Source organism: Callorhinus ursinus, unplaced genomic scaffold (genome assembly GCF_003265705.2).
Source record: "Callorhinus ursinus isolate GAN/ISIS: 27379988/994484 unplaced genomic scaffold, GSC_fseal_2.0 scaffold7, whole genome shotgun sequence".
Lineage (NCBI taxonomy): Eukaryota > Metazoa > Chordata > Mammalia > Carnivora > Otariidae > Callorhinus > Callorhinus ursinus.
The window spans coordinates 23867479-23923297 of record NW_027397069.1 but is presented as its reverse complement, the minus strand read 5'-3'; the positions used below and the strand labels follow the sequence as shown (position 1 = coordinate 23923297).

The following is a 55819-nucleotide window of genomic DNA, read 5'->3' as shown; positions in this document are numbered from 1 at the left end:
AAATAAATAAATAAAATCTTTAAAAAAAAAAAAAAGAAAAGAAAAGAAACAGGAATTCTGCTAGTTTCTGAGGATTCAGAGATAAATGAGATACAGCTCCTGCTCTCAAAGGAGTTCACAGTCCTGTGAAAAGAGAGGACAGTAAATAATACAATGACCATGTGGTGTACTCTGTGCTGGGATGGGGACTCTCACAGGGTCCTGTGCGAGGATATAAGAGGGACCCTTGGGGACAGACGTTGAGAGGGCCTGAGCAGCTAAGAAGGCAGGCTGAAGGAGGGAATGCTGACCAGTAAGGCTGCAGAAGTAGACGACTGCCACATCATACCAAGCACTCTGCATCTCTTCTCCACTGAAGCATCAGGCCTTGACCGAGGACACTGACAGCCCATCAAGGTCCCTCACCCTCAACAGCTCTAGTCCCAGGATGACTGTCTACCTCTAATACAGATGTGCATAGGTGTACATTCCTCAAGTGCATTTTCATTTAGGGCAGGTAGAGTTTGATCCAAAATACCACTTAAAATTTAGGGCACCAATCTTTTTTAAAAAAATCAGTATTCGCTGGTGAAATCTTGCTTTATAAAAGTGCTGACTCATTCATCTTTCTTTTAACCACCCAGGCATCACATTGAAGATACTTAACCACTACCAGGAGCTCGAACTGAGAAAGTGCCAGAACAAGGTGAATGGCTGCAAGTGCCAGGTCAAGCATCCTTCTGGAGCTGTCACAAAGAATCCCCTTGCTCGCCTGGCCCAGGGCCATGAAGCATCGCAAGCAGACCGGCAGAGCTGCAAGCAAGCCCCCTGAACACAGCAGAAGAGAACCGACCACAGCACCTGAAGTTGGCGTGTTCTTTCTCACAGGGATGGCCAACCTGCGGTGTACAGAGCAGCTATTCTTCCGCATAATGACTGAAGATCCACCAGAGTCGAGGGGAAGAGAAGAATGGAGGAGAGGGGTAAGTGTTCTAGAGTGAGGATGGGGGTTGTAACAGAAAAGGAAATCGAAGAGCAAAGAAAAGTGTGCAGCAGGCAGCTGAACTCCCCCAGTAGGCCCCGGGCCCACAGGCACGGTCTGCCTGGTCGTGATGATCCAGATTGGCTCAGAGAGGAACCAAGTCTGAAAGTAGATCTCCCTATTCTGATAAAATGGGTCTCTTTATCACGTATGCATCACACTGACTAACCCGCCTGATCCCAAACTCGGTCCTCTAAGTTCATTTTCTTTCTTTTTTTTTTTTAAGATTTTTTATTTATTTATTTGAGAGAGAGAGAATGAGAGACAGAGAGCACAAGAGGGAAGCGGGTCAGAGGGAGAAACAGACTCCCCACTGAGCAGGGAGCCCCAAAGCGGGACTCGATTCCGGGACTCCGGGATCATGACCTGAGCCGAAGGCAGTCGCTTAACCAACTGAGCCACCCAGGCGCCCTTCTAAGTTCATTTTCTAGGTGCCCCCAGAATGCCCATGGCCAACAAAAAATCTGTCTGTCCTCCTCCCTGCCCCTCCCCTGGATCTAGAAAAAATCGTAGCTCGTAATTTTCTGATTTACTGGAGTAAGAGGCGGCTTCCCAAAACCTAGCTAACATCGAGAAGGCCTGTGGAGACTGGTACTCTTATTGTTACTGCTGCTAGCATCTGATATTAATTTTGTATATTATGTGCTAGCACTAGATGCAGACCCTTCAATGATTATATTTCAAAGGGATAGACCTCAGTCCTTGAGAAACTTCTCTAAGTTGCAGAAGATTCACATCTCAAAGGGTCAGAGAAAGAATTTACAACTATAATTTGTTTGTAATACATTTTTTTGAGTACAGTTGAAACACAGTGCTACATTAGCTTCATGTGTACAACTTAGTGATTTAACAAGTTTATACATTATGCTATTGTCACCACAAGTGTAGCCACCATCTGTCATCATGCAACACTATTACAATACCATTGAGTAGACTTCTTATGCTGGACCTTTTATTCTCCTGACTTATTCATTCCATAACTGGAAGCCTGTATCTCCCACCTCCCTTCACACGTCTGACCATCCGCCCGACCCCATCCCCTTTTTCTCTGTAGTCCTGGGTCTGGTTCTACTTTTTGTTTGTTTGTTTATTAATTTGTTCTGTTTTTTAGATTCCACATATAAACAACTGCAAGTTTTCTAAAGTAAATGCTCTAAGAAAAGGGAGGTCAAGGGCCTAAGGTCAGGAAGAAGCCTGTCTAAATGTTAGTCAAACTGAACATTTGGCCATCTTGGTTAAAAATCACTTCAAATTTTATGAGCAATGTTATTCTTCAGGTAGCATATTTAGAGGGAAGTGTTGAGTTTCTTAGATGAGTAAAATAATTGAATCTCTCAGACTCTGGGACTACAACACAGTGTGAGCTATGTTATCATTGCCAAGTCCTGTATGGCCCCAAGAGCTTTTTACTTCCGAGGAGCCCCACCTCTGTCCTGGTTTCACCCAAGATATCCCTGGAAATGAAAAAAAAACAAAGGCGATATTGGCTGATGTGCATGTTGACAAACTACCACCCTTTAAAAGGAGAGGCGTTTACTTTTGTCTCGGCAAATACAAGCCATCTTGCCTATCAAGCTGATTAAAGCATATAGGACAAAATGTCTTCTAATTGCCCCAAATCAGCTCACGTCTTCTTCCAAGACTTATTCATTTGTCCATTTATTCATTAAATGTTTATGTGGCAGGATTTGTGCTAAGCAATAGATGACATTCTCCCAAAGCAGATACAAACTGCACCGTACCTACAAAACCCACTTTGAGGGGTCAGAGCTAACATGATATTAATATGATAATAATAAATATTTATTCAATATTTCTGACAAGCCCTATGCAAAATACTTTGCATCATTTGTATTATCTCATGGTCATAAGAGCCTTGTGAGTTCAGTGCTATTATTATCAGATCCCTACTTTACAAATGAGGAACCTGAGTCTCAGAGTGGTTACGTGAATTATCCAAGATTAAGTGGCTATTAACAGGTAGAATAGGGACTTTAAACCTATGCTCCCGATCATTTATTATAATTCCCTGCTGAATACTATACAGAGCATTATGTGCCTCCTTCATGAATTCAGTGTGAATTCAGCAAGTACATATTAAGAATTTAGAATTCACAGTTAGCGGAAATGCCTCTGTTTCAGGGCAGAGAGGGCAAGAAATGATCTCTAAGATGCCAGTAACACACAAAGCTTGATGCTAAAACTCAATCAGAGTGCTCCCAGAGTACCAGCAGGGCACATGGTTTGGTGAAACAAAGAGGGCCCTGCCCTGGAGAAGGCTACATTCATTAGTGCCACGTGTCCCCAACTTCTGGCCATATTCACAATTTTTGCTCTCTCCATGTGTCACCTGTACTGTTATTTATTTAATATTTATCTTTACATAGACCTACTTGATGCCATCCCAGTGAATGGAGGGGGGAAAGGTGCATTTAATTATTGCCATTAAAATAAATAGAGCTCTATTATAAGGTAAAGATTCACCTGTGTACTAAGTTCATCTCAAGTGCAACTTTTGGAAGGACTACTTGCCCTCGGTCTACTTTTGGTTTCCTCTTTCTCATCCCAACTCTGGGAAAATGCTCTAGACTTTACTCATTTTTCTCTACCCTCCAGGCCCCTGCCACCCCACTGCACACATCAGTGAGTATCCAAACCCCATTAACTCAGGGCCTTCATGGGTAACTCACGAGATAGTCTGATAAAGTAACTCCTTGGAGGGTGTTCACAGAGTAATAGCCATCAATAATTAGGAATTTGCAATGATCAGCATGAGACAAATGTGTAACATGGATTATGTTATTCAGTCTTCACAATAGTGTGATGAGGAAGGTATTATTAACTTCTTTTTGTATATGAAGAGACCAAATGCAGTCTGTATTTGGACTATGTGAAGGGAGGTCAAATGGTTTGCCCGATGTCCCATAGCTAGTATGTTGCAGGCCTGTGCCCTCCCAAATCTAAATACCCTTCCATACTAAGGTGGTCAACTTTTCTATACTGCTGTTAATGGGAGGCCTATGCTTAGGCCGGTGTTATAGCTCACAGAAGGATTGCCCTCCCCATCCCACACATCTGCCACCCACTGTCTTCCTCTGTGTTCATCTGCCACATGGTCACCACACACACATACACACTCGCGCGCGCGCACACACACACACACACACACACACACACACTTCAAACTTCCCGTTGTCTACTGGATATAGGGTAAAGTGCAGACCTCTTATAGCATTCAAGGCTCATCACAATCTGGCCACAACTTGGCTTGCCTGAGCCCTTTCCCTCTCCCCTCACAGCCATATTGGATCTCAGCCTTCTTTGGCAGTCTGCGTTCCCTTACAGCTGTGCAAAAATGTAGCCATGAGCACTGCAAGGGCAAAGCAGGGGCATGAGCTTGGAAATAGAGAGACCTGTTTGAATCCCCAAATTGGGCAAGCTATTTAACCTCCTCTGCTTTTTTACATAAAAAAGTGGTAATATGTCTCCCGTGTTAGAATTGGGCTAGATGATCTATCTACAGCATGCCACCCAGTGCCTGGTACTTTACATGGCAACCAGCACCTGGCAGGCCTTCAAATACAAGCCGCTATTACACCTGTGCCCATGTTGTTCCCTTGAAAACTACCTGGAATTATTTTTTCCTCTCATCTTGGTAAATGCATATCCATTCTTCAAGCTCGAATATCACTTCCTTTGTGAAGGCTCTCCTGATTTCTTCAGGCAGTGTTAATCCCTCCTTCCCCCACCATTCCCTAGCACTCAGCACCCACCTCAACTATAATATTTTCAATTGGCTTATAATTGTCTATCACTTTTTCTCTCTTCCATTAGATCATGAATTCTTCAGGAGCCTATATATCTACCAAGTGCAATACTTAGCACATAGTAAGCTGACAAATGTTTGTTGAACGACTTAATGTGTTTCTCCTTCCCAGACATCATTTGTGTTTGAATAATGCTATAAAATTGGACTGAAATTTTAGGTACTGAAGCAGAAGCAGTGAGGTAGTGTGGTTGAAAAGTGAGCTATTTCTCCAAAATCCCCAAACACATCTACTCTCTATGCATAAAGCCATTTCAGTTCCAGAATCATCGTCTGCAAATTATATTGGTCTTCCCTCAGAAGCATGAGGGAATTTTTGTGACAGGAAAAGATAATGCTTACAAAACCTTTTCATTGTAAACGTTGATTATTTATGAACTCTTATAGGAGAGGGACCCTCTGGATGCTGGCACATGAGAGAAGCCATCCCCCCCAATTTATAATAAATGAATGTTGGAGTAAATCTCTTCATTAACCAGATAGAGAAAGGAATTTACGCTCCAAAGTAATCACTCATCTCTTCAGCCACAAAAGCCCCAAAGACCTCGCTTTCTGAACGTTCTGTCCAATGGGACAAACCTTTGTTGACCTATTTAGCACAAGCATGACTTCAGCAGGTAGATTCTACAAAGCTAGCAACCCAAAGCAAACACACAGCAACACTGCCTGGAAACCGGTGGGTGGCCTTGGCTGGTGAAAACCCGTCCTTCAAGCAACTGAGGCAGGAGCCCATTAAAGGTGTTAATTTTACATGATGTGGCACGGCAAGTTTATAAATAAATAACAAATGAACATTCCCCACGGTTCCTCTCCTCTGAATTTCTGTATACCTGCTACAGGCCTGGCAACAGCAGGAGCTGCTCAGATGCCAGATCCGGAATTGCTCTTCAAAAAGTGAGGGGGGAGGCATTTCTGTCACCAAGACTCGATAAGTTTTGACACTTACATCACTGGATCCAGACACCTTTAAAAAAAATAGCCAACTAATCCGTCCTCTGTGGTTGGATGTGCTCAATTTAAGATTATTATCATGAGCTACAAGAACAAAACACAGATGTTAGAGTTTCAGAAAAATGTACTGTGGGGGACTATTAGTAAAAAATACTGTTTAAAATATATAACATATGTAACTATTAAATACATAAAAATCCCATGTACCAAGAGGCAAAACATGATGAAAGTTGTTGAATATTTTAAGTACCTATATTGCTGCATAAAATGGTTCTGTGCGGTAGAATTTTCTATTGCAGGAGATTTATGAAATTTTGTCAAAGTGGTAGATCATGCTGAAGTCAGGGGAAATACTAGCACACTTTAGGTTGCTTTCTATTTTTAATTAAGTTTGAAACTGCATCTTTGCACTTGTGAGTGTGCATATAAATATATGTAAGTGCAGACGTGATTAACAATAATGCTGATCTATGCAGACATTCAAATTCACTCACAAAATGACCCCCTCCCATTACAGAGCAAATTACTTAATTGAGGCTGGGGCTGTGTAATCAGAATGAACCAGAAGGAGAATGGCGAAATTTGACCAGCATGGTTCATCCTCGCTTATTTTAGCAGCTGAGGAGGCAGGGATTAAACGAGCCCTATAGGGTGCTGACCGGGATTTCCAAATGGAGATGAGCCATGAAGACTAAATGCTGTGTTACTTGTTGTGTTTACCATGTCCATAAAGGTGAAGATTGACTGAGCTTGCGTGCCTGACTAAAGGCCATTTATTTATTTATTTATTTTTAAGATTTTATTTATTTATTTGACAGAGAGAGACACAGCGAGAGAGGGAACACAAGCAGGGGGAGTGGGAGAGGGAGAAGCAGGCTTCCCGCTGAGCAGGGAGCCCGACGTGGGGCTCAATCCCAGGACCCTGGGATCATGACCTGAGCCGAAGGCAGACGCTTAACCGACTGAGTCACCCAGGCACCCCCTGACTAAAGGCCATTTAAATGCTTATTCGGAGGGAAAAATCTGGGGAGAAGTTTCCAAGGCACCCTTGAGTATTAACCGGGATCCAAGTTATTCAGGTTCCAAAATACTAAGCCAGTATTAACAACAGTGGAGTCAAGGGCAAATAACCACGTCAGATGCACAGAAGTGAGAGTCTACAATGAAGAAAGCAGAGAAAAAAAGAGAAACAGATACATTGCAAACAGTAAACTCTCTCTAGACATGACCCAATTCACCTTAAGGTCTCCTCCACCTCTACCCCACCTCCATTCCTCTGGATCAACCTCTTCTCCAAATTTCCAGTGCACCCGCAGTCCATACCGTATAACCTACCATGTAATTATATAATCTTTTGTCCTGTTCATGTTGTTTAATATGTAATTGTTTTCATCCTAACTAGACTTAAATTCTATTTGGAGTTCAGGAACTACATCTCATATATGTGCATTTTCCCCAGGGCCTAGCACAGCTTTATGCACATTAAAAGTTTCAGCAATTGCTCATTGGTTGAGTCAGTATCAAGTCCTTTTTGCCCTCTAGCAAGGATTGATAGCAAGTACCATCCATTCTTCGTCCATCATACCGCATCTACACCTGTTCCAGTGTTCCTACAAAACACATAAACATATACACTAAAATATATGAGGATATTTTTCTATTTATTATACATTTTATTCTATAACTTCTTTTTTACACAACCATACCTATAGATTTCAACTCATGCTTTCTAATAGTTGGGTATAATTCCATCATGTAGTTGTATCACAATTTATCTAGTCATTTCCCTTGCAGCCATTTATTCCAATATTACAATAAATAAATTTATCCATGTCATTTTATACTTATGTTTTTATTTCTTTGTAGAGTCCCAGAGTAGGGCTGTGGAGTTAAAGGTTATTTTGCAAAACTGAATTACTAAATATACCTCCAGTTTACTTTTCCAAAATATTTAGTAAGTCATTCTCCTACTATTTGCATATTTCAATGTCTACTTCCCCACACTCTTGACAGCACTGGGTATTATCAAACCTTTTTAATATTTACCAAGACAAAAGGGTTAGGATCAAGATTAGAGCAAAAAATGGTATCTCACACTTTTGTTTTGCATTTATCTGCTAGTGAAGGCAGGTCTCTTCATTGTCCATTTGCTTTTCTTCTTGTAAGAATTGTCTTTCATAGTTTCCTTTTTTTTAAAGATTTTATTTATTTATTTGAGAGAGAGAGAATGAGAGATAGAGAGCACGAGAGGGAAGAGGGTCAGAGGGAGAAGCAGACTCCCTGCCGAGCAGGGAGCCCGATGCGGGACTTGATCCCGGGACTCTGGGATCATGACCTGAGCCGAAGGCAGTCGCTTAACCAACTGAGCCACCCAGGCGCCTGCCTTTCATAGTTTCTACTCATCATTATATTTAATATATAGGAGTTATCTGTATATAAGGGATATTTTTCATTAATAAATGATATACATAATGTTCTTCCAGGTAAGTCTTATATATTTTTTAACTCCTGAAGGATAATGACCATATCTTAGAGCCTATCTCCCAATCCTTTCTTGCTAGCAACCAGGCAGAGCATATAATAACATGCCCATTGAGAGGATTCAATAAGTACATTCAACAGCTTCAACAAATGTCAGTCAAAAGTGATTTGGTCATATGGTTAAACTGAGTAGACAAATACTCGTTGCAGAGTGGTGCATTCAGTATCCTAAAATGTCTCCTTGATCAAGAAAGGCATTTCCATTTTAGTCAAAACTTGGCCTCCAGGTTAATGCCTATCCTTAGCTCCAGCCTCACCCCGGCTTAGTTCCAGCAGAGAAGACTTCATATAATGCTTTTGAGACCAAAGATAATTTGTGAAAATATAACTGCAGAGGATATTTGAGGGGGGAAAAATGAGGAAAGGGATTAAAAGGGAGCTTTTGGTATGCATGCACTGCACATAGCAGTGCAGACCAATGTTTTAATTCTAGCACAAATCTACTCACTGTGTGGTACGTAGGCCCTGTCTTTGCTTACACAACAAAGGGCAGAACATTAAGATGCACACAAATGAAGACACATTAGAGACATATGTAAATATAGCAAACATTTACACTGTGAATATCAAGAGGAAACTTATTTTTTTTGTGGTGGTGGCAAGAAAATTTACAAAATCTTCATTCTAGCAAAATTCATTACTATTTCAGGGATTTGGGGAACAATCTAGATTAAACTATGATGTGAGGACTTGGTGTGAATGAGGTGGAAAAGTAAATCAGGAAAATTAGAATGTAGGTGTAGGAGATACTCCTTCATGTTTTGAAAAGAACTGGTTCATGGATAATCCAGGGTGCTCTGAAGGAAGATTCTGAAGTTTGAGATGGGGCAGATAAGGCTTATGCATCCATTCAAAGAGAATTAAGGTTTGATTCACCATTCTGGAGGCTTGGTCATTTTCATTCCCAGCTGATGGAGCCACCTGCAACTCTACCACCAATTCTCCCTCTGATTGGATTTATAGGGACCCTGTGAGCCCTGCTACACAAAACCAATAGTTCAGTGAAGTAATTTTGTTAATTGGATGTCACCGACTAATTGAGGTATTCCAAATGGAACACTCCCTTTAACTGATAAGTTATATGGGCAGAAAAGTGTTGAATTCTAGAATTCCATAGAACAGAATAATATATAGAAAATAAAAATCATTTTCAAGAAATGTTTAATGACACAGGGAAAATGCTCATATAGGTGTACTGAAAGAAGCAAGATGTAAAACTGTATCTAGATACTGGCTTCATTTCAGTAAAGGACACACACATATATTTTGTATGTAAAAGTGCAGATAAAAGATGGAAAGAAAATACCACAAAATGTCAACAGCGCTTATTTCAATGGGACTTTTCAGTGATTTTTATTTTCTTCTTTTTCCTTTTTTACTTTACAAATAATTTTAAGATGAGCATTGTTATTTTTAAATCATCAAAAGCTATTTTAATATAAATATTCTTTTACAGTGTTACATTTTTTAGATTACTTTTTAAATTTTTTTTATTATGTTACGTTAATCACCATACATTACATCATTAGTTTTGGGGGGTTTTTTTTGTTTGTTTGTTTGTTTGTTTTTAAAAGATTTTATTTATTTATTTGACAGCGACACAGCGAGAGAGTAAACACAAGCAGGGAGAGTGGGAGAGGGAGAAGCAGGCTTCCCGCCGAGCAGGGAGCCCGATGCGGGGCTCGACCCCAGGACCCTGGGACCATGACCCGAGCCGAAGGCAGACACTTAACGACTGAGCCACCCAGGCGCCCCATATCATTAGTTTTTGATGTACTGTTCCTTGATTCATTGTTTGCATATAACTGATTTTTCGCTCAGATGATTCTCCGTCATATTTTGCCCTTTTATTTTCCCTCAGCTAATTAATCTGAATTCAAACTTCTCCTCATCCCATTTCCCATTCCTGCAGTTTCCATTTCTTCACAATCCTCTTAACCACCTCGGGAGGACTAAGCTATGGGGGGACGGGGAATGGCGTGCCCACCAGTCTTTGCTTCCAACGTTCCCACACTACCTCACATGCGGTAAAGATAAAAGGAAAGAGGAGGAAAAGATTATGAAAGTTGCTTTCGGATTCAAGTTTAACCATTATACATCTGTCTTTTCCCATGAGAAATTTTCATACGAGAAAGGAAGTTTACAAGATTTTTAGGCAATAACTCACAAACTTGGTTCTGACAGTTTGTGGTTTATCTATCACCTATCTATTCGCTTATTTTTGAGAGAGTGCTACAAACTCAAGCATATTTCAAAATGCCCTTGTATGTCTTAATACAGTATTGAATAAAAAAGTAAACAAAGGCTTTAAGAAGAAATATATGGAGGGATTTCTTCACCTGTAAAATTTGTGCTGTGTGGATGGATAGTCTCCATGTGATTTTGTGGCACTTAATTTATTATTATTGTTATTATTTAGGTTATGGACAACACGGTGAAATTCACCTTATAAAATTGGGTTCATGCACTAGTGTTTTTCCTTATTTGTCATACTTGCAACATGACACAAAAAAATGGAAAGATTATTGACTGTAGCTCCACCAACCAGAATATTGCATTTTTACACACACAGTTATGACTAAAAGTCAGGAGTGGGAAGGAAAGGAAGGTGGGATAAAATTGTGGTTTCTTCTTCATCTACAACAACAACAACAACAACAACAACAAAGGGTCTTGCCATCATACATTTTACTTATGTGGGGGAATTTTCAAACACATGAGAGCAAAACTGGGTCTTCTTGGCTCTTTGTCAAAGGGTTATCAGCATGTGTGTGTTCTGAAATACTGGAATAGCTAATAAACAGTAGAACCAGAATGTGAGCCAGGCATTCTGACCAGAGCTCTCACACTGAAGCCTTACCCTGCAATGATGAGCTAACTCCCAATAATCTGTGACACTTTCTACGAGTGTTTGCATAGAACGGGATCCTGTCTTAACCACAGCAGCTGATTTTCAAATGGTGAAATTCCTGGCACCACTGGAGTTGCTGATCTCAAACCGGAGAAAGTTAGAAATAGATTCTTGCTTTTCTTTGCCTCCAACTTTTACATGTGGTGTGAACTGAGTTTAAACGAGAAAAGTGACAGGAAAAACAAAAACAAAAAACAAAAAACAAAAAACAACTGAGAGTCAGGAGCCCTGCGTCTGGTCTTAGTTCTGCCCCCCGGATAACTGACTGCTTTTGCACAATTCAGACTTCACACTTCTTATTTCCATGCACAAAACATCAGAACAAATGATTTCTTGTTTGGTAAGTCTACAACTAGACCCCGATCTTCCCTGCCCTGTCCCCTTCCCTACATCGCCACAGCAAATGGTGAGAACAAGTAACTCTGTGTGAGTGTGAGCACATGAGTGTATATGTGCATTGTCCAGAATTTATTCATGTGGTGTATGATCTGCTCTAGATGGGAAAAGTTGAAAATAATTAGGTAAGTATTTATAAAACCGTGTCCAAGCTTTTTGGAAAGGTAAGAGAACTTTTATCCCCCTCCTATTGCTAAAATTACAGAATGAGATTCACTTCAAATCTGCTTCAGTCAATTTTATTTTGTCTTTTAATTTCAATACCTATGACCTTAAATTGTATGTAACAGCACTAATTTGAGCAACAAAGGCAAGGACAAAGAATTTCTGAATTATCTCATGTCATAGAAGCCTGATTACTTGTAACTCCGTACAGCCGCAGGTATAAACACAACAATTGCGGGTGGGATTCAATCCTGTAAAAACTCAGTTGGTAAAATTGGCCTGATTTGCCTCTAATTATACAAATCTGAAATGTGTCTTTCTTTTACCAAACCTTAGAAAATGCAGAACGAGTGTTTGATTTGGAGAAACAGGACCACAAAGCACAAAGTTGCCTTGACCATAGTTTGTGCTCAATAAATATTTACCAAAAAGTTATGTGATAGTGGATTTTTGGCCTGACTAGTCCTGATACTGCTTTAAATCTCCACTCTGTGCTTGTAGCTGCTAGATCATAAGAGCTGCCATGAATTAAAGAGCAACACTTCAAAAACACAGGGTTGGCGAATGGCCCGGAGTCAAGCCAATAGGTGGAAAATACAGGATAAAACCCTTGAAATCCAGCTCTCCCAAGAAGGCATGTTTGCTTTTTAGCTGACACAATATACCTCCACCCCAATGACATTTTCCCCCCATCATGATAGCTAACATTTTTAATCCGTCTTTCACTATAAATTGCCTATATGTGTCTGTTTAAGGCCACTTGACTTCATAGTCCATTCAAAATGCAATTTAAAGACACTCATCTAATCCATTTCTTCTAAACAATGAGCCTAGTTTGATTGTAGGAAAAGAAATATTGAAGAATCTTCTAGGGAAGCTTTGAACACTCCCAGAGAAAGGGCACTTTCAGGGAATGGGTAAGTACTTTGAAAACCCTAAGGAGCTTTGTAGCTAGGGATGACCTTATAACCCCTCAACAGCTTTTTGCAAACAAAATCTTTCAAGCTGCATCTAAAAGACTGGTGAGCAACAATTTGAAGAATGAGGTTTTCTTTTGTGTCCGATTACAGAGCTCAGCAGTTCTAACCTTTTTGTTCTATTATATTTCTGATCTAAACAAGGAATTATTTATTACCAGAAAATGGTGGTATTCAGATCATAAGCCTCCTCAGAGCCTTGACTTTGATCCTCAACCGTATTCGGGGATTTAGGGAGGAGAAGTCTACTTATTTGGAGAGAATCCTAAAATCCACTCTGAGAAGCTGCTTCTCCAGATAGAAGGCACTCAGGGCTCTGGTCATTGAAAATGAACCTGTCTTACAACTCCTTGATTTCAATTTGTTATCATAATGCAGTTTTCCCAGTACCTTGAAGTTTTAATTTCCCACGTATATGAAATTTCTTCTCCATGCCAAGAAGTAAATGTATTTATTAAAAGCTTAATTCAATGTGAATTTTTGACGAAATTACCAAGGGATTAGTTCACATTCCTCCATTAACGTTTCCTGGTAATAGTCGAGGGAATATTCACGATACAACAGAGGACAGGCCCCTGGATATATACATGTTACACAATGTTTTGCTCTGCCCCATGTGGAATTGGGGTGCCATTGCTAAAACTGAACCCTAAAGATGTTTAAAATCTTAAATAAAGTAGCTAGGAAAATTATCATTTAAAAGCAATATTTAATACTCTTTGATACTGTTTTGGGGGCAGACTATTCCTTGAGTTCTGGGAAAATCATCCAAATTTTCAGTTTTTCAAACATAAAGCACAGACGCTCTTCTGAAATGGAGATGCTTGAGACTAGCATCTACAAAGAGCTAAACTGCTCTGGGTGGTAATATAAAGCAGTCTCTTGTAGAGACAGTGTTGGATCTTGGCAAGTTATATTCCCTTCAGAGAAATGTTCATTTTCTTAGTATGGACTGAGTTTCCCTGTGCCTGTTCTGGGAGTCTGGGAGGGACAGAAGTAAGATGGGAGAGGTGGGGAAGGAAGGGAAGAGGGAAGGAAGGATGGGAGAAAAGAAGTAGCTGTTAGGCAACTTGTACCTGTGGGCCCAAGGCTGAAGAAGAAAACTGTTTTCAGGGGAAACTGTGAAACATGGGGAAATGTGGAAATGTTTTGCGTATCTGTATTGGGAAGCAGAGATGCAAAGTCATTATAATTTCCATATTAATGGAAATGTGACCTCATTTAAATATGCCCCTACTTTATTCTCACCAGTTGATGAAATTTAGACATACACATTACATACCAGAAGAATAAAAGGTTCCCATGTTACAGATCTTTTTACCAAATTAATATTTGGCCTGTTTTAGTGGAGGAGAAATATGGTAGTTTTATATTAACATGCTATAGGTAACATTTAGTCCGATATTTTAGTTGACTACATTAAGCAGATTTTTAAGTTGCAAAATATCTTTTAAAAATTGCTTGAGGGGCACCTGGGTGACTCAGTCGGTTAAGCATCTGACTCTTGATTTCAGCTCAGGTCATGATCTCAGAGTTGTGAGATCAAGCCCTGTGTCCAACTCTGCACTGGGCATAGAGCTTGCTTAAGATTCTCTCTTTCCCTCTCCCCCTGCCCCTCCCCCCTCCTGCTCTAAAAAACAAAACAAAAAGCAAACAAACAAAAAATAGCTTGAGTGGAGTTTCTTAATACCTAATGATTATTCTATAATTTGTGATTTATTTATAAAAAGGATATATTCTTATTGTAATGACTCAAGCAGTTCAATATGTATTTGTTGATTCACCGCTTGTGTGTAGGAAACACCCCAGGTAAGTCCTGCCTTCTAGGGGCCCATACTTTCTTTGACAGGTAGAAATGTGTACAGATAATGGCAAGACGGAATGCAAAACATTGCAGTTGAGATAATCACGTATGTTCAGAAAGTCCTGAAGAGGCTGATTTCACATGGCCCTGGTGTAATCGGGAGCTTGGGTGGGGATGGGGGATGGGGGGTGAGAGGTCAGGGAAGATTTCCAGAGGTGAGAATGGTGGAGTAGCATTAACAAGGACAAGAAGCAGGAGTAAGGTGTCCTAAGACAGGAAATCACGGTTGATGCGGGAGGTCGTAAATACGGAGGTGCAAACGCTAAGTATTTGGTTCAGTGAGAGTACGCTATTTGAAGTGGGAGCAAGTGGATGAGGAGGTAAGCAAGCTGAGCAGAGGCCAATATGCTTGAAAACTTGGATATAAAGATGAAATTTCTGCACAGCCAAGGAGATGCCACAAAGCCCAAAGCCAAATCTAAGATGGTTAATTTACTTCTAGTATAAAAAAAAGGTCTAACACATTTTGTTACTCTTTTTTGAAACCTATGGGAGAGGCGCCTGGGTGGCTCAGTTGGTTAAGCGACTGCCTTCGGCTCAGGTCACGATCCCGGAGTGCCGGGATCGAGTCCCGCATCGGGCTCCCTGCTCAGCAGGGAGTCTGCTTCTCCCTCTGACCCTCTTCCCTCTCGTGCTCTCTATCTCTCATTCTCTCTCTCTCTCTCAAATAAATAAATAAAATTTTTTTAAAAATGTTTAAAAAATAAGTAAAATCTACGGGAGTTTAAGTCAACGAGTAAGTTGTTATATGTAGGAACCCTTATAGCAATGAAGACACAACTTCTTGCTAACAAGGGGAGTAAGGAGAAGCATAAAAAGCAGACATAAGAACCTAAACACTCTGCAGTTTGGGTCACTGAGTATAATCTACTCCATAAATTGACAAACTTTTTCTATAAAGGCCAGATAGTATTTTAGGCTTTGTAGGTTGTCTGGTATCTGTCATAACTACTCAGCTCTACCATTGTAGCATAAAGTAGAAACACACTATACACAAATGGATGGGCATGACTATGTTCCAATGGGGCTTTATTTACAGAGCACATAGAGGGCCACATTGGCCCCTATCCTGGTCTAATGCCCCCTAAAAGGGGTGCTGTATTAAAACACAATACCATAATTGACATTTATAGTTATGACCTTAATTCAGCAAAAAATATTTTGATTTTGTTTGGTGATCTCCATTTAAGAAGTCAGGACAATTTGTAAAGCATATTACAAAAAGTCTATCTAGAATTAGAAAGAATTTTGGTAACTAAGGGATAAATATTAAGCAAATGAGAGAAAATAACCTAAAAAGAATAGGATATTTCCTATATGTTCACATAGCTGAAGTTTTTACTGCTATAGATTTCTGTGCCAGCATGTATATAATGCTTACACATGTGGTCTACACCCGCACTGTGCAACATGGTAGCCACCAGACACATGTGGCTATTGAGCACTTGAAATGTGGTTAGTATGACTGAGGACATGACTCTTTAGCTTTATTTATTTTTGAGTTAAATTTAAGTTTAAAAGCAGATACGCAGTTCAGTGATTGGAAAACTTTAAAATATATTTGATACAACTTGGGTAAACTGTTTCAACGTACCTTTTGGAAATCTAAATACAGATCAACTATTTTTCATGAACACTTAGCATCTGACTTGAGCTGTGGATGGCATTATATTTCTCTTGGACAAAATGACCAGTATGTCTATCTCTCTATTGTCTAGAATATCACATGAAGGAAGCCAACATTTTTCCACCTATATTTGAAGAGTCAAGAAAGATTAGACCACAGAGAGTTTGTGCCCCAGTGAGTTAATGGGAGAGAGGCAATTAAATCCATAGTCCTATTATTTCGGGTCTTGGCTCATCCTATTGAACTATAATGTCTTACAAACTCTTAATGGAATCAAATCCCCCCTGAGATAGCTTTAAATCCACATTATTTGGCTAAGGTGAATTTTGATGTTTGTGAGTAGACCAGTAGCTGAAGAGATCAATTGTAAACCCCAAGAGATAGGTTCCCTTGCCCTCGCCCAGGCTGCGAGACTGAAGGGGCGGCCCAGCACCTGCAGTTCCAACAAACACACATATCCTGATGACTCTTTGCGAAAGAGCCAACAAAACCCAGATTTGCTCTTTGTCTGCCACATAAGCTAAATGTATGACAGTAGAAGTAAAACCAGACCCAGGTAAATGATTCACAGTTAAGTTTTCTTCTTCTTTGCCACTTCTCATTCAAACCCAATAACAACAAAGATAAAACTCAAAGGCAAAAAAAAAAAAAAGAATGACTTATTTCTAACAACCTCCAATTTGAGATCTCAACAAGAACATTTTGAATAAGTTTACAACAATAATTATAATTGTTACCTATACTTCTTCCCTGCCCAAAGCCCAAAGAGTGATAATCAGAACATTAACAGGGTGTACACACTGAGCACCATCCTATCAGAATGAATGCTGGCTGAAGCTGGAAAGGAAGTTTCTGCAGCCGCTTCATTCCAGGTCCCCATTATTCCTTACCTCCTACCACGTTTGCTTTGTATTCCTAGCCTGAAGTTCCAGATGACCTCTAGAGGGCTGCACTGAGCTTGCAGCCGCTTTGACAAAGACTGGAATCCTTCCCAGCTCTCGCCAGATCTCCCTGCTTATGGTACTGGAGCTGGCAGTCATTGCCCCAGACCTGCAGTTTCTGGCTTGGGTCATCACCCAGAACAACAGCACAGCCTCACAAACAACAGTACCACCCACCATGAGGCCTCTGCTGAAGACCCTGCCCCATCTCGCCCATTGAATTCCATCTTCCACCTTCACAGTAGCTGCAAATCTACCTTTGGATGCAGGACTTGACTACTCCATTGCCCTCATGGAGACCTGCTCTCCCCCCAGCCATATACTCTCCATCCTCCCCACCCCTATAACCCTGTCAGGCCATATCTCAGCCTTCCTCCAAGATCTACCATCCTCTCAATGTGTGAAGACTCCCTCTGTGCTCATGTATCTTTATTCTCATTTGCCTCTGGGACATAAATGGATGAATGTTTTATTTCATTTGGTGGTTATTTCTCACATGTTATGTTCTGTCTATATTTGTAACTTGACAAAGAGCTTTAAAAAAAAACTAATGTTAACTAACTGGAACTTAAGTAAAAACTTTAAAAAAAACTAATTTTTTTTTTCTAAGTATACAGTAGACTGGATAAACAAAGACTGGATCATGATATATTCATTCCATGGATATTCCATGGAATAGACACTAAGAATAAATGAGCTACCATTACCTTCACCAACGTGGGTCAATTTCACAAACATCGTGATGAAGTATGGTTGCATTTACATGAAATTCAAAAGCAGCCTACACTAATTTATGACTTTAGAAATCAAGGTAGTGGCTACCTCTGAGGAAGAGGAAGAGGAAAAGAATTTTAAGGTGGCTCAAGGGAGGATTCTGGAGGCTAGCAATATTCTATTTCTTGCCCTGAATGGTTATTACATGGAGGAGTTCACTTTATGACAGTTTATTGAACCATACACTTATGTTTTGTGCATCATGTATGTGTGTTACACTCCAATTAAAATGTTGAGAATTTGTTTCCAATAGACAGGAAATAAAAATAAAATAAATTATGTTCAGTATTCAGTGATGAAGGCTGTTTCTCAAGTGTGAAATAGGTAATGAGTACTTTTGATTTGGGAAACCTCATTGACATTTCTAATGGTGCCAGAAATTTCACCATTAGAAATCAGCCTTTGTAGTTAAGGCAGGATCCTGTTATACACAAATACTGGTGGAAAGTGTGTCACATGTTATTGGGGGTTAGCTCATCCTTATAATGTAGAGCTTCATGTGAGAGCTCTGGAGTCAGAAGGTGCAGCTCCCATACTGTGTCTACCATTTACTAATACTTTTGTTCCATTAAAAAGTACTTCAAGACTTAGACTGAAGGCACCAACCATTTTATTTTCTCACAGATCGTGTGAGTCAAGATTTTTGGGAAGTGTTCATCTCAGTGATCCTTTTGCTCTGTGTAGCATTGCATTGATTAAGATCACTCAGTGATTCTCAGCTGGCAGATGAACTGGTCTGGAGGGTTCAAGACAGTTTCATTCATAAGTTTGTTACTGGACATGAAATGACTCAAAGACTCAGATTGCCAACAAGAGCATTCACACATGACCTCTCTGTGAGTTTGGTTTCTTCACAGTATGGAAGCCTCAGGGTAATCAGACTTCTCACATGGCAGCTCAGGGCTCCAAGCATGAGCATTCCAGTGATCAAGGCAGAAGCCACATTGCCTTTTTTGTTCCAGATACAGAAGCCAAGTATTGAAACAACAGCCATACTCTGTCAGGTGAAGTGGTCATAAGTAACCCAGATTCAAAGGGAAGAGACATAGGTCTGATTCTTTAATGGGAGAAGTCACAAGGTCACATTTTCAGAGAACATGCAGAATGAGAGATACTGGTGCAGAGATCTGTCAAAATAACCATCTACCATACTTGCTGTGTGACTTCAGGTAAATCTTTTAAACTCACAAAGATTGTTACTTCATTTGTAAAATGATGGTAATAAAAATAGCCATCTCATGGGATTACTTTGAGGACAGATGAGAAAATACACATTAGGTGCTTAGCACAGTGCCAGGCTCATGGTAAGAGATCAGGATAAATTATTTATTTACCTCTACATTGAAGTATCAGGAACTGAGTAAAGTTGAGGGGGACAGAGAGATGGCTCCAGAATAAAAGGCAGAGGGTAGACTTGGGCAGACAGGCAGAGAGGGAAGGAACAAGCAAGTTGCACAATAAAGGATGTTTTCCAAGAAGGCAATGTGGCTCAGAAAACAATGCTGGGCAAGGGCAAAAAACAAACTTTCTCAGCTTCACAATTTTTCCTAGGATTGCCTTGGTATTTTGTCAGGCAAGCAGTGGGAGATGACTTGTTTATAAAAGTCACTTTCATTAGAAACATCAGATTGTCTTCATTCTTGGGGTTGCCAAGGAAAAATAAAAGAGGGACCCTGCTTTTGACACATTCTGACACTGATAGCAAAGAGTAATCTTTCTTAAGTCTCTAAACAAATGAACACCAACCTTTCCGGGCCATGGTGGTACCCTGGGACTTGCCACGGAAATGGAAGAATGTAACAAACTTTAAGTGAAATAAATGGATCTCTTCCAAACAACTCCCAGATGAGCCAGGTGAAGGGAATCTGTATTACAGGATGTTTTATTAATACTTAATGGAAAGAGCCAAAAACCCTTTGCCACTTGGCAGTTGTGAAATAAGCCTCTTTAGCCAATGATAAGAACAGGAGGCTATGTAAATTAACTCTTTGCACAGAATTAATGTAAGGTTTTCAATCACAGAACTGGCTTAGTGAGCATGATGCATCAGTTGGCAACTAGTTAAATGGTGTTCTATGCCATTTTTTTTAACTGAAAGAAACCAGAAATATATGAAAGACAGAGTAGATAATAAATCTTATTGCAAGTTCTCTACATAGATTTAAGGCCACCCTTTCAGTTTGTCAATCAAGAATACTTATCAAACACCCAGTGGATACTAAATTTGAGCTGTGTGGAAGCCAAAGCTTCTACAGTCTCAGAATGAACATACAAATTTGAGGATGGCAAAGTCATGTTGATTGTGATTCTATACAAAGGAGATGATTGCAACATTGGACTTTGAGCTTTCTATCAAACAAACAAAAATTTTTAAAAACTAAAATATTTGCTCAGTTCCTACCATGGGCACAGGCCTTGCTATGTACAGTGAGATATACAAAGTTGAGTAAGATCCAACTGCTATTGTCATATGTGTCATAATCTAGTGCAGGAGACAGGGGCAAACATCAATAACCCTTTTATGAAGCTCATAAAGATCGAATATCATAATAGAATAAAAACATCATTCTTTGGGGATATTTGAAATAGAGTGATTCATTCTAACAGGGGTATAGTGAACAGAGAAGGTTCATTAAATAAAGTGGAATTTGAGTGAGAGCCTTAAAAAGTAGGTAGTGCTTTGGAGCAATGTCTATGGTCTAAGAATATCCAAATAGAATGAGTGAATTTGGCAGGCTCTAGGAACAGGAAAATACGGAATATTCCAAGAAGAAGGAGCTGAATGTACTGTGAGATCCTTTTGTTTATTTTCAACAACTTGCTGGCACATGGTAGAAGCTCAAGAAAGGTTAAGTAAATGAATAAAGCATTGGGGGATAGATATAGAATTAAAAGGATAAATAAAGGGGGAAAACACAAGAAAAGAAAAAAGAAAGAAAAGAGAAAAAAAAGAAATACTTGAATGTCCAGTCCAAAAGTTCAGACCTTATTTCCTATGTAATGACATGACAGATTGATGCCATAGGACAACCCAACCATATGGGTTAATCATGAGAATGAGAATAAGAGGGGTAGTGGCAAACATGAACTTCTCTTCTGTTTATTTCCCACCAACTCTCATGAGTTACAGATGGGGTGCTTGCCTAATTCGTTAAATTATAAGAATGGTGTGGCAGACTGAGAGCTAAGTTATCATGATTTTACTTCCAACTCTGTAATTAGTCTTTCTCCAAAATATTTTCAAAAATTCTCAGGACCTGATCTAATCCATCTTTAAAATGAGATAACTGTGGGGCGCCTGGGTGGCTCAGTTATTAAGCATCCGCCTTATGCTCAGGTCATGATCCCAGGGTCCTGGGATCGAGCCCCTCATCAGGCTCCCTGCTCAGCAGGAAGCCTGCTTCTCCCTCTCCCACTCCCCCTGCTTGTGTTCCCTCTCTCGCTGTGTCTCTCTCCATCAAATAAATAAATAAAATCTTAAAAAATAAATAAATAAAATAAAATGAGGTAACTGTGGGAATAAAAGGCACAGCATAAGGAATATAGTCAATGTTATTATAATAGGGTTGTATGATGACAGATGGTAGCACACTTGTGGTGAGCATAGCATAACATATAGATTTGTCAAATCACTATGTTGTCCACCTGAAACTAATGTAACATTGTGTGTCAGCTACAGTCAAATTAAAAAAAAAATTAAAGAAAATTTTGATAACTGTGATAATGGTTTAAGCCTTGAAGATACAAGGGAAAAAAAAGAAACACCAGAACAAGGTCAAGTCATTTGACTACATAAGAAATGAAAACTCTGGTACAAATTAAAAAAGGCTAAAAGAAAAATGCAATAAACATACAGTAAAAAAAAAATACAGTAAATAAAACAGATAAAATATATTTGTTATATAAAAATATTACTGGGTTTGGTAAGAAAAATACCAAGAAATCAATAGGTAAATGGTAAAAAGACTAAGTTAACTGAGAAATTACTCACATAAAAAGAAATAGAAAGCAAAACAGGAAGTATTCAACCTGGACAGTAAGAAAAATAATGCATGTTAAAACAGATGCCATTTTCTAGATGAAGAACAACTATGCTTTAAAGTTCATAGCCAATTCTGCCAGGGTTGCAATAAAACATACACTTTTTACATTGTTGTGGAAGTATTATTAATTAGTGCAACTCTTGGAAATCTACTTGACAGGATGTACAAAGAGCCATAATAAGTGTGAATCCCACTCATGGGACTTGACCTAGAGAAAAATCCAAAAGAAGGGAAATTTATAGATTTGAAGAAATTATAATTATAATAGTAATTATAACAGCAAAAATCTGAGAAAGGCAAAGTAAATTTAACAAGCAGGTATTGAATGTCTACATTGTGCTCTGTGATAACAGTGAAGAAAACCAGGAGGGTACGGCTGCCGCCATCATGAGCTCAACCAAGGCAAAGCTTACTGAGCATGCTCAAAAATGAGAGGCATTCAAAACGTTTACAAAGGGAGGCTATGAGCCTGCCGTGAGCCTGACCTCTTAAGGCCGAGGTGCTGATTACGGGAAGCCCCTTAGAATTACTTGCGGAGCTTTTAAAATATATACCTAAGCTCCACCATTAGGAGATTCTGCCTCAGGATCTACAGATTTCAGTTGTGGTTTTCCTGGTCCAGTTTCCCACACTGAGAAGGTGTAAAGAAAATACACTCATGTACCGATGTGTCTGACATTGCTGATCAGATAGTCATGTTTGTCAAATGCTCCGTAAAAGCATCACAATGCACAATCATGAAAAATTAAATTGCTATAAAATATGGCTTCCATTCATAGGGTGCTGATGACTCTAAATGAATGTTTTGTTTGCATGAATGTTAAACCTTTAAGTGACTGAGAAAGTGTTATCATAAATATAAGTGGTAAATTTTTGTACTGGCCACCAGAGAAATAAATGACTAAAGTCTAAATGGATTTTTATCGTTCATCTTTGCTCATACCACTTTTAAAAACTGAGTGTCTATTATTAAAGGTATTCATAAAAATATATAATTAAATCTGGAACTCACTAGCAACCCTTCCTTCTCTCTCTCTCTCTCTCTGTGCCCATGACATACAGTCCCCAAACGGAAATTCCACTTTGTCTATATTGTGTAAGAGTACCATCTTAACTGTTCCGTTTTTCCATGCTATAATTCTCAAGTTGTTTCCAATGTGTGCGATTTTAACAAATCCTAATTGGTTGCACATACAGCCTATACAGTATTAAACCACTTCTACAACACCTATTTTCCGTATGCAAATCAGACAGAAACAAATGTTTGGCCCCAGCTGGGCAAAATGTCCCATTTAGAATTCTTTTCCTCTTCTTTGTTCTTTGATGTTCTGCAAATGAGCTTTAGAACTCCACTCTTCACACAATTCAATTTTACAGACCCATTATCTGAGATATAATGTGGAGGTTAAATATATCAGGGCAGCCATTATGTGAAAATAATTAACAGTAATGAATAATGCACTAATTCCACTGATGAGAGATGGTTATATGTGTAATGAAGTGTTGGGGCAGCCCTGACAAATGAAATTAAAATATTTAAACACTGTTTTATGATATTACTTTGCTCATATAATTTCCTTTACCTACAATGAGCCACTTGGATTATCGTCATTATCTTGACAGCTCTGAAGGATGAAATAGTGCGGGTTAATGTGACAGCGATTAGTCAGCGGGAAAATCCATCACCCAGGGCAGAACAGGCTGAGGCAGAAAAGGCCTCACGCTGTCCTGTTTCCAACACGAGAAGAATGATACTATCAACATCACTTCAATATTAAATGGATAGAATTATCTTGTCATTCAGTTACAGCCTCTGAAGAACTACCTATTTGTACCTGCAAAGGAAAGGTCAGCCTTTCTTAATCACCCATAAAAATATGTTGATGGATTCTTTATATCAATAACAGTGACAGGAACAAAGACAGGAAAGAAGCATGACAATTTAAAAGCAAGAAGTTTCTCCCTCAAGTCCTTACATTTGCCCCGTAATTTCTACTTAAATTAAAATTGAATTTCAGAGTCCAATTTGTTGAGAGGGACACGGGTGCCTACTTCCTCTCCTTCCTCTGAGATTATTACATCCGACTCCTATTTTGAAAGTAAATTCTGCCTCTGCCAAACTTCATTCCATGAATATTCTTTGGAATCATTATTCCTAACCCTGTGTGTGTGTAACTGCCTTTTGAGAGGTAGCAAGTTTGAATTTTTAAAACCTGGTGATCTGATAATCTATCTGCTCTTCATTAAAGTTGATATTAGAGTTCACTTTAAAATATGTGTGGGGAGAGGAAGTCATTGGTCACATGGGTGGGCAGGGCTATTACATCACCAACATCCCCTCACATTGTCATCATTCTAGTTTCTAAACTGACAGGAGGGATATCGTGTCCAGAAATCTTTTCTCTATATAAAATGCATAAAAAAGGTAAAATCCTTTTTTTTTACTTCATTTTTCTTTTGCTTCAAAACAATTGTGAATAAGTGGAGAAATTGCTGCAATTAGAACAGATTTCCAGAGACTTGTGGTCTAGTTTTCTCTTTGCCTTTGGTTACAAGATGACTTGCTTTGATTCTGCTCCCATGAGTGTAAAAAAAAGGACATGCTCATTAAAGAATAAAGTCTAAGTTCTGCTCCACTTTCCTTTAACTAGTTCTGATATATTGGAAATCCTCTTGTGCAACAATGCATCATTATTCAGAGTGTGAAAAACAGCTTATTTCATATGTTAATATTTAAAGTTAAGTTTGAAAGCCCATTTCCTTTATTTCAAGCCAGAGTCTCTTTGCAGAATAACAAGGGCATCAACTCCACTAGCAAGCCTTTGCTGGCCTGGTCCTGCTAACATCAGGACACAACAGCACAACTAGGAAAGACCAGTATATTCATAAGCACTTTTCAAAAGATAAAATAAATAACTCAGTATCTCCTCTACTGCATAGGTATAACAATAGTATAGTTACCCCTACATCAATAGGATAAGTATACAAATACCATGAAAGCCTCATTTAGGGATTGAAATGCTCATTATTATCTGAATGGACAATCAAAGCGCAATATGATAAAACACTTGTCAACACAAATACTAGAGGAATGCAATAAGCTTATGTAAAAGGTAACATTAATTATATAACATCAGTCTATTCATAATAGAACCTGCAGTTAAAATATCAAGACCCATTATATAAGGGGTGGTATTATAGTTACTCGATAATTTATGTAGCCATCTAATTTGCAACGTCATACTCGAATGCTAATTTATTACCAGCTCCTATTGCTAGCTCAGCTATACTTAAGGAAAAACCAAAAAAGAGAAAATTTATGCAACACTCAAAAACTCTGTGTACACAAATTTGAAAAGTGTATGACATCATGTATAACATACGTCTCTATCGCAATAGGAAATAACCCTTGAAAATAATATTATCTCTTTCCCTTACTTCCTGCATTTGGTTTGAAAAAAAAAAATTACAGTTTGCTTCAATTATCTGACAATGAAGTGCCCCAGTAATAAATCTAACATTAAAAAATCATTTCCAGCAAATTACTCCCATAAAATCAATGAAGGTCAGGCTCAGCTGTAGCAACAAATAAATGACATGCTATTGACAGACTAGATGGACTTAATTGTCATTTATAAAGGTTAAGGGGATAAAACAATCTAATAGAAAGCAGATGTTTACTAAACAAAAACAAAACAAAACAAAATAAAAAAGGAAATGCATGAGATAAAGCGAGTTAGGCATGAACAGCCTCAACGTTCTTCTGGCCTGGTCCCAGGGCAACAACCCCAGTCATTCCAAGCGTCGGCAGCATGCCTGTTTGATTCGGTCAATATTTATCTGCTTCAGGGCTGCTTTGTGATCTTTCTACCTTTTATATGTTGAAGTCATGAAACAGATTTTCTGCTAATAGAAAAGGAAGAATTGATAAAATTGAATAACAGTAGCCAGGTTAAAAGCAGTTTGACCCACTTCAAAATTCCAGTGGTTGTATCTTTGAGAATAGCAAACACTGAGAGAAGACAGCTTGCCATTTCTCTGATAGGAAGGAAAGAAGCCTGCTGATTGTGACAGTGGTCTTCACCAGACAGAAACCTAGATTTTAAACATTAATATTTTATTCAAAAATAATTTCAAAAAAATACCTTGTTTGTAAACACTAGAACATAACCAAATCAATCTGGAAGGCTCTTTCTAGCTAATAATTTCTCCCTCCCATAAATGTTCGCAATGTTTAGTATGGGATGATGGGTCAAACTGCTTTGCTTGTGCAGATTTCTCAGAATTGACTCCAAAACTTGTCCTACCTGGAAACGTCCAGGATCTTTCCTCTGAATCATAACATGGACTCTCAGTTACTGCTTTAATGGAAACGGGAGCATACTGAAAAGATCAAGGTCTCTGGAAACCATAGCTTCACAGAATCTCTAAAAGTGAAAAGGACCATAGATCATTGAACCCAACGTCTTGGCTTCAAGTTTCAGAGGAAGAAACCCAGAAGCGGACGGAGTAAGAGAATCTTCCCTAAGGGGCTAGGTCAGAACTAGCTCCCCCATCACCTGACTCCCAAGGCAATGTTCTTACCACACTTAGCCTTGACCTAAAAAAGCAGAATATTGTCTGCTTCTTACAGACAACTGTTTATCAAAATATACCCTCTGGTGATCTCAAGGGTGCCCACAATTACATTCTTCATTGCTTAAAAGAGCAAGGACCAAGTTTCTCAAATGAAAAACTTTTCTCTCCTCCCCACAGTGAGCAACTCCCCAAAAATCTGGTCCTTCCTCACTTGGACACCCCAGTCACTCCCAAGCCTTAAAATAGAAAGAAAACAAGGAAAGAGGAAAGGAAGAAAGTAGGGAGGAAGGCAGGGGGAGCAAGGGAAAAAGAAAATTCCAGTTAACTTTAATCTCCAAAATTGACCTACCTATCTCAAATCCTTCGCATAAAGTTAAAAAGCAAATAAAAACCTTCATATAAAAAAAGGAAATAAATGTGAATTTTTTTTAAAAGAGTTTATTTATTGGGCGCCTGGGTGGCTCAGTTGGTTAAGCGACTGCCTTCAGTTCAGGTCATGATCCTGGAGTCCCGGGATCGAGTCCTACATGGGGCTCCCTGCTCAGCAGGGAGTCTGCTTCTCCCTCTGTGACCCTCCTCCCTCTCGTGTTCTCTATCTCTCATTCTCTCTCTCTCAAATAGATAAATAAACTCTTTAAGAGTTTATTTATTTATTGACAGAGACAGAGACAGCGAGAGAGGGAACACAAGCAGGGGGAGTGGGAGAGGGAGAAGCAGGCTTCCCGCCGAGGAGGGAGCCCGATGTGGGGCTCGATCCCAGCACCCTGGGATCATGACCTGAGCTGAAGGCAGACGCTTAACGATTGAGCCACCCAGGAGCCCTGATATTTTCTTCTTAATGAGTTCCTCAATGTTGAGAAGCTAAAGTCACTAAGCCTTCTCTCAGTTGTTAATAAAAGAACATTTGTTCAAAATTCAAGCATTAATTCTCAATCCACATTCTTTTGCTAGTAGACCTCATTTCGTAAAATATTTCATTTATAATCACAATGTTAAACACTGTTTTACAGTGTTTAAATGTGTTTACAATGTAAAACAGTGTTTTCCTGAAGACAACCAAAGTGGCAAAAGGGAATTTGTTCTTAAAAGGAGAGCTGTATTATAATATAACCCTAAAGTAATATAACTTCCTCATATGTGGAAAACCTGAATTCTTGAAGCTACAGCTCAAGAGACTGTTAGTAGCCTTGTTAGTACCATCTATAAAGTGGAAATAAAATTTTTTAATCTTTTTATTCCAGTTGGACTTTATAAAGATGGATAAGTCCAGGTTTGGTACCCCCAGTAGGTAAAGTGGGTAAAGACATACAGACAGGCTTGGACAGAGTCCAGGAACAATCACAAATGATTTAGTTGCTCCCACTTTACACCTCCAATTCACACTCCACTCTCAGGCACACCTACCAGGAGAACCCGGTGTATGCACAGAGAGCATTTAGCCATCTGCAATTCAAGTGTGATATCAGTATAAAAGCTTTTCAAAACTATAACTCAAGCATAGATTTCTCTCTCAAGATTATCATCCCTTTTCTTGACTTCTACCAAGATGGCTTCAAAATCAACCCTGGAAACAGAAATCATCACCTTCCACTGGACATGTATCTACTGGCATATTTGCCATTTCTCCTAATGGCACTATCATCCTGACATCAGCTTCTCCATCCTCTTCTCTTTGCCCAAGCAATCACATACCACCAATTCCTATTCCTGTTGCATGATCATTGCCACATTTCCCTTTCTTTTCACTTCCAACAAACCAATGTGGCTCAGCTCTCATTACTTCATGAAGAAGCAATATCCCAAGAGACTGGCCTCCCATCTTTTCTCTACCTCCAAGGATCAAGTTTCTCAAATGAAAAACCTGCAAGATTTGATCCTGACTACAGAATCCAAACACTTCAGTCTCCTTTCCAAAACCTCGCAATCTGACCCCCATCTTTCCCAACTAATATAGAACACTTTCCTCCCAGTTTTATCCACAGGATCCCTGCTCCTCATCATGTACCATTTCCCCAGATGCACCTTACAAGTTCCCTCCTCAGCACTGGGCCCGGATGAAAGATGGGGATTCCTGCACTTTGTACCTCCATTAGTTCTGAAATGTCCCATCTCCATCTCTCCCACCCAAATCCCACACATTCCTCAAGGCCGGTTAACTAGTCTCCCTGCTTTCTGCTCAGAGATGATTATTTATTCTTGCATTTATTCATATTTACCTAATAAGTGTCTATGATAGGAATAGTATTACTTTAGGGACCAAGAAAAGATGAAACTGAAAAACTTGGAAAAGTCCCTTAAGGTTACCAAGCTATGAAGTAAACAAAGCTTTTTCTTAAAGATCTCTCTGGTGTAAGGTGGAAAGTAAGAAACACCATAAGAAAGAGCTGCTAAGTGCCACAGAGGCAGAGGAAGGAGAGACCCGTTTAGCTGAATAAAGTGGTAGTGACATGTGCCTTGGAAATGAGGAATGGGCAGTGTTTGGGCAGGTGGATGGAGGGAAAAGACATTTTCTGTGGAGGAAACTGGACACAAGTGTGCTCCAGTGAATGAAGGGTAGTGGTTTTCTATAACTGTCTCGGCAGCGGGCCCCTGATGTTGGTTCCTTTGTAAAGGCAATGGCTGCTGGAAAGCTTCTGTTAGGGAGCCCTTTCATGCCTAATATTGGTAGGCTATGCAGTCACAACTTAAAAAGAAAGATCTGACAATCAACTTTATGAACCCTCAGCTATAAGCATCTGTGCATAACTGTATAATTTTTAAACCTAATTGGTTGGAGAAATTAACATAATTTATAATATAATAAATTATAAATTTATATATAATAAAACATAAATTTATATATAATAATATAAATATAATTTATAATAACATAACACATAAACACTGTTAAAAATTCAGGATCCTTCAGATATGCAAGATATAAGAAGTGCGACAAGATTTCCAAAGATGACGCTGTACCCCGTACCTTCTGCTTTTTGACTGATGCAGACACAGTCTATGGTAAGGTGAGCATGATTACAATCTGCCTGGAGAAAGGAAGGCTGAGTCACCACTTGATAACTGTCATGGAACACAGCACTCCATGAAACATGTGGCACGGGATGATACAGATAATCCAAGACATACCTTGAATCCCACTGAAGCCATGGTTTTTTAAAATATTAACTATAGGGCACCTGGGTGGCTCAGATGGTTAAGTGTCTGCCTTCAGCTCAGGTCATGATCCCAGGGTCCTGGGATCGAGGCCCACATCAGGCTCCTGGCTCGGCAGAGAGGCTGCCTCTCCCCCTGCTCATTCTCTCTCTCTCTCTCTGTATCTCTGTGTCTCAAATGAATAAATAAAATCCTTTAAAAAATAAAAATATGTAAAATATTAACTATACAGGCACAGGGATCATGGTAGCTAGAAGTATGGTATAGTGCAGGTTATACAAAAGTCATTCTAGTTCTCATTGTTTTCAAGTCTAGTCTTCTTTAGCAAAACCTGACCTGGTGATTGGCAATTTGAGCCAACTGAAAGAGATAGTTGTCAAACAAACACAATTGCTCAACTCTAATCAGGTTTCTTGGAGGGAGGCATTGGTTCCACACAGATTTGAATGAGCAGGCATACTGCCTCAAAGAAAAACTGGTATTGACTACGTGCTCCCTACACCATAACTTGATTGGAATCCTGGCTCTGGAGCATTCTCTCTGTATTTCAACACATTTTTATACTTAAAATACATGTAAAAAATAATAGAAAGATTTGAGAAAAAAATTATCTTTAACTGAGACTTAAATTTTTTTTCCATTTATTCTGAGCTGAATAATTTCATTCAAGGTCCTCAATGCATTCCAGAAACTCAATATGATTATGCTACTTGATAAAAAAGACTATGGTACAATGATGGCACATTTCACTCTACCAAATACCAGGTAAACAGAGGAGTCAGAATTGCTCATCAATTTTTCTCAATGCCCAGATCAATACATAAACAAATAAGAAAGTAAACAAAGTAACTTTAGTTACTTTGTAACTAAAGTTACAAAGTAACTTTAACAAAGAAAGTAATAACGCATTCAGAAGGCCCCCAAAAATGCATATAAACTTACTCAATGTTAAAATTAGGATTTCCCACATATGGTGTGTTTAAGGATGCATTTGGCCACAAATATCAGAGCCCAACTAACAGAGGCTAAAATAATGAAAGACATTTAATTATCTCACACAGCAATCAGTCTGGAGTGGTTCCAGAACTGGCTCAAGAGCTCAAGGAGGTGAGGGAGTTGAGTCAGTGTCAATATCACTAAAGGCTTTGTGCTTGTGGTAGGAGAACTATTTGAGTTCCAAGTATCTTACACACACAGAGCAGTGCTCTGAACAGGACAATGGTCTGGGATTATCAATATGGCTGCACAAGTAAAACTGGAATTCTGCTGACAAGAAAGAAGGAAAGATGGCTCTTATATAGTAAGACTCAGAGGGGTTAGGGTTCTTCATCTTCTAAGAGTGTTCTCACACTTATACTTGAAATCAATAAACTCCTCATGTCTGACACTACAACTCCCCAGTCCACACAGCTCTTTGAAAAACCAAAGCAGAATCTCTCCCCATCAGTCTAGTTCCTTCTTTCTAGAAGAAAAAGAAAAGATAAACTATCAATGTGAAGTTTTTCCTTTGTCAGATGTAATGTTAGGAGGCAATAGACAGTTCAAAACAAGCAACAGATAGTCTGATCATGGGAGAAGCTGAGAATTGATGGTTCACTGTGGGGGAGGGCATAACATGGCTTTACCAAGATGATGGAGATAATTGAAGGTAAAACTAGCTACCACTCCATACTCTTACTACCAGTCATCAATTCACCAACTTCTACTCACACTTCATCATCAACTCAAGCAACAGCAATTAACTTGTTAAAATTTCCACAATTACGAGAATGGTAAATAATGATGTGTATGTGTGTGTGTGTGTGTGTGTGCGCGCGCGCGCGCGCGCACGGGCGCGCGCATGCGTGCGCATGTGTGTGTGGTTTATCCAGACCCAGTGATAAACCTACAATTCTGCATTTATTTATTTATTTTTCCTGGAGTTGTAAAACTGTCAGATGACATTTGTTTACTGAGGATATTTCCAACAAGATAAACACTAAGAACACAGAGACTTTAAGTTATGATTTAGTGCTCAGAAAATTACTTTAAAAAAATTTTTAAGTATATTTTTAGCATCTGAAAACATTTGAAGGCCTAAGGTTCCAGGACATCTTGAAATAAAATAGGGTACATTTGAAAAATGTAAGCCAGGTTTCTAGGAAAAAATATAAACAGAATACAAATGTTCAATAAGAAAATAATATTGCTAAAAGAATGTAAAGGTGACAGTGACAATAAACTGACATTACTTGGAAAATGCTGCAGAAAAGGTCAGTAGTTGATCCAATTCTAACCAATTTATCTCATTTATCAATCAGAGGTATTGTATTTTTTAATCCCTCTTGTTAGTTAAGAAAACACAGCCCTCTAAAAAACAAATCTCATCTTCATATCAGTTTTTTGTTTCATTCAGAGCTCAAAACTCATCCCCATAAAGCAGCTTTAGAATTGTATTGGTGAAAATATAGCATGGATTATTTTAGGAGTGGATCAGCTATGCTGCTAGGCTGCATAGAGAATGCATAAGGCATGAACTTTGGATTCAGAAAGAACTAGATTTGGATGCCTACGCTACCATTTCCTAGCTGTTTGACTTACAGCCAAGTACTTAAGTATTCTGAGCCACTTTTTTTAACTGGAAAGTAAAGATGAATAAAATAGTTATTTTGTTGGGAAAGTTATAATGACTGAATCTGATAGTGTATATCAATTACTTGCATGAGGTAGGCACTCAAAAAAGAGTAGCCATTCACAGTAATAAGAACAGACTGTAGATTTTTAGAAGGAGAGTTTCACACTTCTTATAATTGTAGATAAATGCCTACAAAAGTAGGGACATTTAAGTAGGAAAAGTACTTTGGAGAACCAGACTTTAGTATGCTTTGAATCTTTACCACATGAGATAGATTGGATTACTGTTCAGAAAAATTCTCTTCCTCCCGCTCACTTCCTTAGGAGACATACCCTTTTTATTTCACTGGTCTTGGGTCTGACCATGTTTCTTTTTTGGCTAATGGGATATTAATGGGCATGAGGCAAATAGAGGCTTGAAATACTCTTGAGCAGTTGGCCTACTCTCCTTGCCTCTGCCACTGACCTCAAAAGAACATGTCTGGATTAGCCCACTGATCCTAAAAGATCGAAGAGAGACACTTGGAACACAGCCAAGCTGTCTTCAGTGAGCCCAGCCTAGATTTTCAATGTTCTACACAGTCATGAATGAGTCCAGCTGAACCTAGGCTACAGAAGCCAAGAAACATTGTAAGAATAAAGGATTAATGTTTTATGCCACTGAGTTATAGGGACAGTTCTTAAGTAGTACTTCTCTGGTATTGACTAACTTATACATCACATATTTGCTACTGTGCTTGGAGAGCTACCATGGGCACATTCATCTGGTCATACCATGGAATTTATTTAAGACGTATGACTTGAGTACTTACCATGTGGTAGGACTGTGCCAGGCATGGAATCACAGTGGTATACAAATGGGCACAAACCTGAGTCAAGGCAAGTATTGAGTATCCCTGGCCTAAGTTAAAAAACATTCTTCAAGTGATCTTATAAGTAAATATTACCAAGGATTTTAAACACCAATTAAAAAACAAGAAAACAAATATAAAAAGCATTACATATTCTTCCCTTCTTCCTGGATAGAATATAATGTAACAGCAAATTCCTCTCAGTTAGGCCCTTTGTACTTCCAAATACAGTAAATACTTTATTCTTTCAGGTTAATTTGAGGAAAGTAGTTGTTCAAGTGGACAAAAGCAAACAATTAGAGCAAGTACTCAGAACAAGACAGATTGTCAATAAAAAGAACAAGAAAAGTGGAATCAAAAATAAATTGCTGGAATCTCACTTCTTTTATTTTTTTAAAGATTTATTTATTTATTTGTCAGAGAGAGAGGGAGAAAGAGAGAGCGAGCACAAGCAGGGGAGGGGAAGGGGCAGAGGCAGAGGGAGAAGTAGGCTCCCCACCAAGCAGGGAGCCCGACACGGAACTCGATCCCAGAACCCTGGGATCATGGCCTGAGCTGAAGGCAGCCACTTAAATGACTGAACTACCCAGGCATCCCTGGAATCTCACTTCTTTTCTTAACATACTTTTAATAAAATAGTTTTACATAACGTATTTTATTTTCTTTAGAACAGTTTAATTCCAGTGTTGGCATCATAGCAGTTTGAGTTAATAGGCATTCATCTCTAACGACAACCCATAGTTGCAATTATAGTCAACATGCTAGATTAAAGATTCTAAAATTATGTTTGAATACATAGTCGAACTAAAAAAGAAAAGAAAAGCTAAGTTAGATGAAGGGAGAACTAAAAATCAGGGCAGCAGTTTCACCAAAAGCTCAGCCACTCAGATACATTTTAAAGCCAGATATAATCATAGGAGTGTGGGACTATTTTTAAGGCCAATGTAGGAACAAGCAAGATAATATTGAGAGAGAAGCTTAGATGAAGACCTTTTAGAAAGTCAAGATCTTTAAAGTCCCACCCAGTTAGTAAAATGGACTGGAAAAACTCTTACTTGCTGCTAGACATAGTGTGGAAGATTGCTTATAGGACTTTGTCTCTTGGAAGGAAAAATAAGTTGTTTATAAAAATGAAAATTACTACCTTATACCTTGTGAAGATGTGGAGGGCTAGATTTATATTATCCCTATGTTGTGAGAGTCTGAGCTGAAAAATTAAAGCCCCTGGGATCCTGGCCAAAAAAAAAAAAAAAGATGTACAATTGCCACATAGAAAAAATATATTCAACCCAAGGTACATGGAACCTTCTAAGAAAAGAAAAAACAAACAAAATCCCATGTCACACATGAACTCACAGTAAAAAAATCAAGGGAACAAACCATCACAAGGGAACATCAGAAAATGTAAACAACTGAGAAATGGCACTACAAATAAAATAACTTGAAGGAAAAATAATAATAAAGGTCTGTCCAAAATTAGCATAAAACAAAGAGAAACCATGATGAATTAGGGTAAAAAATGAACTAAAAATAGGTATACCTAAATAACAACAAAGTTGCAGTTCTAGAAGCAAACTACACAAGCTAACACAGGAAGACAAAAAAGATGACCCATAAAAAAAGCCAAGAAACCAATTATAGTGATAGATGCTAAAAGACATTGAAATATCTTCAAATAGTTGGTGAAAATAACTGGCAAATTAGAATTCAATGGAAAGCAAAAATCACAGTTTTCAAATGAACAAAAATAAAAACACTCTAAGAAACACTGAAAATTATTTTTTTGAAGATTTTTATTTATTTACTTGACAGAAAGAGAGAGAGCACAAGCAGAGGAGCAGCAGAAAGAGGAAGAGGGAGAAGCAGGCTTTCTGCCGAGCAGGGAGCATGAAGTGGGGCTCCATCCCAGGACCCTGCAATCGTGACCTGAGCTGAAGGCAGACGCTTAACCAACTTAGCGACCCAGGCACCCTGAAACACTGAAAATTCTATCATTTACAGATAATCTATGAAGTAACAAAAAAAGAGTGTGTTTTTATTAAAAAGAAGTTAATAATTTCCTTGGTGTGCAAAGGAATTGTAAAAATGTAGATGAATCTATCATGGAACACTACATCAAAAACTAATGATGTAATGTATGGTGATTAATATAACATAATAAAATTTTTTAAAAAATGTAGATGAATCTAAAGAAAGAATAACTTCTAAAATTTAAAATGTTTTAATTTAAAATTTAAGAATATCAATTATAATAATAAGTATGTTGAAAGCATTATAAACAAAGTGAAAGTAAAATATTGAACAATAACAAATGCAGTTGATTAGAATCAAAATATTCTAAGAACCTTATTGTTCAATAGGAAAATAGAAATACTGATTGTTTCTTGATATTAAATCAACTATGCTTGGTGAAAATTTAAGGGTAATTGCAAGAACAGGCATGGAATGCATAACTTTCAAATTAAGAGATGAAATAAAAACAACAAAAAAACTTAATAAATTAAAAGGAGAAAAAGGAAGCAATGAAAAGCATGGTAAATATAAACCACAAAATAATATGTTATAAATTAGACCCCCAAAGCAGTAATCCACTTAATATAAATGGACTAAACTTCTTTGTCAAAAGATAGAGATGTTCAGATTAAAATTAAATAAGAAAAAAAATCAAAATCCAGGTCTGTTTACAAAAGAAATATCAAAATGTAGTGAAACAAAAAGATTGAATTTAAAGTACTAAAAGGTGAAACTAACCAAAATAAAGCTGGTCAGGCAATATTTTTTTTAAATATTTTATTTTTATTTATTTGAGAGAGAGAGAGAGATAGCAACAGAGATAGCAAGAGGGAGTGTGAGTGGGGAGGAAAAGGAGAAGCAGGTTCCCCATGGAGCAGGGAGCCCGACGCAGAGCTCCATCCTAGGACCCTGGGATTATGACCTGAGCTGAAAGCAGACGCTTAACCGATGGAGACACCAAGGCACTCCTATCAGGCAATATTAATATAAAACAGAATAAACATTGAAGTAAAACCAATTTTTTTTTAGAGGGAGAGATTGAGAGCAAGCATTGGGGGGGTATGGGGGGAAGGGGAGAGGGAGAGAGAGAATCTTAAGCAGGCTCCATACCCAACACGGAGCCAGATGCATGGGGCTCAAGCTCTTGACCCTGAGATCATGACCTGAGCCAAAATCAAGAGTCAGATGCTTAACCAACTGAGCCACCCAGGCACCTCAACATAAAACCAATTCTTATGGTTAAAGAAGTACATTTCCTAAAGATAAAAGAAAAGGGTTCACCTAATAGAACAATCCTGGATATTTGTACATAGAACAATGGAGCCCTAAAATGCATAAGGCCAAAATTTCTTGATTTTAAGGAGCAATACTCAAATCTACCATCAAGATTCAGTTTAAAAAAAAATCTCCCAGGGGGGAAATCGGAGGGGGAGATGAACTATGAGAGACTATGGACTCTGAGAAACAAACTGAGGGTTCTGGAGGGGAGGGGGGGTGGGGGGATGGGTTAGCCTGGTGATGGGTATTAAAGAGGGCATGTACTGCATGGAGCACTGGGTGCTGTAAGCAAACAATGAATCATGGAACACTACATCAGAAACTAATGATGTAATGTATGGTGATTAACATAACATAATAATAAAAAACATCTCCCAGAAATATGTAGATCAGGCATTCAAGAAACAGATAGAGAAGATGTGAACACCACATTAAAAATCTCAAACTGATAGAAATATATAGAACCCTGTACCTAACAATTAGTGGACACACATTTTTTTAAGCATGCCTGGAACATGTTTAAAGATTGCCTCTGTTGAAGGCCAAAAAGAATATTATCAATAAACAAAAAAGAATTCATTTCCCTGATGACATATGATGTGGACCATCTTTTAACCTTAAAATCAGTTTGTCGATATCCACAAAATAATTTGTTGGCAATTTGACTGGGATTGCACTGAATCTATAGATCAATTATTGTTTTAATTTGAATTTCCCCTATGATATATTTCTTTGATTCTAAAGTGTACATGTGAGACGAAAGATCCAGAATAGCCAATAAAATATTGAAGAAGAACAAAGTTGGAAGACTGATGCTATCTGACTTTAAAACTTACTATAAAGATATAGTAATCAAGACAGTGTGGTGTTTGCAGAAGAATAGACAAATAGATTGATGGAACAGAACAGAGAGTCCAGAAATAGTCCCATGTGAATATAATCAACTGATCTTTGATAAAGGAACAAAACAATAGAGAAAAGCTAGTCTTTTCAACATATGGTTCTAGAACATCTGAACATCCACATACAAAAAAAAAAAAAGAATTCAGACAGAAATCTTATACCCTTCACAAAATTAAGCCCAACTGGATCATAGATCCAAATGTAAAGTGCAAAACTATAAAACTCCTAGACGATAGCATAGGAGAAAATATAAATGACCTTAGGTTTGGTAATGACTTTTTAGATACAACACCAAAGTCATGATCCATGAAAGAAATAATGGATAAGCTGGACTTCATTAAAATTAAAAATTTCTGCTCTACAAAAGACAATGTCAAGAGAATGAGAAGACAAGCTACAGACTGGGAGAAAATATTTGCAAAAGACATATCTAAGAAAGGACTGTTACTTGAAATATACAAAAAAGTCAGAACTCAACAATAATAAAACAAACAACCTGACTAAAAAATGAGCTAAAGACATGAATAGACACTCAGCAAAGAAGGTATACAGATGGCAAGTAAGCATATGAAAAAACATTCGACATTATAAGTCATTAGGCAACTGCAAATTAAAACAACAATAAGGTATCACTACACATCTATCAGAATGACCAAAATCCTGTAACAACGACAACATCCAGTGCTGGCAACAGGAACTCTTATTCATTGCTAGTAGGAAGCCACTTTGGAAGACAGTTTTGCAGTTTCTTATAGAACTAGACATTCTTTTACCATATAATCCAGCAATCACATTCCTTGGTATTTACCCAAAGGAGTTAAAAACTTATGTCTACACAAAAAACATGCACACAGATGTTTACAGCACCTTCACTTATAATTGTTAAAACTAGGAAGCAACCAAGATGTTCCTCAGTGGGTGAACGTGTAAATGAACTGTGGTACACTCAGAAAATGGAATATTATTCGGCACTAAAAATAAATGGGCTATCAGGCCATAAAAAGACATGGAGGAACCTTAAATACACATGACTAAGTGAAAGAAGCTAGCTTGAAGAGACTGCAACCATGTGATTCCAATTATATGACATTCTAAAAAAGGTAAAACTGTGGAGACAGTAAAAAGATCACTGGTTGACAGGGATCAGCGGGGAGAGAGGGATGAATAGATGGAGCACAGAGGGTTTTTTAGGACAATAAAACTATCTTGTGTGGTACCATAATGGTGGATATATGTCGTTTCACATTTGTCCAAACCCATGGAATGTACAACACCAAGAGTGAACCCTAAAGTAAACTATGGACTTTGGGTGATAACAATGTATTAATGTAGGTTCATCAATTGTAAGGAATGGACCCCTGTGTTGGGGGATGTTGATGACAGGGGAGGTTATGTACATGTGGGAACAGGGGTATATGGGAAATCTCTGTACCTGCCATCCAATTTTGCGATGAACCTAAAAGTGCTCTTAAAAAGAAGTTTTATTTTCTAAAGTTGTCTATTATAAAAATCTTGTAATTTAGTTCTACTAAAAAAAAGAATCCATATCACATGGATGATATTCTCTGACAACAATATCAACAGTGATATCAATATCAAAAGAGTTTAAATAAAAAATCCTTTGTAGAATAAAATATATATTCTAAATAATTCCTCATTGTTTACAAAAAATAATAGAAATTGGAAAACACTTAAAACTGAATATAAATAAGCATACTTTCACAGATGGTAGAGACCACCAAGGGGACACAGTAAAGGTGCTTCTAAGGAAAACCCTCTGCAAATTTATATTGCAAGTTCTAGAACTTCATTTTCATGACTAAAAATTATTGTAAAATAAATTGTCTAACCAGAGAAATTTTTTTAATCAACAGATTCAGCATAATACCCAAGGAGAAGAGAATGAGCAAATCTAAGAGAAAAAGTCTGGCAAAAACCTAAGTATTTGTAATCAAGATGCAATCTTACCCTTTAAGTAAAGCCTGCTTCAAAACAAATGGAGGAAAATGTAGTTATACCTTCACCCTCTGCCCCCATTTCATTTCTGTTAAACAAATATTTTTTAAGGGCCTGCGATATACAAGACACAAAAAGGGGGCATGCTGATGAATCAGACCCTTCAACACACTCATGAATCCTGTCCTCAAAGAGTTTTCAGACTACTAGGAGAGATCAGCTCAGAAAGGTACCCATTGGATAAAATGTGGCAAGTGCACAGAGGTTTTTCCTGTGTGATATGTGACCACAGAGGATGGAAACGAACCCCAGTTGTGGTTCAAGCATGGCTTTTGAAAGAAAAGGTTATGCAGCTTTCCCAAGACATCAAATTGGTTTTTTTGTATGCACACTGTAACCCTCACAATTTAAGCAAAATGTACTAGAGAATTTAAATGTCTCTGAATTTTCCTGAAGTATCTAAAATAGGCTCACAAGTAATTCATCAACTTCTCAATTGCATTGCTTGAGGTAACTCAAAAGAAAGACAGAAAAAACAACCGTTACTTATTAGTAGCCCTGAGCAGATATAGGGACTGAACTGGGACCTCTCTCGCAAGATCTTTGCTAAAACTGAGTAGAGCTTTCGGAAACAGTTCCTTAGGGTAAGTAAGCACGAGCATATGACAGCACAATATTACTTTTTTGTATTCCAATGTAAAAATTAACATTCCAACCATCAGACTGGAAAGAAGACAGGGACCAGGGACGCAGGTTACCATTATAATGTCTGTTTCTAGGTACTTGGGAAGGACAAACAGAAAGAGATCAAAAGAACATGGTTCAACCTCATAGGATTGAGTGTTACAAGGCAAAAAAAAAAAAAGTGACTAAGTCACTTGAAATGTTATTTAATCATATATAATTTTTAAAGCAAAACTGATTAAACTCACTCAAGTAAATTTCAAGGTCTTATGCCATTCACATCTGCCCATACATGAGGCTTCTTGAACTTGCCCCTTGGCTCGAAAGCCAGAATGAAAAATTATTACTAAGGAAAGCAGCAAACAGTACCTTGTTCAACAGATCTCAGTCACCTTGCTGCCATGTGGTTCTCCTGGGACATCCTAGTTCTGACAATGAATGTGGCACATCAGAAAAAATTTCACCTAATCCACGGCATTTTCCAAGGCCAAGCCTCACTCAACTCAACCACCTGGTACAGTGGGTGTTTCAAAAGCTGCCGCTCCAGGAAGGGCTTCCCCGTTACGCATTCCTTACAAAGTCACCACCTCTCACTACTTTATTTCCTCTCAGGCAGTTTTTCTTGAAAGACTGGTATTTGTGCCAATCTGATACCCAGTTCATTGTACTTATTTTATGTATTTTCTACTTCAAATGTGTCAGGCTGGCTTCAGTGAGACCATGCTGCTTTGAGACCATCACACTTTGAAATATGTGTAAGCATGTGCATGTGTGTGAGAGAGCATAGGTACCTGCACACGTGTTTTTGGAATTTGAGTGTTGCAAACAGTTAAGTCCCTCAGAGTGTGTTTTGTTTGTTTGCCAGGGCACTTTTCAAGTTTGATTCATTTCCGAGGCAAGAGCTCTGAGGAGTCAAGAGGCAGCGTGTCCTCCAGGAAGCCGGTGGCATTCTCTCCAGGGATGCTCAGTGAAAGATGAAATTAAAAAAAAAAAATGTACAGGGCATTGAAACTCACCAGCACCTTGCCAAACCAGACCCAACAATTCACCACTTGTTTCTTGGAATTTAGATTGTACTGGGCTTTGGGAGCTTTCTGTTCCTTTGCCTAGACTTTCTTTTGCAATTATCGAAAATTAGATCTGATTTTGCTTGGCTTCCCTTGGTTTTCAAGCATGGTCATGGTTATTATTTTAAACAAAGATCAATTCTCCCACTGGTTAGGGAAAAGAGAGAAGCATCTATTGTTCTGGTGGCAATATGATGCTCGGTTCAATTTCAACAGTTAGTGTGGAGGAATAGGAAATTGAAGGCAAAAGGCACATTTAAGTATCTCTATAATGTGAACTTAATATTAGAAGAGGTTTCTTTAACCATAGTAGAGATATTTGAGAGAGGATTTTTATTCTATGGCTTAAGTTATTCTATGGCTAAGCTTTTATTTCTTCTTACAGGAGAACTTTCTGGTCCAGTGCCACCTCAGTAGATGTCCTGGAGTCAGAACCATACCATGCATACACACACACACACACACACACACACACATGCACATACACACGTAGCCCCCTCCCCGTGTGTATGTGTATGTGTGTGTGTGTGTGTGTGTGTAATATATTCCGAGGAAAGAAAACATAAAATGCCTCTTCTTTTTAGCTTGGCTAATAACTTCTAATCAAACCAGTTTTAAAGGCCTCACTAATCTTGACTCTATAATTACAGGCTCTAGAGTCACAAATAAATTACTTTTAAAAATTAAATTCTAGTAGTTACGCCACTTAGAAAAGAACTATTGTAGTGGAATTTCACTGAAATGGTAAATAACATGATGCATGTAAAATTCTACACTAAAGACTATGTCAAAATAGAAAGTTCATCATCCCTCCACGCAGGTGTAACTGAGAATTTCTATGTGTGGAGAGAGAAGCAATGAGGGAAGGGAAGGATCAAGAAAAGACGAGAGTAGTAAAGGGAAAAGAAAAGAAGTTAGGTTGATTGGAGATTTTGCAGGGATTAGGGGGTAATGAGAATGCTTATATCATTACTTAGAGATAGACATAACAAACGCATGTGTGTGTAGAAGCCCCAGTATTAAAGAGAATACACAGTGTCTCACTGGAGCTTTGGAGTGAAAAAGCCAAAGGCCTGACCTCAGACTCAGTCATTTACCAGCTAAGAAGCTGGGTGAGTCCCATAACTTCTAGGAGCCTGCATTCCTTCATGTGAAACACATGAGATAAGCATTTCTTCCTTGAAACTTTGTCATAAAGATTAAATCACAGAACTAACAAACGGGGTAGCACAGTGCCTGGCATATAGTAGGTAGTCATTACATGTTAAAGTTTTTCCCTTCTGCTTTCTCGGCCCCACTCACCACCATCCCCACTTGGACCAAACGTGAGAGTTTGGAAATGTTATCATCTGAAATAAAAATCCCATAAAGATGGGTTACATTTTGACAGCAAGCTATGCAGCCACCCAGCTGTCCCTGTCCTCACCTATTTTAATGAAACAATTTTGAATCAACCCCTCGCTAAGCACCATGTAAGCGAGCTAGAGTGTGTTGAATCAGTGCTCCTGCTTAGGCAAGGTTTCTGGAAGGCAGAGGGAAGTCTGAAGCACAGAGCTGGAGTTGGTTTGGTTCAGCGGAAGAACAACTGTGACATCTAAAGGCAGACGGCCGGCTGAAACTCAGCCTTGGTTCAGAAACACGAGAAAAGCTGTCACGCAAATGGCCAATGCTGCTGCTGCGTATGGAAATAGAGACTAAATATTCTTTCCTGCTATTTCTTTTAATGCACTTTCCTATTTGGCACAGATCCCTTTTGCAATAAAACCACGAAGTCTTTCTGAAAAGTAAATATGTTCTTTCATTAATCACCACTTTCCACTAGCTTTTTTCCAACTTCACAGCTGAGAAGTCTGCAGGACCACAAACCTTCAACTAGTGTGCTACCTTGATTAAGGCACAAAACGTTAAAAGCAAATTACTATGAAAGTATGAAACAATTTGCACTTAATGTTTCAGTCATATCTGTAAAAAATATGACTTAAATATAGTTTTATTAATAATACATATTTTAATTAAACGGCTGGAGGTGCATCTAGCAGGAAAAATTGAATCTTCTCTGGATTTCACATACTGGTATGATTCATGGGCAGTAAATATGCAAAGCTTTATGCCCATAAGGCAATCAAACTCCAAAGCTGATATGCATGTTTTTATCTAAAAGAATGAAATCTAGTAAGGGCTAGAAATAATAATAATAACAGACTGCCAGAGCAATGTAATGAATTGGCTCTAGCCAATAGTATCCTTTACCGTATCATAAAATCATCCTTTCAGTCACAATTACATCCACTCCAACATTTATTATTACTTCCATTATTCTCATTACACAAGGAAATCCTGTATATGTACTTATGCATATTGAAAAACTTCACAAATATGAACGATAAAATCCTGGGATAGGAATGACTGCCTTCACGAAGCAGGAATGCTCTCCTCTGCAGGATGTTTAGGTGTTGCTTAGTTCCAGAAGGACCACACTTTACCCTTGCTACTTCCCTAATGTTTGCCTAGATTATTGGTTTGCTAGGGCTGCCATAATAAAGTACCAAAGACTGGGCGTTAAAGTCATTTAACAACAGACATTTATTTGCTCACAGTTCTGGAGCCTAGAAGTCTGAGATCAAGGTGTCAGGAGGGTTAGTTTTTTTCTGAGGCCTCTCTCCTCGGCTGGTAGAGAGATGGCTGTCTTCTCCCCGTGTAGTCCTGCGGCCTCTGTATGTGCGTCTGTGTCCCAATTTCCTCTTATAAAGATAGCAGTCATATTGGATTAGGGCCTACTCTAGCGACGTCATTTTCAACTTAATTACCTCTTTAAAGATTACCTCTCGTTCAAATACCCACTTTCTGAGACACTGTGGGTTAGGACATCAACATATGAACCTTGGGAGCGGGGGACACAATGCAGTCCATAACACCTGGAAATTATCTCTCAGTTGCAAAATGTGATTATTACCTGCTCCTAAGCACTCCATTTTGCTAAAAAGAAGAGCCTGGTAAACTTGTAAGACAATGCAGAGGAGACTCAAATAAAAGCTAAGGTTTTCATTTATTTATTTATTTATTTTTACTTTGAATTTCTCTGAAAAAATATTTTCATTCTAATTGTAGTCATCACTGTGAAACACTTGTAAAATTAAAAATAAAAAGTTGACCACCTCTGACTAGCTTTCTATTAGTTCTCCTACTGGGAAGAGAAGATGATCTTCTGGAAGTGACTAATGTCTAGAAACTAATGATAAAATGTTTTAGTTGTACTCAGTCAATGGGATCGGCTATAGTGGGTTTATATTACTATAACGAAACAAAAAGTCATTTCTTTATCTGGAAGTCCCCTTTGGGACACGGCAAGGGAGACAAGTTGTGAGGTCTCTTCCTGCATAGTTACCTTCACTCCACCTGTGTCACAAGAAGCCCAGGACTTACCTAAAATTAGGTATGGATATGGAGCAAGATTACTCAATAGCCTGGCATTCACCTAAAGTGTGAGGTCATCATCCAGCTCTTAGGTCAGGTTTGGGAGTAGTTGATTCCCAATAGCTTATTTTAATGGCCCAGATGTAGGCATCCAAGTAACTTTTTTGATATTGTAGATTTAAATTTTCTACTCTGATACTCAGGCTAATTTTAAACAAATCTACCAAGCAAAAATAAAAGCAAATAAAGAACACAAAGACCAAACATCCTGAGGAATAACACTTATTCCCAAAGAGCAAGCTACATACAGCTCCAAACCAGGCTCAGAAATGAGGGGCTCAGAGGCGCCTGGGTGGCTCATTTGGTTAAGCCTCTGACTCTTGGTTTCGGATCAGGTCATGATCTCAGGATCGTGAGACTGAGCCCCTCATTGGTCTCCATACTCAGTAGGGAGTCTGCTTGAGATTCTTTCCCCCTCCTTCTCCCTCCTCCTCTGCTCCTCCCCCATGGCGCCCCTCACCCCCGATGCTCACTCATGTTCTACCTTTCTCTCTCTCTCTCTCTCAAATAAGTAAATCAAATCTAAAAAAAAAAAAAAAAATGAGGAGTTCATTTCCATGAGTCTGTTATTACTCCAAGGAAGTAATTATAATTATTAATTTGTACAAAGTCATGGAATGAGTATTGACAGAATGAAAATTCATCCATTCATTCAACAAATATTTATTGAGCAGCCAAGTATGCCAGGCCCTGTTCTAGGCATCACAATTTTCTTGAGAGAAAAGAAAATTTAAGACTGAAGTTTGTTGCAAACTTCTGAATGAGCAACAGTTCTCTCCTCTTTCTTATACTGTTATATGATTACTTCTGCAATTCATCTTTTGATTTATGGCAATGCAGTTTTCTGATTTGATTAATGCACTTTAGATGAGGTAGCAGTGCAGTTATGAATATTCCAAAGAGTGTAGAAAGTCACTGATTTGATGTCGGGATGATGGCTGGGTACGTGTATGACCCTTCACTGAATGCTGCCACTGTATGGCAGCTGTTAGTAATTAAAAATACAGTGAAGGGGCACCTGGGGGGCTCAATGGGTTAAACGTCTGCCTTAGGCTCAGGTCATGATCTCAGGGGCCTGGGATTGAGCCTGCTCAGCGGGAGGTCTGCTTCTCCCTCTGCCTCTGCCATTCCCCTCCTTGTGCTCTCTGGCTCTCTCTGACAAATAAATAAAATCTTTAAAAAGATTAATTAATTAATTAATTAAAAATACAGTGAATATGTAAGAAGACTTAAAGAAAGCAATGAAGCCAAGTCATCATTGCTTCTACCAAAGCCAGAAGAGGAACAGGATACACTCAACCCCTCCCCCTGAACCCCTCCCCCTCAGCAGTCTCCGCCCCCCTTCCCACTACCTGGAGCGCAGGAAGAGTTGGGTATTGGTGTGTCTCCTGGGCAGCAGCCCATGGGAGCCCCTTTCCAAGATCCCTAATCTGAAAACAGCCACATTGACTCATCTACCTGCTCTCCCCACTCAAGTGATTGAGCTGGATTTTCTAGGTCTCCAGAAACTGCCATGCATACACACAGCTGAGAAAGAACAGGGACCCACCCATTCACTGAACATTAAGCCAAACATGAACTTTTGACAGTGTACAGCTTGCCAGGAAGTTGAGGGTCAATTTGGATGCTCAGTGATTTATAACCACTGTACTGGCCCTCCTGTTTGGTAATTTTGGTCTTTCTCCATTCTCTCCAAGGTCCTCATTTTCTATTGATAACCTTACCTCACATGAGTTCTTGGTTTCAAGCAGCTCAAAGATAGTCTCAGGTGCCATCATTCATTCAGTAAACACATTTTGCAAACTAGTTTTGTGCCATGCACTGTGCCAGGACTGGGGATAAATAACAGAGAAAGACATGAAGATCCCAGCACTCGAGGAGGTTTACCCCTGGGTCACCAACAGCCCTGATGGAACCCTGGGTCATCTGTGCTCTGTCTTCTCTACAGACCTGCCATCCCCTGAGGATGTTGTGGATTGGCTGCCTGACTTAGAACCCTCCTGTCCTTCCTGCCACCCCTTCTCTGCCTCAGGAAGGGGAGACTGCTGCTGAGTCCTGCCAAAATTTCTTCTTGTCACTATGTTCATTAAAAAGATATTAAGTCCAAGACTCAATTCCCGCTCCTTCAAAGCCTAGAGCATAACAAAGAGCTTATTCCACAGAAATTAAAAGCACAGAAGTTACAAAAGTACTAAGTTCATATTTTTAATGTTTCCTAGATCAATGAAAGTAAGATGCTCTCCCCATGGAAATTAATTCAATTTTAATTCTATTTGTATTAATAGTTATTTTTCTCAGGGAAGGAGGATAACACTTCTGGAAGAGAAGTCCCCAAAAACCATCTCCCTTTCCCCCCTCCTTGACCCCACCAGAAGGTACTGAGTTAATCTCTGCTGATGAAATGTAAAATTCCTTTAGCCTTCCCTGACTCTGCTAACCAGGGGACAAGCCCCTGTACTGGGCATAACATGATGTACCTCTCCTTCTTAACATACCACAGCTGATATTTAGCTTTTTATTGTGTGAGTCTTTCATTAATGTCTGTTTCCCCTCCTAATTTGTAAGTCCCATGAGATCAGGGGCTGCATTTTTTTCTTTTTCTTTCCTTTATTTTTCTTTTCTTCCCCCTAATCATTACATCTCCGGGGCTACATACAGGGATGGTACATTGTAAATGCTTATTAAATTATCCAGCAATTATCCACATATGAATTAACCAATTAATGTCCATGTCTCCACCTTGGGGATAGATTAGATGGCCAACAGCTGCACAGGTACAGAAAGCAAGGAAACCGACATGCATCCTTTAGAGTGTGCAGAATACTGGATATACTAAGTGTTCAATTAATGCTTAATGAGCGATTGAAAGATTCATTGATTAATTGATTGGTTAACCTGGGGTCTTATGAGGAGAAAATCACAACCTCCAAAAACTTCCTATGCTATTTAGTTCCAGGAAATAAAGGCCTGGACTTGGTCTCAGCAACTTTCTCTGAACTTGAAGCAACTGTCAATCCCTGAGATCCCGGGGAGAAGGTGAGGCCCTGGGACCCAGAGAGGGGAGGCTCCAGGGCTAGGGTAAGCCCAGTGCTTCTGCATTACACAGGAGAGTCCTAACCTCGTTTAGCTCATCCCCAGAACTTCTCTAAACCTCCAGGACCAGCCTGGATTTAGGAGATAATGTGTAACCTTGGAAAGTCATGTCACTCCTAGATATTATAAAGTCCTGCAGGTACCTTAAATCACCAACCAAATGTCAATTCACTAGTTCAAATTGCCCAGTCCCATGTAGTAATCAGGACTGTGATCTTGAGTTCGAGTTTAAAATTTTCTTCCCTGCTGCGTATGGGCTCTTGGTCTTCCTATTCTCTTTCTCCTAACTGAAACTGACTGCACACAGGCTCCCTGCCCCCTTCAAATGGCATGTGTAGCTCCCCTCCCTCACTCTCCCTCCTCACCTCTTCTTCTCCCCCTCTCTTACTTACCTCCTCCCCTGTTTCTTCTCTCTCTTGCTTATCTCCCCCACTTGCCAGACCTGTTTTTGAGAGAAAGAAGACATGAATGGGGACAGGATAGTTATTATTTGACTGGCACCACCAATGATGTCTTCTCAATGTCTAAGCTGGAGAAACGTTTAAAAAGGACTTTTTCCGATGGCGGTATTTGTACACATTCTATGGAATTCCCAAGCATCAGATACCTCTCCTGAAGTCCTTTTGAAAAGAACAGTGTGTTCTACTCCTCCAACCGCTGTGCCCTCTCAGTCCCCAGTGTCCTGGGAGGTATGCACCAGACTCCCTCTGTTGGAATCCCATTGCCTTTCCATAGAGGTCCTTGAGCAGAATTTTCTAAACTTTATGGCATGGACATTTGCAAGCATTCCCAAAGTAAAAAGAATGAGACAATGAACCCCCATGTACCAATCATCTAGCCTCAACAATTATCAGCACATTTCAACCCCCCCCAGGGGTATTTTAAAGCAATTCTCAGATTATTTGTATTCACTGAGTAGAATTTAAAATGGTCCTAGGCCAGTTTTTTTCTCCCATGTGACCCTCATCTTGCCCAAAGGAAACATTCATTTTCCTGTGTCCTGACTAACTTTGGGGGGCAGATCTGCTCTGCCCAGCGGTCATGTTCCTTCACTCTGCTGCCAAAACAATGTAGGAATCCATCTCTGCTGCCACCTGAATTTCCAAGGCAGTATGTCAAAGTGCACACCCAACTGCAAAGAACTATGCAGTAAGCGTTAGGCATAAACCTAAGGAAGCCCTTTTTTCCAGGCTTTGGCATAGGAAATAGCCACCATCATCTATGTCCCTCTCCTCTACAGTGGACAGGATGCACAGAACAGCACTTTCTCTAAAAAAAAAAAAAAAAAAAGTCACAAATAACTCTATCTCTACTCTCTCAATAATTTTATATCTTCAATGGGTAAGGTAGTTCAAGAGACTTCTAATCAATTTTCTGATGTCTCCTTGGTAAAGTCTACATATGGCCAACACATCCAACAGGATGCAGCAATCACTGTAACTCAGTATCCTGCCCAAAACTTCAATTTAATATTCTGATTTAACTCACTTCCAAAGGAATTTCAACAGTACATGCCTCGTTGTGTTTGTTCAATGATGTCAAAGCTACTACAACTTTCTCTTCTAGTATTTTTATTATCCTAAATGGCAGGTATTTGTAAATTTTTCCCCTTATAGCTACAACCAAGTCCCTGTATTCTGACACTAATCTGTCAGCGGTGAACTGTTATTGGTTTCCCATTTAATTCTGTTAGTATTCTCGCTTTTGAAATTAAACTATGATCATCTGCAGAAAGGGCTATGCTCATTGACATTAAATATGATTAGTTTCTGAGAAAGTGATTAGTTACAATTATGTTCTATTGCCACCAGTCCACTGAGATTTTCAACTTATTAACTCATGATACAGCTAAAACTAACTAAATCATTGTATGATAATGAATAAATTCTCATGCCATTGGTTAATTTCCTTCATGTATAGAGAAACATAATATGCAGATGCAGGAGGCATAAAACAACATCTTAGCCTTGGCCTATGTTTTACCTCCATACAAATTTAGACTAAGGTGGCTAGTCATTGAAGCCATGTTTTTTCCCACAAGCAACGTTGTCAAAGTTCTGCCAGCAATTTGAGGAGAGATTTGGCCAATCACTTTCTCCTTGCCAAAGATTTTCTGATCTACACAAGATGATAGGCTCCCCCAGACCAGAAGCAGTGCTTACTTTGCTCCGTTCTATCCCATCAGCCTAGCTTAGTGCCCAATACTTGATAAGTCCTCAGCAAATACGTGTTGGATGAATGTGTATATTGGATAATCAGGACATGTGAGATTTAATCATAATGAAAGTTAATTTTATCTCCTACTAGCCCTTTAAAATATATGCTGCAAAGAAAGATTTTCCCCTCTTTTGGATAAAAGCTTGCGCAGTTCCATGACTATGCTGGTCACATGAAGTAATTCAAAGACCTATACTGATTTTAAGTCACCAAAGGTGCTCTCAGCTCTACCCTTTGAATGTGTAGTCCCATGTAGCTGTCAAAATTTCCATCCCTATCTCAAGTTATATCTTCATTTGAGACCTGCAGAGGAAAAAAAGCTGGGACAGGTAAGGCATGTGGTCAGCTTTTTAAACTGTTTTTGCTTGTCCTTTCCCACTTTGTTACCCAAGACTTTTAACTAGCAGAAAGGAAGGAGAGACTTGGTGCAATGATGTTCTTATTTTGCAAGCCAAAAACTGGGAGACAACACATACAACCGACAAAGGATTCGTATCCAAATACATTTTTTTTTAAATTCCTGGGAAGGGAATAATAAGCAAAAGACTAACAGTTACTAGAAAAATGAGGACTAAACAAGAATAGTCATCTTGGCAGAACTGAAACATAGATGGCCAATAATCATATAAAAAGAGAATGAAAACTGGTATAACCACTTTAGAAAATAATTCAGCATGGCCTGCTAAATTAGAAGACTCACATACAGTATGACCATCAACTGAATTCCTAGGCAAATACTCTGGAGAAACCCTTGCATATGTGCATCAGAAGATGTACAAAAATATTCAATAAAACCATACATGGAGCAGCAAAAACGTGAAAAATCTAAATGCCTATTGATAATAGAAGGGATTGTCATATATTAATACCACACATAATATTAATAAAATACTATGCAGTGAAAATGAAAAACTACAATTAAGAGCATTATAATGGATGGATCTCAAAAGCTTAATGTTGAGTTCAAAAATAAAACAACACAATAAATGTATAGAAATACCTACACATAGAATAAAATCATGAAGAAAAACAAGGGAGTGTTAAGTATACAATTTAGGATAATGGTTCACTCAGGGAGGGAAGAAGAGAGATTCCAAAAGAGCAAACAAGAGCTTCAAGATATTGGTATTTTCCTATTTGGTAAACTGGGCTGGGGAGTATATGGATGTTCTTCTTAATTCTTTTAAACTATATATACATATTATTTATAATCTTTTGCATATATGTTATATTTATAAATTTTTTAAGTTAAAAAAAGTAAAACAAGGAAAAGAAATAATCTAAATAATCCAGATTGATCAAGTTTACTGAATCAATAATGATTTAGTTCTCCACTTCTATGAGTGTAAGCACAAATTCTCAAGTAAACTCAAGGGAGATCATAAAGGAAAAGAACAAAGGTTGTTGCATTTTGTCCAAGATTTAGATATTTATGAAGTACATAATGACCCTCTGAGTCATATAACACAGAAAGAAGCTATGCAGAGTCCTCATCAGGATTTTTTGTGAACACTCCAGTGGAAAAAATCTACCATCTTACAATGAGTTAAATGGAGTCACTCTTTACCTCTGTTCAAAGTCAGTGCTCCTTTATGACTAATGGCCTGTGGTCAACAGAAGAGCATAAGCTTTGGCAACAGGCAGGATTTTTACTCCTACTTCTGCTACAGACTTACATGACCTTGGGCAAGTAGCTCTATCTCCCTGTGCCTCTTTTCCTTCATCTATAAAATGGGAGTAATGCCTAAACTGCAGAGTTGGGAAGGTTAAGTGGCACAGTGCACATATGGCAGAAAGTGCCAAAGGCTTGTTAGGTACAAAGAACTAACAGCTGTTACCATCATTACCACCAGTATCATCACACACTATCATGTGATTGGCAGAGAGAAAGAAGCAGATGTATCTATTAAGTAATTTTCATAAACATGTTTTAACATGAACTTGAAGGGCTGCTCAGAGCATCTTGGTAGTTCTGTAAATTTTAAAAACCTCATATATATATAGACATATATATAGACATATATATAGACATATATATAGACATACATATACTGAATTACTAATTACTAATGCAGACTCTATAAAAATCCTGCTATATTTATATGTTCATACCCTGAGTACCTGAACTAATAAAATGGTATTAATGGCTATTTACATAAATTCACAATTCTAAATTAGACCTTTAATTTCTGTAATAAAAAAGAAAGTGGCTTGTACAATTTCCCATTTTTATTTTCCTACATGGAATACAGTAGACTCTAACATAATGTATGACTTTGTGAATATTTCCAGGACTGCTAATATTTTATCTAATATTATATCTTATGTTTTCTGATCTCTGACCTTCGTTGATACTCCCAGAACCCTCATGAGCAGTGCTCACTATGATAACCCTTGGTAGAAGAAGCAGGATTAAATCGAAGTTAAATCATACATGGCTAGAAACTTTCAAAGAGGCCTCTCAGGGTCAGCAGTGATTTTTTCCATGTATATTTCTCCTCTTAAAGAATGTTTCTTAAATATTTGATTCATCAGGACTAAAATATATGTTTTATTTTGAAATAGATCACTAGTAAACACTGTAGAATAGAAATACGACCCTAAATTCTTCTTAGATTTTTTTTTTATTTCCACATTTTTCATTATATCAATATATATTCTTACATCCTCTGGGGAACAACAAAATGGACCAACAAGAGCACTATATATATATATATATATATATATATATATATATATATATATATGAGACAATACAGCTTTAAAAGACGACAAAGATAACTTATTGACAGAAGAAATAGAAAAACATTATTTTTTAAATTAAATTGAATCGTTGCCTTAATATTTACAAAAGGTGATGAGCATTTGAAACCAAAAATGGATATACTTTCCTCAAGGGAGGAAAAAGAAATATTAGAGAGAATCAGAATCAGGTGAAGACCAGATTATGAAGAATTATAACACATTAGGAGCAAACACAGGACAGTTATGATGGAAATGGTAAATGGGAGAAAAGATTTAAACAGTCAATGGAAGCAAATAAGGAAAAGGCATTACTTAGCAAGAAGAAACTTCACTATCTTAGCACAAAGAAGGCCATAAAATCACTTGGGTAAACTTTAATTTAGAAGAAAGAGCAACTAGAATTGTTACTCAGTGATAACTTTAAAATACTAAATGTACCAACTTCCCTGCATCTACTACCCAAATCAAATGATTGACTAGGTCTCATAATATAGGATCTCCCACTTATCTGCCAATGGGAAAGTGGCCTCAGATTCCAACTCACGGCAAAATCTTCCTAAACCCCAAGTCTCCATTCTTTCTCCCACCCCCACTACCTAACTGTGATCCATTTTCCTCTTCAATACCCATACACTGCTTCTTAAAATATAAATTCAATCCTAAGAGTCTCTCCTGCTTCGCTGGTTCTCTATTGCCTACAGGCAAAGTCCAGGTAAAGCCAAATTACCCAATTCAAGATTCTCCTTGACTCTGTCTCTGTCTTTCCACTCTCCAGTGCTTTTGCTTCTGCAATGGCCCTTGGCCCTCCAGCTAGACTGAAACACTGGCAGCCCTTAAATGCACAGACCTGCCTATTGGCTGCCTTTGGACCAGCTTTTCAGTGTACCTGGAATGCCTTTCCTTCCCTTGTCAACCTGAGAATCTTCTCACCCTTCATGACCCAGAATCCCCTGAAAGACAGAGAGCTTGTTTCCCTCTTCTTTTTATGTCCCAGGACACAGCACAGTGCCTGGTACAGAAATAAGGTTCTGTGAATGCACATTAGATGCATAGCATTAGGTAATGTTCAAAGGTTTTATGAACAGGTTTCTCATTGTCAGCTGCTACTTCAGTTCAGAGTAATTTTGTTTTCCTTTTCCTAAGCAACTGGGATGTCATAGCTTTAGGCATCCTACCACAAACATTTCAAAACTGAGAAAGTGACAATGAATAATGGGCCGATGTGGAGGAGTGGGGGAAGGGAGATGAGTAAATGAGAAATGGCTGCCTCTTACTAGTTATATGATTTGGCTCAAATTACTTAAAATTTCTCAACCTCAGTGTCCTTATCAGCAAAATGGTGATATTCTCAAAGGGAACTGTTATGATTACAAAATGTGATTGTGAAACTGCTTGTTTGCTTCTTTGCTTGCTTGTTTGTTTCTAAAGACCTCACCTCTCCTCTACTACTGATTAATTCTGGCCAATGAGTTCCCTCATTTGTGGCCTATTTTTATCCCTTCAAATAGGTCAGGGTTATTATATTATCCTCCCCAGGATTTTGGTATTGCAGTAGCCCTTGAGATCAGAGTCATAGGTAACTGGTAGCATTAAAAGGTTAAGAATTTGTTCTTAATCAAACAGTGAGACAGTAATGGCACTACAAATAGAACCACATTTTTTATATTCTCATTTCCTTCCATGGAAATGAGGATACTTTTCATTTGCTAATGAACTACACGAAGGTCATAGCCATCGTCATGTTGAAATAGACACTCATCAGGTAATGTACTACAGAAGTGTTTATAGGTGAAATAATTATTCAATCAATCAAGTCACTATTAAGTGAGTGCCTACTCTGCACAAGGCATTTTGCTAAATCATGTGGCAGGCACAAAGAAGTATAGGACACATTCCCCCATCTCAGAGCCCCCAATAAATAACATACACTTTGAAAAAACAAACAACTCTCTCTCATAATACAGTACCGAAAGGATAGCTAAATAGAATTTACCGATAAAAATATAAATGTTCTTGCCAGATGTGGTATATCATTATATTCAATCATCCAGCCTCAAAGAAAGTTTGTGGGATGGCTTAAAAATCATATAAAGTAGGTCTAAGCTCAAATCTTCAGCCTGGATTTATTCACTCATTTACACCTTTATTCATTCATTCATTCATTCAACTGTAATGGAATGGCAAAATATTTATTGACAGAATTCCAGGAAGTCATAAAAAGTCATACCTACATGGATGCTGAACATGGCAGGGAGAGTTGTGAGTTGCGGATTCAAGACACTATAGCCTAAGAGGGAGAACAGAAAGAAAGAGAATGGGAGGTGGTGAGGGAGTAGCACAATCCTCCCTAGAAGTCCTCAAGACTTCAGCAAAATTGACAAACTCGTGATATCATAAGTGAGCTAGGAGTTTTTGAGAGAAAAAAGCTAAAGATAGGACTTAACGTTTAACCAAGATGGTAAGCTACAATGCTGAAGCAGAGAGAAGGGACCATAAGTAAATAGTGTTAGAATTAGAAGGAATTGAAGGAGGAATGCTAGACCTCCAAAGACTATGGATGGCCAAAAGACAGTGAAGCCCTAAGACATCTGGGTTATATGTCAAATATTTATTAAGCATCTGCTATGTGCCAGTCACTGTGCTCAGAGCTGGGAATACAAGGATAAACAGTCCCTGATTTTACAGTGGTTACAAACTAGTTGGAGGCACAGAGAATGAAACAAATGGTTACACTATGGTGTGTAAGGGTGTTAGACTAGCGCTATGGTCTAAGTGCTTGTGCCCCTCCACCGCAAACTCATACGTTGAAATCCTAACTCCCAAGGTGACAGTATCAGGATGTGGGGCCTTGGGAGGTAATTAGGTCATGAAGCCCTCATGAATGATCCAGATTAGTGCCCTTATAAAAGAGATCCCACAAAGTTCCCCAGCCGCTTCAGCTACATGAAGACATGGAAAGGCAGCCATCTATGAACCAGGAAGCCCTTACCAGACACCAAATCTGCCAATACCATGATCTTGCATGTCCTAGTCTCCAGAACTATGAGAAATAAACGTTGTTTATAAGCCACCCCCTCTAGGGTATTTTTTTATAGGAGCCCAGATGGACTAAGACAAATAGAGACAGTGTGCTATGTACATGAACATAAAGGAGAAA

At 38.6% G+C, this 55819-nt stretch overlaps 1 long non-coding RNA gene across 1 annotated transcript; it reads left to right on the top strand.

Annotated features, from left to right (window-relative positions):
• The first annotated feature begins 11211 nt into the window (after window positions 1–11211).
• On the top strand, window positions 11212–39356 carry LOC141373046 (uncharacterized). The gene is made up of 3 exons (XR_012378675.1): window positions 11212–11590; window positions 29514–29620; window positions 39301–39356. It is a non-coding gene; the product is annotated as an uncharacterized lncRNA (long non-coding RNA).
• Window positions 39357–55819: the final 16463 nt, after the last annotated feature.